The 72089-nt window shown below is 37.1% G+C and overlaps 1 protein-coding gene, 6 long non-coding RNA genes and 2 pseudogenes across 8 annotated transcripts; all 9 read right to left on the bottom strand.

The window, feature by feature from the left end:
- Window positions 1-1360: 1360 nt before the first annotated feature.
- Window positions 1361-2015, bottom strand: LOC108175323 (uncharacterized). Its single transcript, XR_001792215.3, has 2 exons — window positions 1877-2015; window positions 1361-1697 (listed from the first exon to the last, which is right to left on the bottom strand). It is a non-coding gene; the product is annotated as an uncharacterized lncRNA (long non-coding RNA).
- Window positions 2016-4857: 2842 nt separating this feature from the next.
- Window positions 4858-17992, bottom strand: LOC108172478 (uncharacterized). The gene is made up of 4 exons (XR_011575616.1): window positions 17162-17992; window positions 12206-12560; window positions 5402-5500; window positions 4858-5275 (listed from the first exon to the last, which is right to left on the bottom strand). It is a non-coding gene; the product is annotated as an uncharacterized lncRNA (long non-coding RNA).
- A 22129-nt stretch (window positions 17993-40121) lies between these two features.
- On the bottom strand, window positions 40122-41384 carry LOC139187643 (class V chitinase CHIT5a-like; annotated as a pseudogene).
- Window positions 41385-42111: 727 nt separating this feature from the next.
- On the bottom strand, window positions 42112-43373 carry LOC103455189 (uncharacterized). Its single transcript, XR_011575591.1, has 2 exons — window positions 43183-43373; window positions 42112-42860 (listed from the first exon to the last, which is right to left on the bottom strand). It is a non-coding gene; the product is annotated as an uncharacterized lncRNA (long non-coding RNA).
- Window positions 43374-45629: 2256 nt separating this feature from the next.
- Window positions 45630-46345, bottom strand: LOC139191386 (uncharacterized). Its single transcript, XR_011575427.1, has 2 exons — window positions 46205-46345; window positions 45630-46095 (listed from the first exon to the last, which is right to left on the bottom strand). It is a non-coding gene; the product is annotated as an uncharacterized lncRNA (long non-coding RNA).
- A 4692-nt stretch (window positions 46346-51037) lies between these two features.
- LOC139191571 (uncharacterized) lies at window positions 51038-51759 on the bottom strand. Its single transcript, XR_011575636.1, has 2 exons — window positions 51575-51759; window positions 51038-51372 (listed from the first exon to the last, which is right to left on the bottom strand). It is a non-coding gene; the product is annotated as an uncharacterized lncRNA (long non-coding RNA).
- A 478-nt stretch (window positions 51760-52237) lies between these two features.
- LOC108172932 (uncharacterized) lies at window positions 52238-53139 on the bottom strand. Its single transcript, XR_001789513.3, has 2 exons — window positions 52969-53139; window positions 52238-52832 (listed from the first exon to the last, which is right to left on the bottom strand). It is a non-coding gene; the product is annotated as an uncharacterized lncRNA (long non-coding RNA).
- A 2932-nt stretch (window positions 53140-56071) lies between these two features.
- Window positions 56072-57016, bottom strand: LOC103415260 (uncharacterized; annotated as a pseudogene).
- Window positions 57017-57492: 476 nt separating this feature from the next.
- LOC114820967 (histone deacetylase 6) lies at window positions 57493-60748 on the bottom strand. Of its 2 annotated transcripts, none has more exons than XM_029092389.2 (6): window positions 60017-60748; window positions 59172-59612; window positions 58902-59044; window positions 58262-58352; window positions 58038-58171; window positions 57493-57805 (listed from the first exon to the last, which is right to left on the bottom strand). In XM_029092389.2, exons 1-6 carry the CDS (start codon window positions 60551-60553, stop codon window positions 57745-57747), a joined length of 1407 nt encoding a protein of 468 aa, XP_028948222.1. In that variant the 5' UTR covers window positions 60554-60748; the 3' UTR covers window positions 57493-57744. The 2 variants fall into 2 exon arrangements, with proteins under 2 accessions (XP_028948222.1, XP_028948223.1); XM_029092390.2 differs by having other exon boundaries at window positions 57493-57825; window positions 60017-60637.
- Between the last annotated feature and the right edge of the window lie 11341 nt (window positions 60749-72089).

The raw sequence follows: 72089 nt of genomic DNA, 5'->3' as shown, positions 1-72089 counted from the left end.
TAGAATCCTAAACTAGATAGGAGACTGAACAACTTTTAAACTAATTAGGATGGTATTTTGATTAGTTTGAAAATAACCTAGATCCCCTCTTATCTGGAGTTATTTCCTAAAACAAGTAGGATTACAATTGAATTCTTCCGTCCCCGATATATATTTGTTAGCCCATCCACACAACTATAAGACCCTAGTTTACACTTCTTCTGAATAGAGATACAATTGCTCATTTAACAGCTGCTTGTCGAGTACAGCCATGGCAGTCAAAGGGATTGAAGTCCATCACGAAAAGTATCGCTTGGACTTTTACATTACACCGCTTGACTACAACAACGTAGGTGGCTACGAGCCTTCCTCACCGTCGGTTCAGTATGTAGTGAAGTTTGACTACCATGTCAACCACGCATACTTCGACGTTCATTCCTCGGCCGATATTGGAACCCGTCGTCGAACCCTAATCGACCAGTATCATGAACAAGAGGAGAAACCAGTCAAATTTGACCAAACGGAATTAAAGAGCTCTGACGAGGAGCTTCTTTCGGATGCGGTTTCGTCATTTGGAATCGAAAGATCAGGTGAGCATGGTGAGTTGCACAATGATATAATGGATATGATTATGAAGCGGGGTTGCGAAACTGAGCAACATAAGATTTGGATCAAGGATGTAGAGGTATCGGGGTTATACGTTTATGTAGGAAAATCCCATGACATGTATCGGTGTGGGGAGTGTACGCTGAAGAGGCGTTTGGAGGAAGCAATAGAGGTGGTTAAAGAGAGAATAAGAAAGAGAGATGTAATTAGGGCGTGTGATGATGTGAAGGAGGAGGAGGGTATCAATCCGACGAACAAAGAAAAAGATGGAGGAGATCCGACCAAAAAAGAAAAGGAAGGTAGAGCGAGAAAAAGAAGAAGAAGAAATAAATACTACAAACCTGCTCGCAAGAGAAATATTAGGGTAAAGTGATGATGTGAAGGAGAGCTTGCGCACATGTGTTTCAATGCCAATTGTTTAGTGTGCCTATCGATTGAAATCTCTGCTTAATACAATTTTTTCTTTCTTTTTGTCATAAACTACAAGAAGAAGTGTGTCTACGACATATCTAAATAACAGAGAAAGTAAGAGACTGATAAACATGTCGATTGAGTCTTGTATTTTCATGCCCTTTTGCTTTTCAATTATATATATTGGTCATCTTGCTTGAATATTATGGCTTAATTTTGTGTTCTTAATTTCTTGGTTGGTTGGTTGGTTTGTTCCATTAATTCTGATAATATACAGTTTTTCTTTTAGCTCTTCGTTTAACTTGATATTATTTATTCAAAACGTTCAAAAACTGTGAAGTACATAATATGAAAACACTCGATATGGATATCCAATTTTGCAGGTTTGAATAATTGAGAGATAACATGAAAACATTGAATAAGGATATTCAATTTTGTTTAACATAAGAAACCCAATTTTTTTCAGCTCCCGTGGGAAAACGAAAAAACTGACTAAATTAACAAATAAAACCCAGCTCTAAGTAGCTTGTACAAAGACTCCCAAGTCCAATATAATGTAAAACTAGGCCAATAACTTACAACACAACACTAAATTCTAACGGCCCATTCCTGGTCTTGGATTTCTATCAGGTGAAGACGGCTTCGACCCAGTCACTGGCCTAAGGCTGCGGCGAACGGGTATTACTTGTTGATCAATATCACTTTGACATTCAAAGCAACCGTCGTCAACCATATGAGCAAATCACAAGCAAGAAATTAATTACCAAATAAAATCAAGGCATTAATTTGGTGAAGGATATTTAAATTTAATTTAACTAAAGTCAATTAAAGTTTCCAATACTTAGAGATCTCAAAAACAAGGAAGATAATTATTAATTACCGTGAGGAAGAAGTCCACAAGTTGCTAGGCGATCCCCCATAAGAAGCAACACTAATGTTGCAATGACCACCAGGTTTGCTGAAGAACCATTCATCATTGGAAGCAGAAACAATAACTTCGAAAATCCTGTCACCGCAACGTTAATAACGATGATATTTATAGACTTTAACTTTCAAAAGGTTGACCTCTAAGTCTTCCATTCTTTTCGTCCCATATTTAGCTTTCATTTATTCTAATAGCATATTCTTTCATACGTTCATTGAAGGTAGTGTACATTTTAATTCTTTAAAAATTTAATGTCACTCAGACTAAAACTTAATTACATAAAAGAATCTCACTTATCATGCTCCTCAATTTAGTGCAATCACCAATATGTGTTGTGACAACTAACTTGTCACAGACTCACAAGTCCCCTAAGAGCCGTTTGGTAGGATGGCTGGCAAGGACAGGTTGTAAACATTTAAAATGGGTTCTTACCACACCTCTTAACTTTTGGTCACTAGACTAAATAAATCAAATAAAGATAACGGACATAACTAAATAAGTGTGTGAAAGGCTATAAAAGGAGTGTGTGTTTATTATTTTTCTTAATTACCAGGAGGAAGTAATATACATGTTGTTCAAAAATCTTGCACAAGAAGTAATAGTACTAGTGCTACAATTACCACCGCCAACTTAGCCGGAAAACCACTCACTTCCGGTAGCTAGCAGAAAAAATAACTTTGAATATCCTATCACCAGTGCACCGGTGTGAGAAGTCACTTGTCACAAGTCTACTAAAATATGAGAGACATCTCTGGACGAATAAATCATCACTTGCATTAGGTGCCTCATTGTATTTTATTTTATTTTCCTCCACTAAAATTTTCACGTCTTACGTACCAGCTTATATAAAATAAAAATAAAAATCATTTTGGAAATGAATCAGATTGTTTTGCCATATTTCAATTTAATTAATGTATTCCGAATGTTAAAAAATGAGAGAAAAATTTGAGATTAATCCACAATCAAGAATCTGAAAAAATGATAATCCCTATAAAGGCCGTATATGTAATTCTATTTATCAAGGCAGTTGGCAGAAGGTTCCTGTGCTCGGTCAAGCTTTGCAGCTGAAAGGTGCCTTCCAACAATGCAAATGGTCTTGGATTTCTAGATCTGCTAATTTGTGGCTGACAGACTTGCATTTGTAAAGATTTTAGAGATGAGCAACTATACTTAGATCGACAGACTCCAATCTTCGATTGTTCATATTCTGAACAAAGATGATCTACTTTGCCCACATTAAGTCAAGTCTAGATAAAGGGAGTTAAGGGGACATAACGTTGTTGCTTGTGTCGTTCCCTGGCCTTGTTTCTCTTTTCTTTTTTGGTTAGTTTTTTTTGTTAGTCCTTGATGTGGACTTTCCTTTTTACCAAAAATAAATAAATAAATAAAGGTCGTATACCATAGTTGACCAGCCAACAAAAGTTGAAGTAAAGTGATTGATTAGTTTATTCTTTGTCGATACCATATTTTCAAAAGAAAATTAATTAAAAAGGTTTGAAAACTTTGAATTTTAACGATAAGAACAAAATAAAGGGTAAAGTGAATAGTACTAAGATTGACTTTTAGTGTAAAAATATGATTTGTCGTTAAAATGAATAGTACCAGAAATTTTTCGTTAAAACCCTATTTTCAATGGAAATTAAGTATTCTCACAACTGGTAGCCGTGGTAGCACTATTTCCAAGAAAGAGAATGCTAGCAAAAATACTCGTAGATACAATGTATACCAAGTTAAATTAAATATGGTAAATACCAAAAATATATATCTGACAATATTTGGTAATGTTTTGTATATCATTAATCTTTAAAGTGGAATATATAGGAGTTACAATTGATATTACATATACACTTTGTCAATGTGAGACAACAAACTACTATTTACATTTTAACTAATATATAACTCGCAACATGTATTTGATAAATTTTTAAGTTTGGCACTGATATTGTTTTCAATTTAATTATCTATTGTACGTGTGAGATTTTATCACAAATGATCTCAGTGTACATTAGGTGTGACCTCCCACGTTGATCATTTTATAGACTCTGCATGGTTCAGGAATGAAGAAGAATTTTACATGACTGAATAATTAATTTAGATTTTTCAAGATTAGTGGCTGGTTTGGTATTGTTGTGCTTTGATAAAAAAACTGCTTCTGCTGTGCTGTGAGAATAAGCTCATTTTTGCTGCTTCACGTTTTCAACTTTTTTCACCCAAAACTGTGAAAATAAGCTATTTTAAAGTGTTTACCAAATACCTTTTTGAGCTCATCTTTTTTTGATACCCACTTTTTATAAAAGCACCTCAGTACTAAACATGTACTTAGTCACACACTCTTTTTTACCTCTCACATACCGTCGTTAATTTTGTCTATTGATTTTCTTCAAATCATTGGATCCAACAACCAAAACTTGAGAGGGTATGTAAGAGGCTCTTGTTCAAAAAGTTGACGGTTTTTTATGCGGGGCTAAAAAGGTTAACGAATTGCCGCTTAATACAACGATCTAGTAGTATTCCTCTTCACTTGTAAGTGAGCGGTCTTATGTTTGATTCTCGCCAAGGCGAATTTGAACTACATTATTGCTAGTCCATTATGAGTCTAAACTCATCTTCCTCCCCCTTAGCGTAAATAAGATCGTTTATTTAAAAATAAAAATAAAAAAAACGCATTTGGCTTCAACTTAGACTTTTTAGTCCCATAACTTTCATTCTCTGTACCCCCTCAATAAGCTTTTCCACGCTTAAGAGCTATCCTAAAAGAGAGACTTAGGTGAATTTATTCCATATTGTATATCTTGGATTGAGTTTTTACAACATCAAATATTGTTCGCTTTTTAGGTGAATTTATTCCGTATTGTATATCTTGGATTGAGTTTTTACAACATCAAATATTGTTCGCTTTGGAATATCCACCATCCAAATCAAATCACTGAAACACATCAAGAAGCAATGCCTAACCAAAGATTGTTCACTTTGATACGATTACACTTTAGATTAAAAACCTTCAAATTCAAATCACTTAACCTATTGACTTATTAATGGAAGAAGAGTATCTCAAATTCAAATCACTTAACCTACTGACTTATTATTGGAAGAAGAGCATCATATGATTTCTCAACTAAACATCAACGGACAGGTCTGGCGGTGCCGGAACAAACTGGCTGTGTAATCCACTTCTTGTGGGTGAAGGTGGCTTTGGCAGGTTGATTGGTCTCAGGCTGCGTCGGATGGGCAATATTATAGCAGTAGTCTTGCTAAACATCTCATTTTGACATCCAAAGCAACCTTCTTTTGTGACCTTTCTCGTGCCATCTTTATTGTCAACATGCGATATCAAACTCTAATGATGATCACCACCTTCAACCACACAACAAAATCACACCAAGCAAGCAAGAAACTAATTGTTACCAGATGATCCAGTCGAGAAAATAGCGAAGCATAAAAAGAAATAACCATGAGGAAGAGGAAGATATTATTATTTACCATGAGGAACTAATGCACAAGTTGCTCGGAGATCCGCCAAAAGAAGAAGCATTAGTGCTGCAATTACCACCAACTTTCCTGGGAAACCATTCTTCATCACTGGAAGCAGGGAGAAGCATAGATTTTAATAGACTTTGGATGGTTGGTTGGGATGAAGAAGAATTCCATGCTTTAATATTTTCAATAGTTGACGAATTTGTCTTTCACACTTGCAAGTATATCCTAAAAGAGAACTGATCATGTGGAACCTTAGAGCAAGGGAAAAGAAGACAAGGGACCTAAACCAAGTGAGGTGCATCAAGGATGAGGATGGAAAGGTTCTTGCTACAGAGAACGCGGTTAAAGATAGATGGAGAGGTTATTTTCATAATCTTTTCAATGAAGGGCATGAAAGGAGTGCTTCTTTAGGGGAGTTGAGTAACTCAGAAGAGTGTAGAAACTACTCTTTTTATCGTCGAATCCGGAAGGAAGAAGTGGTTGTAGCTTTGAAGAAGATGAAGCATAGAAAAGCAGTAGGCCCAGACGATATACCAATCGAAGTGTGGAAAGTTTTGGGAGAGACAGGTATAACATGGCTCACTGACCTTTTCAATAGGATTTTGAAAACGAAGAAGATGCCAAATGAGTGGCGAACGAGCACTTTGGTGCCTATCTACAAGAATAAGGGCGACGTACAAAATTGCATGAACTATAGGGGTATTAAGCTAATGAGTCATACAATGAAGCTCTGGGAGAGAGTCATTGAGCATAGATTGAGGCAAGAGACACGGGTTTCGGACAACCAATTCGGGTTCATGCTAGGGCGCTCAACCATGGAGGCAATCTATCTCTTACGAAGATTGATGGAAAGATATAGAGATGGGAAAAAGGATTTACACATGGTCTTTATAGATTTGGAAAAAGCGTATGATAGGGTCCCAAGAGACATTCTTTGGAGGATTTTAGAGAAGAAAGGAGTACGAGTAGCATATATCCAAGCTATAAAGGATATGTATGAAGGAGCAAAGACTGCCGTAAGAACTCATGAAGGACAAACCGAAAGCTTTCCCATAACTGTAGGATTACATCAAGGCTCATCCTTAAGTCCTTACCTTTTTGCGTTGGTAATGGATGAGTTAACAGGACATATTCAAGATGATATTCCTTGGTGTATACTTTTCGCAGACAATATAGTGTTGATAGATGAAACTCAGGAAGGGGTAAATGCAAAGCTTAACCTTTGGAGAGAAGTGTTGGAATCTAAAGGTCTTCGCCTAAGCCGATCAAAGACAGAATATATGGAGTGCAAGTTCAGTGCAAATGGAGGCCAAAACGAGTTAGGGGTGAGGATCGGAGATCAAGAAATACCAAAGAGCGATCGTTTTCGTTACCTAGGATCTATCTTGCAAAAGAACGGAGAATTAGATGGAGATCTCAACCATAGAATACAAGATGGATGGATGAAGTGGAAGAGTGCATCCGGCGTGTTGTGTGACCGCCGTATGCCACTGAAGCTCAAGGGAAAATTTTATAGGACGGCAATAAGGCCGGCGATGCTGTATGGCACAGAATGTTGGGCGGTGAAGCATCAACACGTACACAAAATGGGTGTAGCGGAGATGAGGATGCTTTGTTGGATGTGTGGGCTCACAAGAAAGGATAAGATTAGGAATGAGGATATCCGGGGTAAAGTAGGAGTAGCCGAAATTGAAGGAAAGATGAGAGAAAATCGGTTACGGTGGTTTGGACATGTGCAAAGAAGGCCTACTGACGCTCCGATTAGAAGATGCGACTATGGGACAGAGGTTCAGGGCCGAAGGGGTAGAGGAAGACCTAGGAAAACTTTGGAAAAGACTCTAAGAAAATACTTAGAGTACTTGGATCTAACGGAGGACATGACACAGGACCGAGCACAATGGCGTTCAAAGATTCATATAGCCGATCCCACTCAGTGACTTGGATTTTCCAAGTCTCCAACCGAGAAGTTTTCCTCAGTCGGGAAATTAAGGGAATACTACCTCAACCTACATGCTCTACTCACAAAGCTTCAACTTACAAGCTTCAACAAAAGAAAATTCAGAGAATTTAGCGAAGAAGGCTTTGGTGTATTTAACACAATACGTTGAAATGAAGGAAAGCTATTTATTGATATCCCCGATAAGTCACAAATATGTACATATACATGAGTCAAAATAAACAAACAAGAGGGAGCCTTCACAAAGGTTGCTTAAGAGAAGTCTCAACAGTCGGTAGAGCCCCAGAAAGAGCAGGCACTGGAGGGGGATCATTTGGAGCCTCAGTACTGGACAGAACCCTAGAAGGAGGAGGCAGCAGAGGTTGATCATTTGGAGCTTCATTACGCAGTACAGCCCCAGAAGACGAAGGCAATAAATGCCTTTGGAACAAACCCACAAATCTCTGATGATCAAGTAAAACCTGACCATCAGATTCCTTCATCTAGTCAAGCTTCCTCTTCATGTTTGTAGCATAGTCATGTGCGAGCCGGTGCAACTGTTTATTCTCATGCTTGAGCCCTCTAATCTCCTGTTTGAGACTCATCACTTCAGTCGCCAATGATTCAACTTGGCGGGTTCGAGCAAATAGGCATTGGGCCATGTTAGACACAGAACCTGCACACTGAACACTGAGAGCCAAAGAATCCTTAACAGCCAACTCATCAGACCGTTTGGAAAGTAGTCTGTTATCTTTGGGAGTGAGAAGGTTCCTGGCCACTACCGCAGCGGTCATATCATTCTTAATCACGGAATCCCCAACGGTAAGAGGACCAGTAGGGGAGACGAAGGATGGGCGCCATATGTTGTCTGGAGAAGGCGTGGCTGCCTCTTCAACAAGGTTCAAGTCAAAACGACGGTCGGAGGGGCCAGACATTTTCAAAGGTGTTGAAGAGAGAAGAGGTCGGACAAATCAAGATCTTAGAAGTGCAAGAATGGAGCTTATACTGGTGGAGATTCAAGTGTGCTTTGGAACTTAATGCCAGCCTCTATAAAAATCTGCACTCGACGGAGCTTCAGAAATCGAAGAGGCGTTTGCTTTCTCAAAAACTGGGCTGCTCAGAGACCACGAGATGTTTGATTTCTCAAAAGTTGGGCTGCTCAAAGACCACGAAGGCCGATCTCAGAAATCGAAGAGGCGCTTGCTTTCTCAAAAGCTGGGTTGCTCAGAGACCACGAGGGCCGATCTCAGAAATCGAAGAGGCACCTACTTTTCCAGCCTTGTCAGCACCTGTCAGCTTTGCGGAAATTATGGGCATTATGTCGAAGATTTCTGGTGAAGTAGAAAGCACATGAATCTTACTGTTCAATCACCCACTTCCCACACGCAACATTAGCTTATGGGTACCATAGATAACTTTGCCAAAGTTCTCTGACAAAGTTGAGACACGTGAAACTTGTAGCTCCCACTACACCGCTTTGACCAAGAAGGGTAAAAGGATAGCAAAGAAACAGCACTAACAAAGTTTAGACACATAAATTTTGAAGGTCTAGCTACCATATTATTACCCACAAGGGTAAAGGAACAGTACCACTGCTGGATAATTGGAAAGTCCCTGTGTGTCAACCTCTGTGCTTCGTGGCAAGATAGACTAGCAAACATGCCCAACCTTTTCTCACATTCGAGAAAACACTCCCAACAAGATTGCTTGCTCCAAAATCGAAGAGGCACCGCCCTCCGAATCTCGAGAGCCAGACTCCCAACATGATTACTTTCTCAAAAATCGAAGAGACACCGCTCTCCGAATCTCGAGAGCCAGACCCCTAGCAGGATTGCTTTCTCAAAAATCGAAAAGGCATCGTTCTCCGAATCTCGAGAGCCAGATCTCTAACAGGATTGCTTGTTCGAAAACCGAAGAGGCACCACTTTCCCAACTTCAAGAGCCGGATCTCCTTGGATAGAGCTTGTCTGTAATCTTTACACGAAACATCAGCTTTCCAGATACCACAGACCACTTTTTCAAAGTGCTCTGACAGAGTTAAAACTTGTGAAGCTGGCAGCTCCCACTACCGTGTTATGACCAAGCAGGGTAAAAGAATAGCATTACTACTTATTGTTAGGGAGACTCCTATATATGTTGACCTCCATCCCCAACAGACAGGCAGACCTGGAAAAATGCTCAACCCTTCCTCATATCTGAGAGGGCACTCCCAAAGAAGCCTTTCGAAATATTCAGCTTTCTTTCCCCCCGATAATACCTCTGCAAACAAGCTATACTAGAGCAAGAATATCTTATATCATCAGGGTTAAAAGCAAGAGTATCCCATATCATGTTTTTTCCCTGTCTTTTTCTTTGTCCTTGATCTTACCTGCAAGACAAGGAGAAAGAGAGCAATCAGTCAGCACTTGGAATCAAGCTTCGAGTCAGGAACTGACTGCCTGGAACCCCTTACTTGATTACTTACCTGGCATTGCTCTCGAGTACTCATCTTTAACATCTTATGCTTCTAGGGAAGATACCGCATCTGCCTGAGGAACATATAGGGCAAGTGAGAAGGATACAAGGAAGCATGTGGAGACAAGCGTAACAGCACACATGCCGATACATCCACTACTCTGTCAAAAGCAAAAGTATCTCATATCAGCAGGGTCGAACGTACTATAGATTTGATGGACTTGTTTTGACCCTCAAATTCTTCAATCGGCCTTATACTCTGGAGGAAACCAGAAAACCCTCCAGCCCAGTTCAAGAATAAGCCTGTGGAAAGTTACTTCTTAAAAAGCAAAAGTATCCCATATCATCTCTTCTCATTTTTCTTCTCTTTATCCTTCATGCTGCCTGCAAGATAGGGAGAATGTGAACAATCAGCCGGAACTCGAAATCAAAGTTCTGATCTGGGACTGATTGCTTGGAGCTCTGATTGCTTACCTTGTCTGTCACCTCTTTCAGCAGATCCCCTAGCTCGGCGACTTGGAGGACTCCTACTACATGGTTTGTATCGCGCTTGACCAAGCCTGAAACTACAAGTAAGCTTCAAGTGAAATTGATACATTACCTTGTGCATCTCCACCAGTGAAAGATACCACCCCTGGATGGAGGAAGAGTACTTCCAGAGAAGATGCCACATCTACCTACTAGACGCCACATCTACCTACGAGACAGATAAGGCAAGTCAAGATGATACCACACTCCGGAACTTAGAAGTTTCGTGATTACGAGATCATTCTCCCACAATATTTCCTAATGTCATTTGTACTAAATCATTCACTTGTACTCACTAAAAGAGAGCTTGAACCTATGTACTTGTGTAAACCCTTCACAATTAATGAGAACTCCTCTATTTCGTGGACGTAGCCAATATGGGTGAACCACGTACATCTGGTGTTTGCTTTCCTATCTCTATCCATTTATATACTTATCCACACTAATGACCGGAGCAATCTAGCGACGATCACAAAAAGCGACCGTTTTCGCTACCTAGGATCTATCTTGCAAGAGAACGGAGAATTAGATGGAGATCTCAACCATAGAATACAAGCTGGATGGATGAAGTGTAAGAGTGCATCCGGTGTGTTGTGTGACCGTCGTAGGTCACTGAAGCTCAAGGGAAAATTTTATAGGACGGTAATAAGGCCAGCGATGTTGTATGGCACAGAATGTTGGGCGGTGAAGCATCAACACGTACACAAAATGGGTGTAGCGGAGATAAGGATGCTTCGTGGGATGTGTGGGCACACGAGAAATGAGAAGATTGTGAATGAGGATATCCGAGGTAAAGTAGGAGTAGCCGAAGTTGAAGGAAAGATGAGAGAAAATCGGTTACGGTGGCTTGGACTTGTGCAAAGAAGGCCTACTGACGCTCCGGTTCGAAGATGTGACTACGGAACAGAGGTTCGGGGCCGAAGGGGTAGAGGAAGACCTAGGAAAACTTTGGAAGAGACCCTAAGAAAAGACTTAGAGTACTTGGATCTAACGGAGGACATGACACAAAACCGAGCGCAATGGCGTTCTAGGATTCATATAGCCGACCCCACTTAGTGGGAAAAGGCTTTGTTGTTGTTGTTGTTGTATATGAACTTATACACTTTTTTAGTTTGTCATATGACCTAAACATTAAGTGATTTGTCATATCAACTTGCGAAATTATTATTTGTCATCTCACCCTAACTCTATTAAGTTTCCAACCAAAATAATTCATGTGCAAGGTACATGAGTTGTGTTCAATGTTATTTCAAACGTTTCAACATCCTACTGTCCTTGTAATAAATTGCCTTTGAGGAAAATAATTCTAGGATCTGAGGGTTTGCCATTCAAAAAAGGGAACGACCTGGAGTCACTTCTCTCGTGTTTCGAAGTGAAGATGACTAAAAATATATAGTCATTACAAAGCCTCCAATCTATGGTGAGGTTAGATGATATTTTAATGTTGAAATGTTAGAAATAACCTTGAACACAAGTCATGTGCAAAGCATGTGACTTATTTTAAATGGAAAACTTGACGGAGTTCGGGTGAGATGACAAATTAATGATTTTAGAAAATTGATATGACAAATTGAAATTGAAAAAAAATGTATAAGTTCATATGACATTTTAAAAATGTTCCCTTACAATATTAAATTTTAATGTTTTAGGGGCGCAATTAATCATGATATTAAATGACTCTCTGAAATTGTAAGAGTATCCAATCTTGATTTTAACAGAGTATATGAAAATCTCACAGAAATCTGAATGTATTCAATTAGAACTTAAAAGAATTTATAAAAGTATATGTGTATTCAATTAGGAATTACGCTCTGTTTGGAAACAAATGCATAAAATGAGAAAATTCTCTCTCAATGACTCCGTCACTCTACATCTCAAAAAACATATACCTAATATAACAGGTGGCAGCTCTTCCCCTTCTCCTCCTAGCTTTTCATCTCTTCCCCATCTCACTCAGCCTTCCCTCCCCTTTGTCTCTCTTGGATTGCACTGATTTTTTTAGTACATTCTCTCATCTTCTAGTTCCTCCTCCACCATTTTGTAATCAGCCGTGTCCAGATCAAGGTCGTACCTATCTTAAGGTCTCTTCTTTGTTTTGGGTCTTGATTTGAGCTTAGGGGTGGATTTGTGGTTGTTGGTGGGCAAGGCCACCATTGTCAGCTTGATTTCATGGTGGTAATCCTGTCATCGAGCCAATTTTGTTGCTACACGACTTGTGCTTTCAGATCTGGTAGTTTTGCCACCCTGTTCAACCAGATATGGCAGCAATGTTAGTGTTCTTGGTTTATCTAAATTATGCGATATGGAGATAGAGAGAGGATTGAAGGATGCAAAAGGAATGAATGTTCTTATTCTCTCTAGCTGAAATTGCAGAGAAGAATATATTTCTCTTAATGGAAAAATGAGCACAACACACGTGCATTTCATGAATGTTAGCCTCAGCTGGATCCACACACATCACATTTGATCTCAGCCACACATCTAGCTAATTTCTAGGATCACTACACATGGCTATTTTAGCCTTACATATTGGAACCTCACACTTGTCATTCTAAAAGACTAAGGGCTGGTTTGGTATAGCTGTGCTTTGAAAAAAAGCTGCTGTGAGAATAAGCGGCTGTGCTGTGAGAATAAGCGGCTGTGAAATAAATCAGCAGAGTGTTTGGTAAACTTTTTTGTAAAAGTGCTTTTGGAAAAAAAAGTAGTCTAATAGTAGGTCTTTTCATTAAAGAAGCACTGTAGCTCCGTGTGCTTTGAAAAAAAGCCAGTTTTCCAAAGCTACAAATAGCAGCTTCAGCTTTTTCCTTTGATTTCAGCTTATTCTCACAGCAGCTTCCAAAATAAGCCTTTTTTTTTCAGTTTACCAAACACCTAAAACCCTCACAGCTTTTTTTCATGGGTGCTTTTTTTTTAAGCACCTCACTCCCAAACTAGGTCTAAGTGCATACACAATTAACATTCAAGGCTTCTTATTTACTAATCAGCTTCTTACTTATAATTCTACCCTCCCCTTTAAGTTTTGAGCTGGTTTCACTCCAAGTTTATCCCTGAGATAGTAGAATCGATCCTTAGCTAATGACTTTGTGAAGATATCAACCAGTTGCTCATTTGTAGGGCAGTAAACCAGATTAATGATTCCTTCTTGTAAAGCATTCTTGATGAAGTGATATCTTCGATCGATATGCTTAGTCTTCTGGTGAAACACATGGTTCTTTGTGATGGCAATTGCAGCAGTATTGTCACATTGAAGTGGAGTAGCCTCAGCTTGAAATTCACCAAAATCTTCCAACACAAACCTGAGCCAAATTGATTGTGCAATTGCCTCTGATGCACTAATATACTCTGCTTCAGCAGTAAAGAGTGCTACACAGTTCTGTTTGATTGAAGCCCAAGAAAAAATCCCACTGCCAAAAGAGAAAACATACCCTGTGGTGCTTTTACTATCATCAATTGAACCACCCCAGTCACTGTCACAGTAGCCAATTAAGATTGCATTTCTTCCTTCCACATACTCCAAACCATAATCAAGAGTTCCTTTGATGTACCTGAGAACTCTTTTTGCAGTTCCATAGTGTTTATTAGTGGGGCAGTGCATGAATCTAGCAAGTAGACTAGATGCATACATCACATCAGGCCTTATGGCTGTGAAATACAAAAGACTTCCGACTATCTTCCTGTATTGTTCTTCATTTGCTGGACCACTACCATCATATTTACTCAGCTTTTCAGTTGTAACCAGAGGTATAGAGACAGGTTTACAGTCACTTAAGCCAAATTTACTCAACAAAGATGTAGCATACTTTCTTTGATAAACAAAGATGCTTATGTGTGTTTGGATGACTCCCATTCCCAGAAAATGATGCACGAGCCCCAAATCTGTCATTTCATACTTTGTCATCATGTCTCTCTTGAATTCCTCCAACATTGGTTAACTATTCCCTGTGTACACAATATCATCTACATATAGAGACATAATCAGAATTTTTGCTTCTCCTCTGGTTTTGGTATATGAAGTGGCCTCACTTTGACTCTTCTCAAATCCACATTGAGCAAAATAAGAGTCAATTTCACTATACCAAGCCCTTAGTGTATGTTTTAAGCCATACAAAGCTTTATGAAGCTTGTACACTTTGTCTTCACTCCCTTTGACCACAAAACCATCTGGTTGTTCTACATAAACCTCATATTCGAGTACTTTATTCAGAAAAGCAGATTTTACATCTAATTGGTACATTCTCCAACTCTTATGTGCTACCAATACAACTATTGTTCGAATTATATTGAGTCTAGCCACAGGTGCAAAGGTATCATTATAATCAACACCTGGTTTCTGAGCATAGCCCTTGGCTACCAGCCTTGCTTTATTCTTCTGCACTGATCCATCAAGATTAAGCTTGGTCTTGAACACCCACTTAACCCTAATTATAGGTTTATCAGTTGGTCTGTCCACTAGCTCCCATGTTGCATTTTTTTCAATCATTGACAATTCATCTTTCATAGCCTTCATTCATGATTCATCCTTGGTTGCCTCATCAAACTTTTCAAGTTCCATAATGTAGAGATTGCATTGAGCTAGAACATCATCCAAGTTCCTCCACCTCAATAGAGTATGATCAAATGCTTGAGATTTTCTCATGCTGCTACTTACATCACTTGTTGATTCATAAGAAGATAACAAACTTGGTGACTGAGCATAGTCATGACTTTCAAGAGTCATCTCTGGTAGTGATTGAGCATAATCATGACTTCCAAGAGTCGTCTCTGGTGATGTAGCTTTAGGCAGCTCAGATAACTCATCATGATTGATCACAGTTGCATAATTCTCAAAGACATTCTTCCAATCCCAAGTTGCATATTCATCAAACACAACATCCCTTGAGAGTATAATCTTCTTAGTGACAGGATCATACACTTTGTACCTTTTTTCACAGGTTACATAACCTACAAATATGCCCATGATACTCTTTGCATCTAGCTTATGTCTCAATTCACTTGATAGGTGCACATAACACAAGCAACCAAGATTTTAAGATGTGCAATCCTTGGTTTTCTTCCACTGAATGCTGCAAATTGAGTTATATCTCCGAGAGCTCTTGTAGGACACCTATTCAGTATGTAAACAGCTGTGTGTACAGATTTTGCCCACAAATAGTAAGGTAATCCTTTATCATGAAGCATGGTTTTTGCCATTTCAACTACAGTTCTGTTCTTTCTCTCTACCACTCCATTATGTCGTGGAGTATAGGCGAGAGTTGTCTTTGAATACCTTCATCTTCACACAACTTGTTAAACTTATAGGATGTGAATTCACCCATTCTGTCACTTCTCAGGCATTTTACTCTAAAACCACTATGTAGCTTTACTATAGATTTGATTTTTCTAAAACAATTCAATGCATATGACTTGTATCTTAGAAAGTAAACCCACATCATTCTTGTGCAGTCATCTACAAGAAGCATAAAATACTTGTTACCAACAATGGACTCATTTTGCATAGGCCCACATAAGTCCACATGAACTAACTCTAGGGGATTGCTTGCTCTCCATGCCTGATTCTTTGGAAGCCACTCTCTATGCTGTTTTCCAAGCTGACACCCTTCACAGACTTCATCAATTTCTTCACAGACTTCATCAATTTCTTCTAAGTATGGAAGTCCATACACCATTTACTTCTCTTTGAGTTGTTTTAAACTCCTTAGATGCAAATGGCCTAGCCTTTTGTGCCAGGTCCAAGTAGATTGAGACATACTTGCTTTCAGAGCTATATGATTATTAGGTAATAGTACTAAAGGATAACATCTATTCCTTTTCATTTATACTTTAATTACTAGGCATTCTAGTGAAAGACCATAAAAAATGCTACACATTTTACCTCCAAACAACAAGTAATACCCATGCTCATCCATCTGTCCCACACTTAGTAAGTTCTTATTCAACCTAGGTAGATACATTACTTCTTTGATGTACTTTCTGCCTTTGCTAGTATCAATTACTAGAGTGCCCATTCTAGCTACATTCATAAGCTCACCAGTTGGCATTTGTACTTTGCCTATCAGATTTATCTTTATATCAACCAATAGCTTCTCATTTCCAGTCATGTGGTTGCTGCAACCACTGTCAATATGCCATTCACCATTGACAACTGATCCAGAGATAGTGTTATTGGCATAGAATAAGTTCTCTGTCACCTCTACTTGATTAGCACAGTTTTCCTTTTGCACTAGTTTGCCTGCAGTGCATTCTCTAGCGCAATGTCCAAATTTTTCATAGTTGTAGCATTTAGGCTTCCCCTTATATCTACACTCACCAAAGTGAAATTTAGAGCATACTCTACACTGTGGTTTTGTAATTGCCTGGCCCATTAACTGTGATGAATATGCATTTTGTGCAAGACTAGCATGAAATTTCTGTTGAAACTTGGGTCTTGAATCCTATTTCTTACCCTTAGAATTCCAATCCTTCTGGAACTGAGATGGACCAAATTGAGCTCCACTTCTATTTTGCCCTTTTGGACTCATTGAGAGGGATGTAAATACGTTCCCAGTAGTATCAACAATGTGTAAATCAATCCGTTGTTCTTGGCTCTTTAAGATTGCAATTACCTCATGCAATTTTACAGTCTCCAAACATTTTGTATTTTATATAACCAAACAGATAGGATCATACAGTTTACTTAAACTAATCAGAACCTTTTGCACAAGTCTCTCATTAGATAGAGATTCACCAAATGTTTTCATCTAATTCATCAATTCATTCCTTGTAAGATAACTAGATAGAGATTCATCATCTCACATCCTAGCATATTCAAATTCTTATCTAAGATTTTGAAGTTTTACCGATCTAACCTGATTACCACCATGGTATTCTCTATACAACATATCACATGCCATCTTAGTTGAATCAGCGTTGGCAATCCGAGGGAAGATCTGGTTAGAGACTGCATTTTGTATGATTCCTAGAGCCTTCACATCCTTCATGAACACATAGGTCATTTCTTCATCTTCATCTTCCGTTGACCATTGAGCTTTCTTCTTCTTCTTCTTCAAATCAGGGGTTGTAATCCCCTTTTCTACCAGATTCCATAACCCAAGATATTTGAATATCGTTACCATCTTAATCCTCCAAAACTCGTAGTTCTCACCGGAGAAAATTGGAGTTCTCACCTCCGAGCTTCCAGATCCAGACATCTTGGTTTGAATGTTGATTTCTCTTCTCAGATGATAATGAGACTCCGACGACTTTCACTGAGCTTCGAGTGAACTTCGATTTAGCTCAGTGACTTCACAGGTTTACTCCCAGGCTCAGATGATCGAACCTGGCTTTGAGGCCATGTTAGTGTTCTTGGTTTATCTGAGTTATGCGATATGGAGATAGAGAGAAGATTGAAGGATGGAAAAAGAATGAATGTTTTTCTTCTCTCTAGCCGAAATTGCAGAGAGGAATATATTTCTCTTAATGGAAAAATGAGCATAACACACATGCATTTCATGACTGTTAGCCTTAGCTGGATCCACACACATCACATTTGATCTCGGCCACACATCTAGCTAATTTCTAGGATCACTACACATGGCTATTTTAACCTTACATATTGGAACCTCACACTTGTCATTCTAAAAGACTAAATGCATACACAGTTAGCATTCAAGGCTTCTTATTCACTAATTCTACAAGCAATGCCATTACTTACAATTCTACAAGCAATGCCACCTGGTGCGACAATATTTGGCCGCTCAACTGTCCTGTATGTTTGGTCACTGCAAATCTCTCCAAAAGTGATGACGATGCTGTTTTACATTCATTATAAAATGGAGCTGATGGTGGATTCGTTGTTTCTCGATTTAGATTGGTTTGTTTAGTTTGGTGTAGTTATTTATGTCGCTTAGCAAGTGAAGTGGTCTCGGTTTTTGGTGATAACTTTTGTGTTTCTCAGTATTAGTTTATCTTGTTTGCCATTATTGTGGTAGGTTTATACCGGTGGTTCCCAGTTGTTCTTATTCATGTGGTGGCCAGGTAGAGATTTTACTCTCTTTGTATCTTTTTACAAATTATTTCCACAACATTTTATTGATCACTTGATTAAAAAAAACTTTAAAAGTGAATGATTTTGAGAGATTTGAGAAATTTCGTAGTGTATTTTTTGTATTCACAAGTCTCACATCTCCCACATATTGGAGTGTTTTTTTGCTCACCCCCACTAAAGTGATGTGATCTCAACCCCCACCCCCTAATTGATTGTTATTAAAAGGTAATGTTAGGGAAACCAAATTTCTAAATCAAATTTTGTAAACTATATAATGTGGATGTTGATGATTGAATTATTACTTAAGTGTTGATTAACATTCTTATTTTCTATTCATGACACATCATTTGGTTAGCAAATTTGATTTAAGAATTTGATCTCGCTAGCATTATCTATTATTAAATTAGTTTGGTTTAATTACACTCATTGAAGGAAAGGGATCCTCGTCGGATCCCTTCCACCTGAGGCTCATGAGCCACAAATTCAGACACTTGAAATTTGATCTAACAACTACAGACAGGGGTCCCCATTAAAAGTAATAATAACTTTAGCAGTTGGATTAAATTTTAAGAACCCGAATTTATGGGTCATGAGGCTCAGGTGGAAGGGATCCGGAGAGGATCCCTTTCCCTCATCGAAGTCTATGGAGTCCTTGTGCAATGCATTTAGCCACCTATATAAATGCGAATAACAGTATAAAAAACTTGACTTCAAAGTAGTGGGGTTTGCAGAAGAAGAATTACCTGCAATTCTGTTTATGTTTGGACTTTGAAAAGGTTGACTTTAGTCTTCCACCTTTGGATCATGGATTCTTTTCCCCCAATTAGGGATGGGCAAAATACACGCGATTATAGGTAACTGCAGTTACCCGTCCATTTAAACTTCACGGTTACGGTTATGGGTAATCGTTTAGATAAATAAACGGTTATGGATATAACCGTTTACTCGTGAAATTTAAATGGGTAGTTATGGATATTAACCGCGGTTATAAACGGGTAACCATTTACTCATTTATTTTATATATGTAAAATTAACATTTAGGTTTATTATAATATAATGTAGCTAATTATATATATATATATATATATATATATTATGTTAATACTTTACATTATGGGTTAAATAACCCATGAATACTGTCTGCTAAACAGTTTTCGTAACCCAAGAATACTTAGCAAATATTATATTACTTTCATTGGTAACAGTTAAAAATATCGTTCGTAAACTATTATTTCAATTATTGGAATGATATAAGGACTTAAAAATTTAAAATACGGAAATGGATGATGAATATACCTATAACGGTGTTTAATTGTCAAAAAAAAATTATGATAATTATTTTTTAATTTTCAAGTTGTTAAAAAACATGTAAACGGGTGAAAAAGGGGTAATAGTAAAAAAATTGATAAACGGGTTAAAAATGGTAAATGGGTAAACAGATATTAAACGGTTACGGTTAAATGGGCATGCGGTTATGAGTATGGTTAACCGTTTATAAACGGCTATGGGTATGTGTATAACCGTTTAGACAATTACCCAATGGGTAAACGGTTATGCATGTATTAACATAAACAATTATGGGTAAATAATCATGATTAACCGCCCGCCATAACCGTTGCCCATCGCCCCTAATATTTATCCATTCATTCTCTATCATACCCCTCAGTTCGGTTCAATCACCAGAGCGCAGGCCGGTGTTCGAAGTCACGTACCAGCTTAAAAAAAATACCAATTTGGAAATAACATTGTGTTGCTAAGTTTCAATTTAAATGCATATGGAAAATAGAATGTGTTGGTACATTTCAGTTTAAACGTATCCGGAAAGTGGGAAAAATGTGAGAAAACTCTTGAGATTAAACAACAGTGAAGAATCTAAAAAGTAATAATCCCTTATTTAGAGAAAGAAAAACCCTACTAACATGAGAGAACTATTTTAGGGCTTCTCTCGTCTTCACTTGTTTGGCATGTCGCTCATTCTATAGAGATTCTTCATTTTTTGCATTCAAATTTCTTGAGCATGCCGGCTTATAGGTTTGTCTCTCCTTCTTGATGTGCAATTTTCTTTTTTGACTTAATCTTTTGGATTTTCCTTTTTTGTTTTGCAGCTTGTCTTGTAGGCTTTTTTTACCTTTTAGTTTTTATATTAGAGGGGTTTGGTCCTATGTGTCACATCTCGGCTCGGGCCCCACCACATCCCGGGCTCGACTCTGCCGTAGCATGATATTTTCCGCTTTAGGCTCTGACCACACCCTCACTGTTTTGTTTATGGGAACTCACATAAGAACTTCCCAATGGGTCACCCATCCTAGGATTGCTCTCGCGCGAACTTGCTTAACTTCGGAGTTCCGCTAGAACCCGAAGTCAGTGAGCTCCCAAAAGGCCTCGCACTAGGTAGAGATGAGAATATACATATAAGGTTTAGAGGATCCACTTCCCTGGGGGATGTGGAATGTTACAATCCACCCCCCTTAGGGGCCCGACATCCTCGTTGGCACACTTTCGGCTAAGGATTGGCTATGATACCAAATTGTCACATCCCGGCCCAGGCCCCCACCACATCTCGAGCTCGACTCTGTTGTAGCATGATTTTGTCTACTTTGGGCTTTGGGCTCTGACCACACCCTCATGATTTTGTTCCTGGGAACTCACACGAGAACTTCCCAGTGGGTCACCTATCCTGGGATTGCTCTCGCGCGAACTCGCTTAATTTCGGAGTTCCGCTGGAACCCGAAGCCAGTGAACTCCCAAAAGGCCTCGTGCTAGGTAGAGATGGGAATATACATATAAGGCTTAAAGGATCCACTCCCCTGGGCGATGTGAGATGTTACAATCCACCCCTTTAAGGACCCGACGTCCTCTTCGGCACACTTCCGGCCAGAGATTGGCTTTGATACCAAATTGTCACATCCCGGCCCGGGCCCCCACCACATCCCGGGCTCGACTCCACCATAGTACGATATTGTCCGGTTTAGGCCCCGACCACGCCCTCACGGTTTTGTTTCTAGGAACTCACACGAGAACTTCCCAGTGGGTCACCCATCCTGGAAATGCTCTCGCATGCTACTCGCTTAACTTCGGAGTTTCGATGGAACTCGAAACTAGTGAGCTCCCAAAAGGCCTCGTGCTAGTTAGAGATGGGAATATACTTTTAAGGCTTAGAGGATCCACTCCCTTGGACGATGTGGGATGTTACACAGTGTCTACCTCTTTTTTTCTTGTATTTTCTTTTACAAAGAGAGATAAGGTGTATGTCCCCCCCCCCCTCTTTTTTTTCAAGAGGGATAAGGTGTTTGTCCCCCTCCTCCCCCTCTTTTTCTTGTATTTTTTTTTCAAAGAGAGATAAGGTGTATGTCTCCCCCCCTCCCCCCCCCCCCCAAAAAAAAACCCCTCTTTTCTTGTATTTTTTATTTTTCTTGCTTTATAAGGGGTATGGTTTATGTTCTCCAACTAGGTGTAACTTATTTTTTCCATATCAAGTATTTTTGGTTTTTCTTGCTTTATAAGGGATAAGGTTTATGACCCCCTGACTAGGTGTAACTTCTTCTTTTTTCATATCAATAAATTTATCTCATACCGTCGAGATTCTCAAAAAAAAAAAAAAAGAGAGGGAGAAGGCACACAAAGTATATAGCACTCTTGTAGAATCAATCAGAATATAACAAGTTGTTAAGGTTTTTGTTTTTTTTGTTTTTTTTTTTATAGAGCTCTATATCTGTTTTTGTACAAATACACACACGCGATCCGGCCTTTTGAGTTCCTTGTGTAGAGATTGCAGAGATGATTGTATACTCAAAAATTAGTCGAACACATCGACACGCTTTGAAGTTTAAACCGAATACATTGACACGCTTTGAAGTTTAAGTCGAAAGTGGCTTGCGAATGGTCTGAGAGCCAAACGGACTTGCAAATGAGGCAACAAGTAGAAACACTAACTACCCTTGCATAACGGCGTGTGTTCGAACTCCGTCGTTAACTAATCTAACATCTCATCTAACAAAATCTATCGTTTGACAAAAAAATAAGAAAATAAAACTTCCATAGGTTCTAATAGGTGCTAGTCGGGCTGCGAACATGAGGTAGCGCCTAGGCAGTTTTATTAATTTTAACTAAGTTTATTATATAACATATAGATAAATGTCTACTTATACTTAAAAAATACATAATTGTATTAAAATACATAAATTGCAAAATGAAATAACATATATTTTATAATGTACTAGAACAATTATTCAATAAGTCTCTTCTAATTTATTAAAAAAATAAAAATGCAAAATAAAAATATAAATTTTTTGTTCCTAAGCGGATGTCTAGGCAGATCTAGACACTCTTTTTTATTTTTTTAATGCCTATAGATTACGTGGCAGTGCCTTACTACCTAACGCTTAGAACACTGATTATAAACATATATAGCAATCATCATATAAGAAGTGGGGGAGGAGCAGAGCGTTCCTGTCTGTGACTTTGGTGCGTTTTTAATGGGTGAAGGCGGCGACAACGTAAGGATTAATCTTAGGCTGCGCCGGACGGGCCCAACTTTGTTGCTAACAATCTCACTTTGATATCCACACTTTACTTCTTTTCTTCCAATTATCTTCGTCAAGCCATCTCCACAGCCAACGTGCGATAAAGTATTCTTCTCGTTGCCTTCAGGCACAAGAAAATCGCAGCAAGAAAGAAAATTGTCAGTTGCATGAAAGTTATCCTTTAAAACTTACAATACAGCTGAAAAAGACCAAAAAGAAAAACATCAGTACCATGAGGAAGTGATGAAGAGGTTGCAGGAAAAACACAGAGAAGAAGATACAATGCTGCAACAACTAAAACCAACTTTTCTAGAAAACTGCTCATCTTTGTAAATTGCAGGAACAAGAACTTGTTGAAGTCTTCAATATGAAATTATTTGCGAATCCAGTGATCCTACTTAAGGAGATTGAAAATCCTGAAAGCAAGCAGACTTTTTGCGAAATGACATTGAAACATACTATAATTATTATTATTATTATTTGCCTAATTTAATGATCAATTTGGTACAAATTGTATTGTTTAAGGTTTATGTTTAGAGAATATGGAGTTGACATCTACTTTCACACACTTTCACCTATTCCCGTTGCTCAATATCAGTCACCATATAGTGACACAATTTGACTTTGGATTTTTTACTTAAATTTAAAATACAACTGGCACAACTGAAACGACAAAAACCACCACATTTGTGTGACAATTCTGATAACTTTAGCATTTGTCGAAGAAGTTGCAAGTGGTTATATATATTCTTCTTGGAAAGCTTTATATCAATCAACATAGATAGAGCCATTTGACCGGGTGTGACTTTATTTTTCGTTTCAATAAAATTACTCTCATACTACAGAAGTTTTCTAAAGGGAAAAAAAACATAGATAGAGCCATCGATCATCACATAATAAGTAGTAGAGGTATATAATCACCCTTTGATTATGGTAAGCTATATAAAAGCAAACAATAATTAAACTTTCGCGTTTATATAAATTTCTCATCTAATATCACATAACAGCACTGTTCTGAAACTCTCCGCCTAGGCGCTAGAGGGTTGGTCACCGTCCCGATTAATGTCTAGGTGTTTGAAGATTAAGAAAGGGTGCCTAGACTTGTTAAGGCGCCCACCTAGACCGCCAAGCACCCGCCTAGCTTGCCCAAACCCACCTAGGCACCCGCACAGGTCGCAACTTACTTAAACAGAAAATAAATAATTTTCATTTTGCATTTTGCTTTTTTCAATAAATTTTAAAAGACTTGTTGCATATTTAAATGGACACACATTATTTCTTTTTTTCCCCAGGTTTCCTTATGTTCCAATACTTCATAATATATATGTCAATCTATTTTGCAGATTATGATGAAATTATATATATATTAAGTATAATTAAGCAGACACTTATCTACACGAAATATAATAGATTTACTTAAATCCGTCTAGTCCGCCTAGGCACTTGCCTAGGCCCCGCCTAACCATCTAGGCACTAGGCCCCAGCCTACCGCTCGACTAGCATCTAGCGTCTTTTAAAATCTTGCATAAAGGTATAACTTTCTCATTTGATTGAGATACGGTCCACGTAACATTACTCATGATCAAGAGAGCTAGGATCATTGTATAAGGCTTGGTGACGCAGTAAAAAACCAAAGAGTCTCGGGAAGACAAGAGATAGATGATTTGGGAATCACTCAACCAGGAGTAATGAATTTATTCACATCATTAATCGTGGATTCGCTCAATACGACCGAGCCTAAAACTTGATTTAAGTAGGAGAAAGCTCACTCTCTTCTTAGATTAATTATAATTACTAAATTGGCTATCTTGCACTTACACTTGGAGCTCTTTTAAATAGGGACATTAGCTACATTGATTTAATTATAAAGAGAAGAAATATAATAGTTACTAGGCGACTCCATTAATAGGACAAGATGACAATGGCTTTGAGAGATGAAAAGTCAAGAAAGCCTCAAATATATTTATTCTCCATGCATTGTGTCATTCTCATCATCTTAAAAAAAACTCGTTCTCGAGTCTTTTGTTTTTTAATTTTCTACGATATTTCGGATGACCTTTCAAATTTCTCAACAACGGTCACAATATAAAAAGCAAATTCGGAGTTGGCAAGCTGTTCCATCCCACAAAATATTCATTTGAACTCCACTTCCACGTATGTTATTAGCAAGTATACCTTAGCTCCTTGTTAATAGAAATTGACTTCAAATCAAGCACATAGGATTTCCAAATTATTGTTTGTTGTGATTAGGGTTGGAGGGATATTGAGGAAGCACAATCAAATTCACCGATTCTTTTCTTCAAAAACTTCCTCTCTAGATCGTGAGTAATGAAATCTTCCTAAACACAATCACTTTACACATGCAATGTGTTTATACCATACTTAGGGCCTCCATATTTAGATCTCGTATAAATACTTGGGGGACTCAAATGTAATTATGTAATAAATGAAGAGGCAAATATGTAATAAGTGAGGAGCCCTTAGTCTACCTCACCCTCACAATCCTCAAGGCCACACATCCCCTAAACAGGGCTCTCACCCTCACAATCCCCTCACTTTCATTAGAGAGCTCTCTCAAACTCTCTCTTTCTCTGGGGGACTCCCTTCACCCTTGTAATCCATACATACAGTTAGAGAGAAATACAATCAACATCAGTGTGGACGTAGCCCAAACATTGGGGTAAACCACGATACGTCTTGTGTTCTTTACTTTCTTGCATATTCACGGTCGGATTTACGTTGTTCCAAGACCCCTCCGGTTTTGTGCATCAACACAATGTTTTTACCTTTCATGAAGTTGTATGTAAAATGCTTCCACCAATGTACTCATCTTAGGTGGATAACCCTAATCCACAAAGCCTTTATCTCCTAGCAGCAGTGTAACAACCCGTCCTGAATAATTTTACGATTTTTTGAACAGAAGGGCATTTTGGTATTTTTACCTTGTAGGCTAGATATTTTTTTGAAATGGGTTACTTTTTCGATCTTCATGTGTGTGCCCATAGGGCCCACTTGCTTTTGGTGTTGTCCACCTCCGGTCCACCCTCATCTCTTCTCTCCCCATAGGTCTTCTTTTCTTTTCTCTCTCTGTTCCAATTTTGTCTCTCTCATTCTCGGGCCTCTCTCTCCCAATCGCTGCATCATTTCCGTCCCCTGTGCACCACTCACCATCTTCACCCTTTGGCCCTGCGAGCTCCATGAACCTTGGAGCAAGGGAAGAACACTCAAACTTCCCTGTATCACATGCACCGTGGCACTGCCACTGTACACTCCCCTCCTCTAGCGATTTCTCGATGTTCCCGGCGAGGGTAAGCTTTGAGAAATCCTTAAACCTTCTTTGATCATGTTTTGGAATACGTTTAGAATATTTTTGAGAGTTTATATGGTTGTTTGAACACATAAACCCGTCGGGGAAGGCTTTCCCAGATTTTGGCGAGAACGCCCTGATTTTCAAACCATTTGACGGCCAACTCAGGCCACCACTCGTCTTGAAATTGGTATAGTTCTTTTCCTCGTTCTTTGGGCTTCATTTTGATATATTGCATGACTGATTTTAGTTGAGTTTTGGGGTTGAATAGAGCTAGAAGAGCTCCAGCCTTCTTCTTCCTCGAAATGGCCAACCTGGCCTGAAAACAGGTCAAAATCCAACCTATCAGGTTAGACTGGCCCAACTTGTTGGGCCATGAAACTTGACTCAATTGGCCAGCCCAACTTAAATACCCCTGGTCCACCTTTATAACCCAGCCCAGTTACAAGTCTAAACCCAATTGAATAAACCAGCCCAACCCAGATCGGATCCAATGGAATATTCTGTGGAATATTCCGTTAAGGAATATTCTCGCGTTGACTTTTACGAAATTTGCTCGGGACCCCTCTTAGGGTAATTCGATGTCCTGAATCCGTTTCCAACTTCCATTTTCCCAAATTCAATTATTTTAGTATAGTTTTATTAATTGGTACATTTATGTGCTTATGTGCAATTGTTTATGGCATTTCCATTCTCTCTAGTTGCACAGCTCTTCGACGGCGAAGTATCTGTGAGTAGACCCCTTCTAAAATGCATTATTTTACTATTAGAGATGCATATATGAAAAAGATGATTCATTGGTTACATTTTATGAAACGTTTATTAGTAAATTGGATTTACACTTTATGTTATATTATATGATTGATGACTATATACCTACTTATGAACGTGGTTTTGCGATATGATGGTTTAGTTACTGAGCTCCGATTTGAGAGAGAGAGAGAGAGATATATATATATATATATATATATATATATTAGAAATATTATGTTAATGTTTTTATGTGCTTATTTAGTGGCTATTCGAATGATATTGCCTACGGGCGAATGATACTTATAGATGGCTTCAGCCGTGTGTAGGTTGGTGGCTACAGCCAGGAGATACTTATATATGGCTTCGACCGGGTGTGGGCTGGTGGCTTCGGCCGATTATGATAACATTATTAAGCACACTATATGATATATGTTTTACAAAAGGTTTTATGGCATGCTAGGGTTTTCGGAAAAACCTATTACTTATTATGCTATACAAGTTTTCTAAACATGGGGGTTAGTATTAACTGTTTTAGTACTACTTATATATCAACTTGGTCCACTCATGTTTTGTTTTACGCTCCCTCAGGACTTAGAATCGAGGTGGACAATCCTGGCGTCAAGGCACTCCCGCATCGGCATTTTCAAGTCCTTTCGGTGTAGGACCCATCCTTTTGTTTGTTCAATTTTACATTATTCCTTTTTAGTTTCTCAGTTTAGTTGTATACTCTGAATAGGTTCCATAAATGCATATTCATTATAATTAAATTTACAAGTTTTATTTATGTCAGTTAATTGTTCTTAGTTCTCATGCATCCTAATATGCCTTCGTCACCTTCAGATGTCGGCCGGCACGTGTCTACCCTCGTGTTTGGAGAATATCAAGGTCGGGCGTGCCAATTTGGTATCAGAATGTGGTTTGTTCAGAGCATACTTAGGATCATATCGTACTCTAGTAGTGTGTCGGTCATGATGTCATTTGGATGTCATGACTTCCAGATTTATTGTCATTCGGCACGGTTGTGCAACCTTCATTTTGGGTGAATAGTCACATCATATTCAAGAATAAGAAATTTTGTGTCGGGATTGTGCCTCATCAATGACAAAATGGATTGTTGGACGACTTTCAACATCGGACCAATACTCTGCAACATGCGTTCCTTAGGAATTATAGGCAGAGTCAGTTTTACAAGACCAACTGCAGATCCAAAGTGGCGATGTCATTCTGCAACATGCGTTCCTCAGGAATTGCTAGCAGAGTCAAATCTGCATATGAGTGTTGGAAATGGAAAGTTTTTAATGGTATAAGTTGGTTAAGACCAACTAGAGACCCGAAATGGTGATGTTACTCTGTAACATGTGTTCCTTAAGAATTACGGGCAGAGTCGTATCTACATAAAAGTGTGGTGAAACGGAAAAATCTAAGTGGTTTAAGTTTGGAATATCTGAATTGGTGATGTTATTCTGCGACATGTGTTCCCTAGGAATGGCAGGCAGAGTCACATCTATATGGAAATTGCTCGAAACATTCAAAGTTCGTGTTGGAGAGAGCAAGTAAGCGCTAGATGTTGCAAAGTGTAGTAAATGTTATTTTGGTGTGATCGAATCAATGTCTTCTGACTCGCTCCCGCTGGATCCTTAGAACAATTCTGGCGATTGTTCTATCGATATCATTCTTGCTTACTCCAACCACGAGGTCAGGTTCACTAAACATTGACAGTCAGCTATACGTCAATTTCTTCGAACGTTATTGTTGTTTAGAGTAGATACTCTTCTTGAGAGATTCTTTGGTAGCAGACGATATTCTTATCAATTTCCTAAAGGGTTTACGACCATTGGAAATTGAAAACCTTCACATGGTGTTATGAAATACAAAATGCCTTTGACCTCGTCAAATCTTATCAACAGTTCTTAACTATTCTTTGAGTTTAGACCTATTTCCTTTTTTGCTAAGAAACTAGTCAACTCTAGTGCGATGCTGACGGTGAACAAAGTTTTTGAAAATGGGGTATTGTCTTATCTGATCGTAGTTCTTACACTTTTTGAATTTTATGGTGGTGTATTATTAAATGTTGGCTGCACATTGAGGCAACATGATCGAGTAACGCATGTACCTCTTGACTATTGGAACCGCATGATGTGAACCATCCTATCTTTCACCTAGAGCTAATAAAAACCTTTCTTGCTGTAAAAATCTGGTGATGTTTTCTCTACGGCGAGAAATGTTGCATCCTTTTGACCAAAGATGTTGTAGTGTGTCTCACACAAAAATGGTTAAGTTTGAAATGGAAGCCATCGGGCTTATCTCAATTTGTTTCTATTCCTGTTCAGAGATGGGAAGAAATTTCCATGGTTGTCATTCTTGGGTTGTCGGGGACCCACTGGGGATGCGAATGGAAATGGGTGAATGTCACCATGTTTTAGTACTACTTATATATCAACTTGGTCCACTCATGTTTTGTTTTATGCCCCTTCAGGACTTAGAATCGAGGTGTACAATCCCGGCGTTAAGGCACTCCTGCATGGCATCTTCGAGTCCTCTTGATGTAGGACCCATCCTTTTGTTCATTCAATTTTATATTATTTCTTTTCAATGTCTCAGTTTAGATGTATGCTCTGAATACATTCTATAAGTGCATATTCATTATAATTAAATTTACAAGTTTTATTTATGTCGGTTAATTGTTCTTAGTTCTCATGCATCCTAATATAGCTTCGTCACCTTTGGATGTCGGCCAGGACGTGCCTACCCTGGTGTTTGGAGAATATCAAGGTTGGGCGTGTCAAGCAGATAAACCTCTTGATGAGCCACATCAACAGTATACTCATCATCCTCAACATACTTGTCATAAACTGGCGGAGAATTTAAATCAACCAAGCTAATCTCTTCAACCATTTTATATTCAAACAAATAGAAAATATCATCCACGATCTTCTAACCTAACGGAAAACCTGCTTTGATGCTACTTGATGTAGTTAGAACCCAAGAAGTCTCAGGGAGAGGAGTGATAATGTCACATCCCGGCCCGGGCCCCCACCACATCCCGGGCTTGACTCCGTCGTAACACGATATTGTCCGTTTTGGGCCCCGACCACGCCTTCAAGGTTTTTGTTTCTAGGAACGCACACGAGAACTTCTTAGTGGATCACCTATCATGGGATTGCTCTCGCACGAACTCTTGACGTTCCTGGTGAGGGTAAGCTTTGAGAAATCCTTAAATCTTCTTGGATCATGTTTTGGAATACGTTTAGAGTATTTTAAAGAGTTTATATGGTTGTTTTGAACACAAAAACACGTCGGGAAAGGCTTTCCCAAATTCTGACGAGAATACCGTGATTTTCAGACTGTTTGCCGGCCAACTGCTGCCATCACTCGTCTTGATATTGGTATAGTTCTCCTCCTCGTTTTTTGGCCTTCATTTTGATATATTGCATCACTGATTTTAGTTGAGTTTTGGGGTTGAACGGAGTTGGAAAAGCTCCAGCCTTCTTCTTCCTCGAAATGGCCAACCCGGCCTGAAAACGGGTCAAAACCCGACCCACCAGCTTAAATCGGCCCAACTTTTTGGGCCATGAAACTCAGCCCAATTGGCCAACCCAACTCAAATACCTCAGGCCCACCTTTATAACCCAGCCGAGTTATAAGTCTAAACCTAATTGAATAAATCGGCCCAAAACCCTTGACCCAACCCGCCTGAGCCGGCCCAACCCAGATCGAATCCAATGGAATATTCTCGCATTGACTTTTTGTTGACTTTTATAAAATTTGCCCGAGACCCTTCTTAGGGTAATTTGATGTCATGAATCCGTTTCCAACGTCCGTTTTCTCAAATTCAATCGTTTTAGTATAGTTTTATTAATTGGTACTTTTATGTGCTTAGGTGTAATTATTTATGGCGTTTCCGTTCTCTCTAGTTACACGGTTCTTCGATGACGAAATATTTGTGAGTGGACCCCTTCTAAAATGCATTATTTTACTATTAGAAATGCATACATGAAAAGCATGATTTGTTGGTTACGTTTTATGAAATGTTTATGAGTAAATTGGATTTACACTTTATGTTATATTATTATGCTTTATCAACTTTACATTCTTTATGGTATATATGATTGATGACTATATACCTACTTATGAACGTGGTTTTACGATATGACGTTTTAGTTACTGAGCTCCAATTTGAGATATACACACACACACACACACACACACACACACACACACATATATATATATATATATATTAGAAACATTATGTTAATATTTTTATGTGCTTATTTAGTGGTTATTCGAATGATTCTGCCTACAAGCGAATGATACTTATATGGCTTCGGCCGGGTGTAGGTTGGTAGCTTCGGCCGAGATATACTTATTTATGGCTTTGGCCATGTGTGGGTTGGTGGCTTCGGTCGATTATGATAACATTATTAAGCACACTATATGAATATGTTTTACGAAAGGTTTTATGGCATGCTAGGGTTTTCAGAAAAACCTATTACTTATTATGATATACAAATTTTCTAAACCTAGGGGTTAGTACGTTAAAGATTAACTATTTTAGTACTACTTATATATCAACTTGGTCCATTCATTTTTTGTTTTGTGCCCCCTCAGGACTTAGAATCGAGGTGTACAATCCCAGCGTTAAAGCACTCCCGCATGGCATCTTCGAGTCCTCTCGATGTAGGACCCATCCTTTTGTTCATTCAATTTTATATTATTTCTTTTTAGTGTCTCAATTTAGTTGTATGCTCTGAATACATTTTATAAATGCATATTCATTATAATTAAATTTACAAGTTTTATTTATGTCGGTTAATTGTTATTAGTTCTCATGCATCCTAATATGGCTTCATCACCTTCGAGTGTCGGCCAGCACGTGCCTACCCTGGTGTTTGGAGAATATCAAGGTCGGGCGTGTCAAGCAGATAAACCTCTTGATGAGCCACATCAACAATATACTCATCATCCTCAACATACTTGTCATAAACTGGCGGAGAATTTAAATCAACCAAGCTAATCTCTTCAACCATTTTATATTCAAACAAATAGAAAATATCATCCATGATCTTCTAACCTAACAGAAAACCTGCTTTGATGCTACTTAATGTAGTAAGAACCCAAGGAGTCTCAGGGAGAGGAGTGATAGTGTCACATCCCGGCCCGGCCCCCACCACATCCCGGGCTTGACTTCGCCGTAACACGATATTGTCCATTTTGGGCCCCAACCACGCCCTCACTGGTTTTGTTTCTGGGAACTCACACGAGAACTTCCCAGTGGATCACACATCATGGGATTGCTCTCGTGCGAATTCGCTTAACTTCGGAGTTTCGATGGAATTCGAAGTCAGTGAGTTCCCAAAAGGCCTCGTGCTAAATAGAGATTAGAATATGTATATAAAGCTTATAGGATCAACTCCCATGGGCGATGTGGGATGTTACATATAGATGACTTGGGAATCACTCAATCAGGGCCAATGGAATCATTCATGTCGCTAATCGTTGATTCGCTCAACACAACCAACCCTAACACTTGATTTAAGAAGGAGAAAACTCGCTCTCTTCTTGGATAAATCATAATTCACTAAATTGACTGTCTTGCACTTACATTTGGAGCCATTTAAATAGGGACATTAGCTACATTGATAGAATAAATTTAATTACAAAGAGAAGAAATATTATAGTTACTATGCAACCCTATTAAAATCAAGAGATGAGAAATCAGTAAAGCCTTAAATATAAGGGTGCTTGACTAGATTTCTGGTGGGCGAAGGTGGATTCGGCGGGGTGACTGGTCTTAGGCTGCGCCCAATGGGGACTATTGTATTACAATGGCTAAGAATCTCACTTTTGAGTCTACATTCAACATGCGGCACAAAGTTTTTGGCATGATCACCACCTTCAGCTGTACAAGAAAATCATAGCAATCGAGAAACTAATTCGTACCAGATGATTGAGTCAAGAAAGTGAAAAACCTCAAATGAAATGTAGTGTAACTATCTAACACGTTACATACATACGTATCTCAAGGGAAGATATTATATAGTTAAGTACCATGAGGAAGTAATGCACAAGTTGTTTGGAAATGGACCAAAAGAAGCAACATTACTAATGCTGCAATTGGCACCGACTTTGCTGGGAAACAATTCTTCATCATCGGGAGCAGGAACAGTTACATTTGAAAAATCCCTCAACATATTGAGATGAAATGAAGGAGAAGTAAGATTTATAGACTACTTCAGCCTAATTTTTTCAAAAATTAGACTTCTACCTTGGACTTTTTTAGTCCCCCATAGGTTTCACTTTCTACCCCTTGGTAAGTGCTTTCACGTTGAAATTTGCAAATTAAAACTACCTCTAAAAGATAATTAGTGGAAATTTCTTTTCATCTTCTCTCGGATAAAATATTTAGACTATTAAATGAGAGTTTTGATCCTCAGAAACACGAATGTATATACATTATTCATCATCTTCATCCTTGTCTTTGTTAGACGAAGTCAGTTGTCCAGCACATCAACGAAACCTGTGGAGTTTACTTTGGTTTAAACTTCTATCTTTTCAGCCGTTCCTAGTTTATAGGAATGATTGGTATTTGTTTCTGTTGTAATCTGATCTTTTGGTTGTAATCCTATCTTTAGGATCTGATTGTATTTTAGTTGTTCACAACTTCTTGTATCTAGGGTTTTCAAACCTAATCTGTAAGTATGGAAGTATTATAAATACATGCATCCCATGATTGATGGGGTATGCGATTGAAGTGAAACAAACTGAGTCTCTAGATTTTACATGGTATTGAGCCCTTTTTTTGTCTAACGACATCGATCCTTTTCTTCCCCACGCTCCAATGGCTGAAAACAATGTTTCCCCCTCATCCTCCAATACCAACCCTACTCCCAACCCCACTACAAATCCGTCCTTCCACCCTTTTTCCACCGTCGTTAACATCAAACTTGACAGGACCAACTACCCACTGTGGTTGGCCCAAATTCTCCCAATTCTCAAAAGTAGAGATCTGATGGGATATGTGGATGGTACCTTGGTGTCCCCGTCCAAGTACGTATCTGGTTCAACAACTGTGGATCCTGCCTACACTGCATGGGTTCAACAGGATCAAATGATCCTCAGCTGGATCAATGGATCTTTAACAGCGTCTGTATTGTCTGTCGTGGCAAGCAAGAGGACTGCTCGCGCCACCTGGGAAGCACTCGAGCAACGGTATGCTTCTACTTCTCAAAACAGGATTTTGTTTTTGCGGAATGAATTGATGCAGACAAAGAAAGGTGATCTTTCTGTGGCAGATTACCTAGATCGCATGAACGCGATCGCTGACAACCTTGCCCTAGCAGGGCAACCTGTGAGTGATGATGAACTTGTTCAGATTGTGTTGAACAATCTCGGACCTGCTTTTGAGATGACTGTCAGTGCAGCTCAAGCCCGTGATTCACCAATTACCTACCCTACCCTTGAGGCTTTGCTGTTAACCACTGAACGTCGCATGGCTGTGCACACTGCTTCGTTGGTGGAATCTGCGCCGGTTAATGCCTTTGTTGCCTCTCGAGGACAAGGGTTTGGTCGCACTCGAGGGACTGGAAGAGGAGCATCTTCATCCTTTCGGGGTAATTCTTTCAATCAACGAGGACCTGCACCTCGTAACAACAACAACACCCACTTCCGCACTCTGCCATGCAGTAGCGAGCGGGTTAACTCTAATGGTGAGAGAATTGTTTGCCAAATCTATGGCAAACCAGGTCATCCGGCCCTTGATTGTTATCACAGAATGAATGCTGCATTTGAAGGCAGAATTCCCGCGACCAAGCTCACAGCAATGACGTCTTCTCCAGTCTCTGTCAACAAACAAAAGAATGGAACCTGGCTTCTCGACACAGGTGCCAACGCTCACATTACTCCTGATCTTCAGAATCTGGCTAACCCTAAAGAGTACAATGGTAATGAAACTATTGGGGGTGTAGGTAATGGATCTGGCATTTCTATCTCTCATACTGGTTCAACTACATTACATACTTCCACTTGCTCATTTGACTTACCTAATATTCATCACTGTCCCACTGCCTCCCAAAATATTCTCTCCGCACATAAATTTACATTAGACAACCATTGCTACCTACTGATTTTTCCCTCCTTTTTCCTTGTTAAGGACCTCAAGACCCGGAAGACGCTTTTCCAAGGGAGATGTGAGAATGGATTATATCCATTTCCATGTGGCATTGGACAACTCAAGCATCCAATATCTGCATTTGTAGGGCTTCGGTGTTCAGTGAATACATGGCATGCGAGGCTAGGTCATCCTGCCAATTCTATCATTAAGTTTTTAATTTCAAATAATTTGGTACCAATTCATGGTACTTCAAAGGTCAATTTTTGTGAGTCTTGTCCCTTAGGTAAGAGTACTAAGTTACCTTTTCAATTGTCCGAGTCTGTTTCTAAGTTTCCGTTGCAACTGGTACATTCTGATGTGTGGTGTTCTCCCATTATTTCAAATGAAGGTTTTCGTTACTATGTTTTGTTTGTGGATGATTACTCTCGCTATTCTTGGATTTTTCCAATGAAAAACAAAAGTGAAGTGTTTCAAATCTTTGTTCAATTTAAGGCCAATGTTGAAAAAATGCTGAATTTTCCACTTAAAACTCTTCAATGTGATGAAGGTGGCGAATATAAAAGTCATGCCTTTACTAAATTTCTCGCTGCTAATGGCATTTCACAAAGGTTTTCATGTCCCAAACACCCTGAACAAAATGGAATTGCCGAGCGCAAACATCGCCATATTGTTGAAACAAGCATAGTCATGCTTTCTAAATCTCACATGCCTAACCGATTTTGGTTTGATGCATGCTCCACGGCCTTGTATTTGATAAATCGTTTTCCCACCAAACTTCTATCCTATGCGTCTCCTTATGAAAAACTTTTTCAAAAACAGCCAAAGTATGACACTTTAAAGGTTTTTGGATGTCGATGTTTTCCTTGGTTGGTACCTTACATGCAAAATAAACTTCAACCAAAATCAAAACCGTGTGTCTTCTTAGGTTATTCACTGAATCACCAAGGTTACAAGTGCTTGGATCTGTCTACAAGACGCATTTATGTGTCTCGCCATGTCCTATTCGATGAGGACTCCTTCCCTTTTAAGGGTCTCACATCTTCTTCGGCAAGTGTCACACCCTCAGGTACTACCCAAGCCACAGACTTATTATTAACTTTTGATAACCCTAGTTGCCCTAGTATGCCTCAACCTCGTCATCTTGATCTGGTCGTACCATCCCTTGCCCAAGCCGTTACTCCCACCCAAATACCTATTGCCACAGAAGCCTCCCACCCTATTACCCAATCTCACCCTCCTGCCGTCCCACCCTGCCCTCCAATACCAGTGTCATCCGCTCCTGCCCAGACTATCCAACCATCAAATGAGCACGTTGGCGTACCTTCTGAATCTGTGCTCCTTGTCACTGCCAGTGGCCAACCCCATTCAATTACCACACGCTCCAAGTCAGGCATCCATAAACCCAATCCAAAATATGCTATGCATTTAACTGTTGACAACTTCCATGTTGAACCAACGTGTTTCAGTCAAGCTGTCAAGTCTCAGGAGTGGAGGCATGCCATGGTTCAAGAGTTTAATGCCCTGCAGTGATGTGGAACTTGGAGTTTGGTTCCTCATCGTCCCAACATGAATCTGCTGCCAAATAAATGGGTGTTCAAGTTGAAGCGACGTGCTGATGGTTCGATTGAAGGCTATAAAGCTAGACTTGTCGCCAACGGGTTTCATCAACAGGCTGGAGTGGATTACAGTGAGACCTTCAGTCCCGTTGTTAAGCACAGTACGATACGGCTTGTTTTAAGTCTTGCCGTGTCCAACAAATGGCCTGTCAGGCAGCTGGATGTGCAAAATGCGTTTTTGCATGGTTTTTTGCAGGAAGAAGTTTACATGCGTCAGCCACCGGGTTTTGTTGATCAACAATGCCCTACACATGTGTGTAAGCTTCAACGCAGTATTTATGGTTTAAAACAAGCGCCCAGGGCTTGGTTTCAAAGGTTCTCCGATTTTCTGCTTGAACTTGGTTTTCACGAATCTAGTTGTGACTACAGTTTGTTTGTCTTCAGAAAGCAAGGTGTGTATATTATTCTTTTAATTTATGTCGATGATATACTAATCACCGGCAATAGTCCTCCTCAAATTTCCAGGTTGATTACGCGACTTGGTACGTTGTTTTCGATGAAAGATTTAGGTCATCTTCGTTATTTTTTAGGTATCGAAGTCAACTACTATAGGACTGCAATGCATTTGTGTCAGTCTAAATATGCATTAGACTTGCTTTCTCGTACAAAATTTACTGAAGCCAAGCCTATCTCTACTCCGGTCTCTTCGGGACATAAGCTCAGTGCGTATAAGGGAGACTCGTTTGACAAACCTGAGGTATATCGTAGTGTCGTTGGAGCACTACAATATATCACCATTACACGCCCCGATCTGTCCTATGTTGTCAACCAAGTGTGCCAATTTATGCATGCTCCTACAACGTCTCACTGGATGGCTGTCAAACGGATTTTGCGATATTTGAAGGCTACGCATAATCATGGTCTTCTCTATAAGCCTGGGACTACTCAACTCAGTGCCTTCTCTGATGCAGATTATGCAGGCAATCCGGATACTCGGCATTCTACGGGTGGTTTTTGTATATATCTTGGTTCCAACCTTGTCTCCTGGAGCTCTAAGAAACAGAAGACCGTATCTCGGTCTAGTGCTGAAGCCGAGTACCGGCAGTTAGCATACACTGCGGCGGAGCTCTCCTGGTTCAGGTCTTTATTCAAAGACTTGCATTTGCATTTGATTCCTCCTCAAATATGGTGCGATAATATCTCCTCCATTGCCCTAGCGTCCAATCCCGTATTTCATGCACGAACAAAACACTTAGAAGTTGATTATCACTATGTCAGGGAGAAGGTTGTTCGTGGTCAACTATTGGTTAATTATATTTGTTCCCAAGATCAAATTGCGGACTTGTTTACCAAAGGCCTGTCGTCGTCTCGGTTTAAGTTTCTTGTCTCCAACCTTCCGGTTGTTCCACAACCTGTCAGCTTGCGGGGGGCTGTTAGACGAAGTCAGTTGTCCAGCACATCAACGAAACCTGTGGAGTTTACTTTGGTTTAAACTTCTATCTTTTCAGCCGTTCCTAGTTTATAGGAATGATTGGTATTTGTTTCTGTTGTAATCTGATCTTTTGGTTGTAATCCTATCTTTAGGATCTGATTGTATTTTAGTTGTTCACAACTTCTTGTATCTAGGGTTTTCAAACCTAATCTGTAAGTATGGAAGTATTATAAATACATGCATCCCATGATTGATGGGGTATGCAATTGAAGTGAAACAAACTGAGTCTCTAGATTTTACAGTCTTGTGGATCAGTGGATGGTTCGTTAGTTTTTTTTTATTCTGCCTTTTATTTTGGTGATTTCAATACTCTTTTTAATTTTGTGCATTCTCTGTTAATCTAGAGCATTAATCTTACTTTAATTTTTCAATTTAAAGGCTACAAAACAGGAGGGTTGTGTAAAAGTCATTTCTGTTTTTATCGTTTGATACCAGTGATATTGGGGAAGGGCAACTCGAACTCAGGGCCTCACATGCATGGGAGAATGCTATGAACCAACTAAGCTACACGCTCCTTACCTGATTGTGCTTTTCGTATATGCCATGTGACAACTGGGGAAAACTACTTGAAGTTCAATACTTCAGGGAAAGAAAAACGCTACTGACATGAGAAGGCACGCAAAGTGTTTAGCACTCCTATAGAATCAATTAGAACATAAAAAGTGGTTAATTAAGGGGGTTTTCTCCTATTAGAACTCTATATGTGTTTTTGTACAAATACACACACACGATCGGGTCTTTTGAGTTCCTTGTGTAGAAATTGCAGAGATAAGTGGATCGTATACCAAAATATTCGTCAAACACATGGACATGCTTTGAAGTTTAAGTCGAGCGTAAGTGGATTCCAGAATTGTTTAAAAGCCAAATGGACTTGCAAACGAGGCAACAAGTTCAACCACTAACTACCCATCATAAAACTTCCATAGGTATATATATATATATAGCCTTCATCAAGACCTTTTCTGTGACTTTTGTGCGTTTTTAATGGGTGAGGGTGGCGACGACTTGAGGATTAATCTTAGGCTGCGCCGAACGGGCACAATTTTGTTGCTAACAATCTCACTTTGACATCCAAATTTCCCTTCTTTTCTTCCAATTATCTTCATCAAGTCATCTCCACATTCGACACCCGGTAAAGTATTCTTCTCATTGCCTTGAGCCACAAGAAATCGTAGCAAGAAAGAAAATTGGTAGTTGTAAGAAAGTTATCCTTGAAAACTTATATTAAAGCCAAAAAACACCAAGAAGAAAAATAACATTACCATGAGGAAGTGATGAAGAAGTTGCATGAAAAACACCGAGAAGAAGATACAATGCTGCAACAACTAAAACCAACTTTGCTAGAAAACTGCTCATCTTTGTAAATTGCAGGAACAAAAACTTGTGGAAGTCTTCGGTATGAAATTATTTCTGGCGAATCTAGTGATCCTAATTAAGGAGATTTACCCTGAAAGCAAGCAGACTTATTGGGAAATGTCAATGAAATATTTTATAATTAATGATTTTTTGCCTACTTTAATGAGAATTTGGTACAAATTGCATTGTTTAAGATCTGGCACAACTGAAACCACAAAACCAGCCCATTTGTGTGATAATTCTGATAACTTTAGCTTCAGACGAAGCTACTGCAAGTGGTTATATATATTCTTCTTGGAAGCTTTATTGTCTAGATCCAGTTCATATGCTGCTCTCTTGTATTTTAAGAGAAAGAAAGACGAGTAATTTCATTTTTAAAGACTGACCGGAAATTTTTTTTTTGTATTTAACTCTCATAATTTGATCTCATTTGTCGATATCATTGATTATTTAGGGTATGGGATGATGCATTTAGATGTTCGTTTTTAGGTTTTGAGTATCAATTTTTAGGACATCCAAACCTAAAATCAAAGGTATTAACTAATTCGAGACTAAAAACCTAAAGTCCAAGCTTGAAATGTTCTACATCAGTACCGAGATCAATTAATCATGTCAACAAATGAGATCAAAGTTCAAGCAAGGTTCTAAAAGACATTATTAGGTGCTAATCAAGCGGCAGAGATATATCCACGAAGCTCGGGATTTGAAGCATTCATATTCCATTAAAAATAAATCCTCAGTATTTCCAAGCATTACAAGCTGCCAAACAAAAAACACAACGACAAACTCAAACCTACATAAATTTTGAAATTAAAAAATATTGAATTCAAATTTATAAACTCAAACCTACATGAATTTTGAAATTAAAAAAATATTGAATTCAAATTGAGTTTGGGTTGGAACCTCACCTTGTTTTGATATGGCCCATTCATTGTCCTGGCCCAGAGCCCAAGAGAAGTATCCGCCCAAGCCCAACGACTTCGCACCGGACCTTCACGTTCACGGACCGGACACCATCATACCCGATCCAAGAGCTACCCGAATAAGAATAGTAAGACGCTGATTCGGTATCAAACACAACTGTTGCATTGGTTCTCTTGTTAAAATGAACGATTTGGTGATAGACCAAAACACCATCCCAAGAGCCCACACCCAAAGCCGGTGCCCCGATCCCGTTCACTTTCGAGTCCTTGAGCGTCCAAGTCCGCCCGTACAAAGGCAGACCCACGACCAGCTTTTTGGGTGGGACACCGGCTTCAATCCACGACCCGATTCCGTAACGAGTACTAATATTACTGTTGGAATCATCCAACGCAGCATTCATCCCGGTGAAATTTTCCCATGACCCATGATAATCATAGCACATTGGGCTGGCCCAATCCAAATATTTACTTATTGCCCCGGCCGGATACGATCTCGGACCGTCGTAAAAAGTAAATTTCGATGCATAATATACCGCGGAGGTTAAAAGTAAACGGGGCTTCCCGGTAACTCTAGGCTCATTATTTAGAGCCTTTCTCCATTCCTTGTATAACAAGGCAAGATTTGACATTTCCGCAGCATCCTTAGGAAATACCCAGACCAAGTCAACGCCGTAGAACCCGTATTTCCGAGCCACCTGAATTGTGGAGTTGATGAAAACTTCTCTGGTCGCCTGCGTGGAAGCCATGAGTGCAAACACGGTTGCATTGTTAATTGTCACCGCCTCTTATGTACAGGAGTGTGGTGACGGGCGGGATTTTGGTCCGGAACACTTTGATGAATTCGGGATTTTGGTTCGGGGCGCTTTGATGAAACCTATCATTCATAAAGCTAAAGAGGCATACTCCACATTGATATTTCTTCTAATTTCTTCGTTGAAAAAGTATCTCTCAAAGCACTTTTTCCTTTCAGTTGTAAGCTCAACATCTCGATGTGAAGCAACACAACTAGGGTCTTCTTGGAGCCTTTCTCAACTATAATATCTAAAATAAAAGAAATAGCACTTTGAAAATATAATCATAAAGCTAAAGAAAAATTTAAAAGAATTTACAAGGAAATTAGCAAAATCATTACCTTGGATTTAATGAATGTCCCAAACAGTGAAGTGGCGTGTTACTTTTAGTCCATCGCTCCAATAAAATGTGATACAATGCATAAAGAAAACTGTTATTTTCATGTAATGCCTTGCACTTATTCCTGTAGATAGCAGCTTTCACCTTTTTAATCATAGCATCCCACCACTCATACACCAAATGAAGACAAGATTTATTTGTGTCAACCATTTTAGAATATCATGTATTGGAGTTGTAAAGAAAATAATATAATCAATATTCTCCCAAAAATACTCTTTCAATATCTTTTGCTTCACCATCATTGTTTTAACCAAATCATTTTCTTTGTACAAAGCCCAATATGGACTAATCACCATTTGTTGTAAACCTTCCTTTACTTCCTTAAACTTCTAAGCATCACACAAGTGTGGAAGCAAATCTGAAAATTTTAAAAATTAGGACAGCACATAATTGAACAAGAAAAATAGAAAGATAGGCAATCTCATAATTGAACAAGAAAAATTAGGACAGCTTATATAATTGAACAAGAAAATTAGGACTTTAGTTTGCAATGTTCATTAAACATAGGCAATCTCATGTTATGGTTCATAATAAAAAAAAATTTATGGACTAAGCATCTCTAGAAATAGTTGAAATCCACTTGCATTCATCATACCAAACATTTTGTTTCGGCAAGCATATACTCTTCAAAGCAAGATTAAGCGTGTGAACAACACAGGATATCCAAAAGAGCTTAAGATTGTGGGCTTCAATAAGTAACCCAGCAGCTTTACAACATTTTCATAACCAATTTCTTTAATAGCAAGTTGGCAATACAATGCTTGTCTTATTCACCTTCGCAATTAATTGCCCTTAAGAACATAACCCACTTTCACAAGTTGTCATAATATTAATAAGTGGTCTCCTTTGTGCATCTGTCCACGCATCAACACACAGACTTATACTTTTAGTGCTCCATGTGAGCTTGATTAGTTGGAGGCACCACTCAATGTGACTCTTCTTTTGATGTAAAAGAATAGTTTTGCATGCATTGTAACCTAATGGAACATACTCTGGAAGTGTAGAAGCACGCAAATATAAGTTACGATAGTGCGGATTTCTTGCAAGGTTAAATGATAAGCCATATATGTAAAACATCTTTGCAACTTCAACATCACATTGATCTCGAGCCTCATTGTTAAAAGCTTTACTGAGAGGCCCACTTGTTCCCTTTCTCTTCTTTAGATCAAGATTAACTTCAGGTAGATCATAACCAAAAGAACTAGTATTGGGCAAAGAAACATGCCTAAGAGCAGAACTCTTCATTAGTAACGTTGTTGCAAGACGCGATCTCATTTCCAGATGTTTTTAATAAATGAAACTTGACCCTAGAGTAGGATATATAAAAATATTATAAGGAGATAAAAAACGCCTCATGAAAGCATATATAAGAATATTATAATCTAAATTATTCCAGTCTACTATACAATAATATTATTATAATATACAAAAGCAGAAAAGCAAAAGAGGGCTTTTCGTTCAAAGATGGGCTTTGGCCTCAGAAAAGCAAAATGGGAATCAGATTATGCATCGAATGGAGAATCACTGAATCAGTAAAGCAAAGGAATAAGATCAAGAAAACATCGAAATTATTAACAAAATGAAAACGAAAGCTTAAGGAAAGCATGGAATTCGAAACCCAACTCTCACCAGCAGTTGCAAAAGATAAGACGCAGTAGTTGCAGACGGAGATGACAGATCAGTTGCAGATGACAATTAATGGTGAAAGCCTCTCCCAAGGAGTGATTTTTGAGATTCGAGTGAGGAAAAATAGGTAGATCCGAATTTTATACAAAAAATCGTTTTGATTTTTTTTTTTGTTAAAGAATCATTTCAATTTAGCAACCTTCAATCAATCACGATTTTGTGTGGATTAGGGTAATTATATTTTACTTATTTTTTCTGATTATCCTCTTATTTTAGTTTGAGGATACTCATATCTCAACACTAGGATACCCGTATCCCATTGGTCAACAATATATCCACATACCCCGCTATGTATCAGGCACTTTTCCTCCACGTATCCATATCCTCATGTGTCAGATAAGGAATACGTTGGTTTTTCCCGGTATCAATGTATCGTAGCTTCTCATAAAGGGGTGAGACTTATGTATATATATAACGCTCACAGGCAAAAATCCACTCCACCCCTTGTGAGAAAGCTGCCACACTCCACTTCTTGTGAGAGGTTGCCATATTAACGTCTTTGTAATAGGTGAAACTTAAAAATAAATAGAAAAGTTGACTTTGCTTTCAATCCAATTCAGATAATTCTTCGAAGGGTCATGTTCCATGTTCTTAATTATGTGGTAGCCACTAGTATTTCTCATCATTTAAAGCACACACTCGTGATCTCATGCACCCATAAAATTGTTGACGTCCTCGTAAGACCACATCCATATGAAATTGATCAAATCAAGTTGCATATATTGTATAAGTATACATCCATAGGGCCATTGTAGATACATTTAGTGGTGAATGGCGAAGAAAGCAACCAACTAAGACTTTGGAAGCACGTAATTACTTTTTAATGCTTTTAAATTTTAATCTAGACTGTTTATTTTAGGGTTCAATGGATTAGGGGTGGGTTTAGTATTATTTGGTTCGGTTTTTGGCAAAATCGAAAATTGAGCCGAAGTTACTGATCAATTTGGTTTAGTTCGGTTTTCTGTTAGTTTTCTTCAATGCAGTTTTTGGTCGATTCTGTTTTTTTTCAGTCCGGTTCAAATTTTTTTTTCAAAGAAAAATTCTCAAGATCAATATAAAAACAAGCATTCCAACTTGAATCAAAGACATCAAAATCAAAGTTCAAACATTCAAGGTTAACCCACAATCAAGTCTTTCAAAGGGTTTAAATTGAGCTTTGATCGGAAGCAGAAACATTAAACTTAGAAAATCTTCAACATATTGAGATGAAGTGAAGGAGAAAGTTTTTAAAAATTAGTACTTCGGTCTAGCGGTATTCCTCTGCACTTATAAGTGAGAGATCTTAGGTTCGATTCTCGTTAAAGACGAATTTGAACCACATTATTGCTAGTCCATTGTGAGACTCAACCCATCCCATCCCTTTAGTGTAGATAATATCATTTGTGTTCCGAAAAAAAATGATATACTTCTGCCTAAATTTAACAAAAAAATAGACTAATAACCTTGGACTTTTTTAGTCCCCCATAGCTTACAATTTCTTCCCCTTCGTAAGTGCTTTCACATTGAAATTTGCAACTTAAAACTACCTCTAAAAGATAATTAGTGGAAGTTTCATTTCATCTTCCCTCGGATAAAATATTTAGACTATTAAATGAGAGTTTTGATCATCAGAAACACGAATGAATATACATTACTCATCATCTCTTCATCCTTACCTTGTGGATGGACTCATCATCTCTTCATCCTTATCTTGTGGATGGTTGGTGGGTTTGTCTTATTCGGTTTTTTTTTTTTGTTGATTTCAATACTCTTTTTAACTTTGTGCATTCTCTATTAATCTTGACAGTTAATTTTACTTTAATTGTTTAATTTAACAGCTACAACAAAAAGAGTGTGTAAAAGTCATTTCCTTTTTTTGTGTTTAATACAAGTGATAACGAGAAAATGCAACTTGCGCTCAGGACCTCAGATACATGAAAGAATGCTATCAACCACTAAGCTACACACACACAATCCGGTCTTTTGAGTTCCTTGTATAGAAATTCCAGAGATAAGTGGATTGTATGCTTGAAAATTAGTCAAACATGCACATTGACATGCTTGGAAGTATAAATCGAGTAAGTGGCTTGCAGAATGGTCTAAAAGCCGAATGGACTTGCAAATGAGGCAAAAAGTTGAAACACTAACTACCTAAGAATGATAAATCTTCCACAGGTACAATACTATAAACAAAGTTCTATTCGGCACTAATCGGGCAACAGGTAGAGTCTAGCGCCTAAGCGTATAGGTGAGACCTAATTTTAACAAAATTTATTAAAACATATGAATAAATGTCTACTAAATTTAAAAAAAAAATACATAATTGTCTTGTAATATATAAATTGCAAAATAGAATGACATGTAAATTTTAAATAACAGAACATATTGAAAATATGGGGAGAAGCATATAGTGAGTGTTAATCCAACTAGCTATCATATAAGTCTCTTACAATTTATTAGAAAATAAAATGCAAAATGAAAGATAAAATTTATATCTAAGTGACAGTCGTGATCTAAGCAGATCTAGACGGATGTCTAAAGTAGGTTTAGACGTTATTTTTTATTTTTTAAATGCTTATGTACTACGGTGATCGTGCCCAACCGCCTAACCGGTGCTTTTAAGAAAACTGACTATAAACATATATAGCCATTATCATATAAGAAGTGGAGGAGGTGCAGTGCCTGCCTGTGACTTTGTTGGGTTTTTAACGGGTGAAGGCGGCGACGACTTAAGGATTAATCTTAGGCTGCGCCGGACGGGCACAGTTTTCTTGCTAACAATCTCACTTTGGCTACCAAACTTCCCTTCTTTTCTTCCAATCATCGTTGTCGAGCCATCTCCACAGTCAACCTGCGATAAAGTATTCTTCTCGTTGACTTCAGCCACAAGAAAATCGCAGCAAGAAAGAAAATTGTCAGTTGCAAGAAATTATCCTTGAAAACTTATATTAAAGCTGAAAAACGCCAACAAGAAAAACATCATTACCATGAGGAAGTGATGAAGAAGTTGCAGGAAAAACACCGAGAAGAAGATACAATGCTGCAACGACTAAAACCAACTTTGCTAGAAAACTGCTCATCTTTGTAAATTGCAGGAACAAGAACTTGATGAAGCCTTCAGTATGAACTTATTTGTAGCGAATCTAGTGATCCTATTTAAGGAGATTGAAGACCCTGAAGGCAAGCAGACTTATTGCGAAATGACACTGAAATATATTATAATTAATGTTTTTTAGCTTAATTTATTGAGAATTTGGTGCAAATTGCATTGTTTAAGGTTTATGTTTAAGATTATGGAGTTGACAGCTACTTTCACAAACGTTTACTACTCCCGTTGCTTTCTAGGAAGGCAATGTCAGTCACCATATAGTGACACAATTTGACTTTGGATTTTTGACTTAAATTTAAATACAACTGGCACAACTGAAAGGACGAAAACCAGCCCATTTGTGTGACAATTCTGATAACCTTAGCTTTTGACGAAGAAGCTGCAGGTGGTTAATTATATATATTGTTCTCGAAAGCTTTATTGTCTAGAACCAATTCATATGCAGCTCTCTTGTATTTTAAGAGAAATACTTTGTGCAAGATGTGTAAATTCTTTTTCAAAGACCGACACGTCTGGAAAATTAGCCTCTTTTGTATTTAATTTTTTCCAACTTTGATCCCGTTTGTTGATATGATTGATAATTTTAGGATATAGAATAGTGCTTTTAGAGATTCATTTTTAGGTTTTGAGTATCAATTTTTAGGACATCAAACCTAAAGTCAGTGGCGGAGCCACTAAGGGACCCTAACCCATCCTACCTTTTGTTTTCTTGCTACTATTATAATGCTTCAACTGCATATTAGTTTAATACTCTTAAAATTCGAGTGTGTTCTCAATCCAAACTTTTTTCGGTTCCAAGCCAGCCTCATTTCTCTCCATTCCTCTTATTGCAGTGCAATCTTCACTTCCCTTCCTTATTCTATCAACTTTTCTTTAATTTGCTTTAACTTATATTTTAAAATTTTTCTTGCTTACTCTTTACCTCATATTTGCAATGTTAGGTTGCTCTATTGAAGTTAGGGTCTTCTAATTTTTATGCAAATTACTTTAATTTCCTCATGTTCTGAGTTCAAATTACCTATGTATGTGAGAGGCCCTCCCCCACATAAAATCATGACTCCGTCACTGCCTAAAGTCAAAGGTATTAACTAGTATGAGACTAAAAACCTAAACCCCAAGCTTGAAATGATCTACACCGGTACAGAGATCAAATAATCATGTCAATAAATTGAAATCAAAGTTCAAGAGTACAAGTGAAGTTTTTCAACTAATATGTTAAGTACCATGAGCAAGTAATGCACAAGTTGTTCGGAAATGGGCCAAAAGAAACAACAAAACTAATGCAACAATTACCACCAACTTTGCCGGGAAACAAATCTTCACCGGAAGCAGAAACAATTAACTTAGAAAATCCACAACATATTGAGATGAAGTGAACGAGAAGTAAGATTTATAGACTACTTCTTCCTATTCAAAAATTAGACTTCAACCTTGGACTTTTTTAGTCCCCCATAGCCCACAATTTCTACCCCTTGGTAAGTGCTTTCACATTGAAATTTGCAACTTAAAACTAGCTATCTTTAAAAGAGAATTAATGGAAGTTTCTTTACATCTTCTCTCTGATAAAATATTTAGACTATTAAATGAGAGTTTTGATCATCAGAAACGCGAATGAATATACATTACTCATCATCTTTATCCTTATATTGTGGATGGTTTTTAAGGAAAACACCGAGAAGAAGATACAATGCTGCAACAACTAAAACCAACTTTGCTAGAAAACCGCTCATCTTTGTAAATTGCAGGAACAAGAACTTGCTGAAGCCTGCAGTATGAAATTATTCGTAGCGAATCTGGTGACCTCAAGGAGATTGAAAACCCTGAAAGCAAGCAGACTTATTGCGAAATGACATTGAAATGTATTATAATTAATGTTTTTCTGCCTAATTTAATGAAAATTTGGTACAAATTGCATTGTTTAAGGTTTATGTTTAGAGATTATGGAGTTGACATCTACTTTTCACACACGTTTACTACTCCCGTTGCTTTCTAGGAAGGCAATATCAGTCACCATATAGTGACACAATTTGACTTTGGATTTTTTACTTAAATTTAAAATACAACTTGCACAACTGAACCGACAAAAACTATACCATTTGTGTGACAATTCTGATAACTTTAGCTTTTGATGAAGAAGCTGCAAGTAGTGTTATATATATATATATATATATATATATATATATATATATATATATATATTCTTGGAAGCTTCATTGTCTAGATTCAATTCATATGCTGCTTTTGTATTTTAGAGAAATACTTCATGCAAGATATGTGATTTCTGTTTTATAGAAGGAAATGTCGGAAAAACCTATTTTGTATTTAATTTTCTCCACCTTTGATCTAATTTGTTGATAACTCGATATGATTGATTATTTTAGGGTATAGAATGGTGGTTTTAGAGGTTCATTTTTAAGTTTTGGATTATCAATTTTTAGGACATCAAACCTAAAATCAAAGGTATTAACTAATTTGTGATAAAAAACCTAAAGTCGGCTTGAAATGATCTACACTGGTAACGATATCAATTAATCATGTCAATAAATGAGATCTAAGTTCATGAGTACAAGTGAGTTTCTCAACTTATTACGTGTCTTGTACAAAAAAAAAAAAAATCCTCACATATCTATAAAATTTTCTTTTAGGCTTGTTTTTAGTTACACCCCATGGAACTTGATTTAATCTCACTTTGCTCCTTGTAACGCAAAAGTCACCACTTTACTCTTCAAAACTCAAAGTTTGCTTTATTTTACCCATAAAACTTAAAAGTCGTTTTTATAAAACTCAAAATTCGTTCCACATTGCTTAGATATGTTAATTTCTTATGTAAATTTGATTTGGGTGCGCAAGGCTAATAAATTTCTTTTTGATTTTTTCATCCCTTCAATTTTCATTAAACTTAATATTCTCTTATTGTTGAATGTTAATGCATAATGGAGATTTATAATTAAATTTATTGTATATGTGGCATAGTCTGGTTAGGTGTTGGGTCCCACATATATTTTAGGAGGCAACCTATAAGTTTTAGAGAGAAAATAGAGTCTACAAATCAAAGTGGAACGAATTTTTAGTGTCAGGAAGTAAAGTTGTGAGAGTGACTTTTGAATTACAGATGACAAAATAAGATCAAAATGGAGTTCCGGAGGCCGTAAATAAAAGTAGAGAACTTTAACGAAAAACTCATGGTACTGAATATAATGGAAAGTCAAGACATATAAGGCGACGACATAAAACCATTAGACAGCTACTCAAGAATGGAACTATCTCCATTGACTATATTAAATCAAAGGAGAATATTGCCGATCCTTTGACAAAAGGCCTATCCAAGGATCAAGTAGCATTTACATCGAGGGGAATGGGTTTAAAGCCAACTCAATGAGTTATAACTTGACGGAAACCTAACCTAGCTAATTGGAGATCCAATGGTCTAGGTTCAATAGGCAAACTAGTTGAGGAAAACTCAAGGTAAGAAACACACAATCCTTACTTATTCCTATGATGGCAAACAGTGTGTTACCTGTAAGACGTAAAGGGTGAATCATTATTCTTAATAATGCTAACATCTTATAGTTGAGATGAATAGAACAGGTTATTCTTAGTTAGCATTACCTATATGAGATTGATGTGGGGTCGCATCTTTGAGATTTGATATGGCTACAATTCTCTAAATGTCTCATGAAATCAGGATATGTTTAGGACCAAAATGAACACAACCGTATGAATTGACGTGTGTCAAGCTGTGATATGTGTGATACTTCTTGTTTCGATTTACTACTTACAATGATCAGTTCAAGATATTAAATTCACTGCTTCATTAGGTAAATCTGATAAGTACTCACTAGAGAAGGTTCAAGTCCAAAAGACACCTATCCCGATGCATATCATATCTCAGTTCTTTGAAACGATGTTACTAATTTAGTTAGTATCTTATTTTCTATTCAAATGTGGGGTATTGCTAGCGTTTGAATAGAAAATGTGGGGTATTGTTGGAACTTGTGAGTGTGGGACTCAGTCCCACATCGCCCAAACAAATTGTTAAACACCTCTTTATAAGTGGTTTAACTCACTTATGGTTTAAAATGAATTGGGCCCAAGCTATGGACATTGGGCCTTATAAATGGAGGTTTAGGTGTATATATTAAATGTCAAAGATGGGCCTTGGATTCAGTTTAATTTTTTGTTTTTAATTTTTGGATTCAGTTTTTCCGAAAGGATAAAACTAAGTGAACAGTTACGTCCGTTTTTAATTTATGGCAGTCCGCTCAGAAACGAAATACATCAATTCAATCACTCCTTTTATTCCTTATAGAGAACAACACTACTAATTCGTCAAGAATCCAAGTTCGTGTGCAAGAACTTGGATTAGATAGTTGTATCCTGCAAGATAGACGTCCTTTGAACTACTACACCGGTGTAGGGACGTATTTCTGTCTTAGGAGATTGCTCTGCAAGTATCTATCTTCCGAAAACAAGTCAGTGTTTTTTTGTTTTTTGTGATTTGTTATTCAAATTCATTAAATTGTTCATATTGTAAGATATATCGTATATTTGTGAAATTTCTATTCAAGATAAACTGTATAATTGTTATATATTATACACTTGACATTTGATTGTTCTAACAGTTCAGATTTTAGGATTTTTTTTTTCTTTTTTGAAACGGAAAGGTTCAGATATTTAGATCAGAGCAACTGGATAAATAATAATAATAATAATAATAATAATAATAATAATAAATCAGAGCAACAACAGATTTTCTGTAGAATTGAAAAAAGACCCCCCAGGCCAAGTGTACTTGCAAATGAGGCAGCACAGTTGAAACACTATCACTTCTCTTGGGAATGGCCTATATCCATATAACAGGTAAAAGAAGAGAGCAATCATTTAGCAATAGGAGGAGGTGTAGAATGACCCATCGATGATCGTTGACCTTTAGCCGGTGCAGGCGGCGAGGAAACCATTGTTCTTTAGACTGCAGCCAGGATTTCTTCCAATTATCTTCCTCAAGCCATCTCTGCACCCAGCATGTAACAAACTCTCCTTTCTACCTTCAGCCACAAGAATTTACACCAATCAAGGAATGTTGTTAGGTTAATACCGAGAAAGTGTGATCCTCGAAAATATGATAAGCTACAGTGATCGAGTAAAAATCCAACTATATCTATACAACGCATGTAATGCAATATGCAATATCAGTAAATGGTAAATCGTAAAACTGAATGATGTCGTGCTTTGAGTTTTTATATTTACCGTGAGGGAGTAATGTAGAAGTTGCAGGGAGAACACACACAAGAAGATGTACTGCTACTAGGGCTAAAACCAACTTTGCAAGAAAACTGCCCATCATGGAAGAACAAGAACTTGCAGAAGCTAGACTTCAGTGTGAATACATACTAGTGAGAACCCTGAAAGCCAGATTTATAGAGTCTCTGTTTAATTTCTTGAGTTATATTATCTAATATAATATATAATATATAAACCAAATTGGCACAAAGAGAAAACCCAAGTTGACAATGTGGTAGGAGATGGGCAGAAATGTTGGTCTAAAGGCTTTATGATGAATAGAGCAGCCGATTTTGAAAATTTTGCTTTTGTCACCTTTTTCAATAAGGAGTCTCGTTGTCTCTCTATCTTGAAACTTTACAAGGGAAAAGTAAGACGTGTGAAAATAATTATATTACATGCTTAAATTATGTCAGTTGATCAAGATAATGTGCATCATTGTTTTATTCAAAAAAAAAATATACGCAATATGAAGGTGGATAAATCCAAAATTCATCGTCAAAATTGGGTATAAAACCATTGAAGAATACAAGTTATATATTTTGAGATGTATTCTTCCACTTGAATTACCTGGCTAATAATCAAATAATAATGAGGACACAGGCCAACAATACATCTCAAACCTACTACTGCAACCACTAAAATAAACTTCTCATTGCAATAAATTTATATTGTAATAATCCGATATACATCAATGTTGATTCAATTAGGAAAAAAGATGAAAAACAAGGATTAGCACCAATAAACTTCCTAATGTAAGCACAGGGCAGCATGATCTTCTTCCCAGCTTTGAGATTTGGAGGAATATCACCCGAGCCGTACGTGTAAGAGCAACGGAGCTATCTTCCATCGACTCCCAAGGTTCAACACAAAGAGCTTGTTGGTGACAAACAACGTCAAAGCCAAATATTGGACTTGCAATGAGGCAACAAGTTGAAACAATAAATTTCAAAGGAATGATCAACAAACATAGACAAATTTATAAGCGTAGATAGCCATCATCATGCAATAAGTGGAGGAGGTGCATAGCCACCCTGTGATTTATGTCGATTTTTAAGGGGTGACGGTGGAGAGGATGTAACGATTTTTCTCAGGCTACGCCGGATGGGCACAGTTTTCTTGCTAACAATCTTGCTTAGACATCCAAAGCTACCTTCTTTTCTCCAAATTATCTTTCTCCAGCCACCTCTGCAGTCAACACTCGATAAACTACTCTTCTCAGCGCCTTCACCCACATGAAATCACAGCAAGAAATGTTAACAGCTAGAAAGTTCGATCCCTGAAAACTTTGATATATTCAAGCCAACATAGTAAGTAAATATGTAAATACGGATCTGATCACAGAAGGAAGATAACATTACCATGAAGAAGTACTACTGATGAAGAAGTTGCAGGAAAAACACCAAGAAGAAGATATACCGTTACAACAGCTAAAACCAACTTCGCCAGAAAACTGCTCATCTTGGAAAGCAAGAGCAAGAACTTGTAGAAGCAAGGCTTATAGATCTGAGCTAAGTAGTCTTTAAAATATAATTATATATATGTGTGTGTGTGTGTTTGTCTTAAATAAAGTGGGCGGTAGCTAGAAAAAGGTTGTGAATTAATGGTTTTGTTTGAAAAATTAAGGCCAAATTGGATTATTCATCCCCGTGGTCATAGGAAACTTGCATGATGACCCCTGTGGTGAAAAAATTAGGAATTAAACTCCTGTGGTCAAGAATGTTAGCAAATTTAGTCCAAAAGTAAGATTTCTGTTAAATGACTGTTAAAAGTATGGGTAAAACTGTATTTTCAGTTCCAATTAACATTTAAAATAAATATTTTTTTATAACAATTAACAAAAAAAATAATGCTTAATTTTTTAAATAAAAAAAAGCCCCAATTCAATGTCAATTGGAACATAAAATACAGTTTTATCCCAACTTTTAACAGTACTTTAACAGAAATCTTACTTTTGGACTAAATTTGCTAACATTCTAGACCACGGGGGTTTAATTCCTAGTTTTTTCATCACGGGGGTCATCATACAAGTGTCCTATGACCACGGGGATGAACAATCCAATTTAGCCAAAAATTAATTATGGAGTTTGACCTCTACATCACCAAGAAATCTTGGGTGGCGTTGTCCGACCATGTCATCTTTCCGATCGCTCTCACACGAAAGACGAATCTTCACCTACTTCATACGTTCACTCACCTTGCTTTAGGGAAGGCATTGTCACAATTTGACTTTTCAGTTCCAAGGTCTATAGAAAATGTAGAGCCCTTTTTCTCATAAAATTTTGAAAAACATTATACAATTTGTGATTCAAATAGATTGTATAAAGACCCCAAAGACAAAATGGACTTGCAAATGAGGCCACAATTAGTTGAAACCTATCTATTCCCTTGGCAACAATTGAGCATCCTGATCTAACAAACCTTAGTGTTTTCTGTCCGGTCTTCGACATGAACAACACATGTTGTTTCGCTTAAGATAGAATGAATTTTTCATTTCAAGAAATACATGTTAATTGACTTCACCAAAAATCACATTTATTCTACGAGTTGTATCATTTCAACTTTTCACATCAAATGAGAATTGTTATTAGCACTCCAAAAATCTCATTTTACATTTCAAACTTCCTATATTAGGAAAGAAAAATACACTTGTGAGGAGTGTAAAATGAAATTTTTAGAGTGCCAATAATATTTCCCCATCAAATATGTATAAAGCCAAAGATCAAATTTTTACTCTCTCTCTTCTTTAAACATTAATGGACAATCCATATGCTCTAATTGGTTGATTGAGATATTGAAGGAAACTAAAAATTAACTGTGAGTTAGATATCTTTCTACGTCTCACCCTTATTAAGAAAAAGTCACATCACTTAACATCGGTAGAATAGTACCCCTAATTTCATGTATGCTCGATAGAGCCAAAACTTTTCCCTATTTAGCCATATACGCCAAATAACTCGCATCTATGATATGGATGGTTGTGGGGATCAGCCCACCAAAAATGGCTAACGAGATGAGATACAGTGTACGCCATTCATATTGACCAGCCCCGAACAAGACCAAGATTTGGGTGGTAAATGACCGAGGAATGTCGTTGGGGTGATTAAGATGAGTCAATACATGGTTAACACTCATATAATCATTTTTATACCTCCCTGTTTAATTATTCTAATAGAAAACTTCATTTTAATCCCTAAAAAAGATAAGTTTTAGATTATAACCATATGTAAGATTAAAATCCAATTTTAGTCCCTAGCACATTTAATCATATCATTTATTAGTTGTATTTTGATGTTTTATTTTATCTTTTTATTTTTATTTTAATGTATTAATTACATTTACATTTAATTTTTATTTCATTCACCATAATATATTTTAATGTCTACATTTAGGCAACTAAATTTTTTATAATATATATTCCGATAACAATTTTGTATGTTCTTCATTTAGGTACATTAATACATTTGAATATTTTGGTATATCTATCGGTACAAACATGTAGTTACATTGATTCAATATAATGCATTTCGATCAATATAATGCATTTCGTTACGTACACTTTGATACACACATTTGAGTATTGACTTTTAGGTACATTAATTCAATTATTATTTCGGTAAATACATATAGGTACATACATTTTGGTATTGATATTTAGGTACATACATTTTCGGTATTGACATTTAGGTTCGTACATTTTGGTACATACATTTCGGTATTGACATTTAGGTACACTTGTATTGACATTTTTTTATTTAGGTACATACATTTTCGGTATTGACATTTAGGTTCGTACATTTTGGTACATACATTTCGGTATTGACTTTTAGGTACATTAATTCAATATAATACATTTCAGTACATACATTTAGGTTCATTATAATATATTTCGGTACAATCATGTAGGTACAAATATTTTGGTACAAAAAGTCAATTTTATATATTTTGGCACAATCATTTTTGTACACTTATATATCTATATATTTTTGTATCACAAATTTTTTTTTAATATTTTCTCATTTATGTTCATTTCTAATTAAAACAAATTAAATATGTGCATATTAATAAAATTAAAATTTAATATGGAGAGATTAAATAAAAATACACATTAAATAAGAAAAATTGAATGTAAATTTTGATAAAAGTACACTCAAGGGATTAAATTGAATATTTAATCTAGCATCAGGTTTTTTTTTAAATTTTAATCTTTTTGCAAGGACTAATGTTCAAAAACCCCCTTATTCTAATCTCTTGTACTATTAAAGTACGTTAAACGCATGTAAATATTTTCTCTGGTTATGCAATAAATTCAATATATTATGAATTGCGATGTGTGATCAAATATGTGTTGGAACACTGTTGATACGAGATCCTTTGGGATACTTGTGAAAAATGCAAAGATAAATGATTTTTTTGTTTTTTTGAACAAACAATATTATTTATACTAAGGAGATGGTGGGGATCGTAAGCTTAGCCTCATAATGGGTTAGCAATAATATGATTCAAATTCACCTTTCGCGATAATCGAACATAGACCTCTCACTTACAAATTAAAAAAAAAAATACTACTTGACCATAGTAAGGCATAAATTTTATATCAGTCGGCATGTCACCCGTCATAGCAAGGGAGCTATCTTCCTATCGATTCCCAAGACTCAACACGAAAAGCTTGTCTCCAAAAACCCGTTGCATTTCCTTCAAGAGTTTCTTCCGTAACCAATTTCCCATGTCTCAGTGAATCTTCAGCCTCCACACAGCTACCTCCTCGAGTGCTGACTTTGAAGGCATCTCCGACATGAATTATAAGCCTATCTGTGTATTGCCTCTCAAGCTTTGAGAGTCCAGAGTACTCTCTGCCCACACCAATCACAGATGGGTCAAGCTCCCACCCATGAACCACAACTTCTGGGTACAGATCAAGAATCGACCTTGCCACGGATCCCGCCCCGAACCCAAGAATGCCTATGGGTCCGGGAGGGATAATCGGCGGAAAGGTGAAGACGTCGAAGTAAGTGCTTGTGAGGGACTTGAAAATGAAAGAGATGCTGTGGATGTTTCCAGGGTTGTCAAGAAGGAGGAGTCTTGAGCCGGTAAAGGGGTCGTCAGCCCTTTTCGAGACCTCGAGGACCCGAATGTAGTTGTGCATGGACTTGAATTTGGCGAGGATTTTGACATCCTCGGGGGGTGCCATCGTCCTGGGTCTTGGTTTCCGGGTGGGGTGGTGGGCGGGTTGGGATTTGGGGGTCCATGGGTGGAAGAGGAGTGGTTTTGGAGGTGTTTTGGGGGATAAATGGAGGTTTGGAGATGTAGGATGGGGAATTTTTGAATTGGATAGGGACTTAACGGTCGAATTTGGTGGGGATTTTGCAGAAGCGAAATTGCGTTTTGCTCTCTGTAATCTGTTTTGCACTTAGCAGGGTGAAAAGCATAAAAAATGAATGGGCGCGTAAGATACCATCATAAATTGGACTCCATTTTAATTGGAGCATTTTTAACTTATTAATCCCTTAAAATGGAAAGACTTCACTACATCTGCTACCAGCCTACCATGACGTCCCAAATTAATAATGTAAATTTCTTATAAAAAGTTAAAACATATAACTTTGCACTTTTTATTTGAGATGCCCACAGTTACACAAGTCTAGGTAAGTACGTCTCCTTAAAAGATAATTGGTAGTAAGAATTTACATAGTACGGGGTAACCCATCGTGAAACTCACACATCATTGTATCATTGACACATGATGTTACGGGTTAAATTTTTCAAATTTTCAAATAAATGACATGATTTGTACTACTACGGAGCTTTAAACTGTTAGATTTTGATCAATTATACTTTAAATTTTCTGAGTTCCCACATTAGAATAAGTAAAACAAGAGTAAACCTTTTCAACTATCTAATCAGAAGGTTTTCTATTTCATATATTCGCCTGCCGCTGTCAAAGTATTGCGACTCTAAACAAAAGGGAGCAAAATATAACAAGGGCATCACTAGCTACTCTAATACCTCACTAATTAATAGGATTCCCTTCTACAAATTATGAGTGGCTTTAACCAAGCTCACCCTGCTTAACACAACATCGCGTGTCGAGGTGATACAGGGACACAACGACTAGAAGATATAAAACTCCATCTGCGTCAGCACGAAGGATGACGATGATGATGCTTTTTATCTTCTTCCATCTCATCTTCGTCATCCCTACATTAACAACCAAATCTCTGAACATTGGAAGAGGGGCAACAGTCAAAAGGCTCTTTATCAAGAGAAAAATCCTATATACCGTTTTGATGCAAATCTTGTTAACGTGATAACCATGTGGTCAGATTATTTTTTTAATGCACCAGTATCAAATCAACCTCCAAAAAGGGCAGTGTTAACTTGAAAGCGAAAAGAACCTAACCTACCATATAATAAAAATAAAAAAACTTACCACACATCCATAACAGCGTGCTGACGAGCAGCGGTGGGGAATATAGTCCAATGCTTGTCGTCTTCAGGATCAGAGTCATAAATAACGCCGTTCCAAATGCGAGGCTTTGGTCTTTCGTCCAATTTCTCTTCCACCTGCATCCATTCAAACTAAGGTTATAAGAAACAAGGTGAATACATAAAATCCTGGAAAAGTATCTAATTTAATTTTTCACTGATACGAACCTCTTCTGGAACTTTTGTAGTTGGTGGTGTTGTCTGGAAAGGAACACTGGGTGTATGAGGTATTCGAGTAAGTTGCTCGAGCAGTGCATTCCTGAGAGAAGGAAAAAAAAACAATTAATAAAACTTAAATGATGAGAAAGGGACAACAGAGTTCACCGCTAGTTAAATATACAGTCCAGAATTCTCAATAAATGCTATTAGTTGAAGTTTCCGTTGCACCAGGCAAAAAAAGTTGAAAGAAAAATAGCACAACTGTTGAATTACTAAAGGATCAAGGTACAAAGTGTTATATCATATGATGTGCAACACCAAGTACAAACAATTATCGGCATCTGAACTTAAAATCCAATATCTAATGGGTCAAAGTAATTACATGACGTCCTGAAAATTTCTGGAAAGGGAAGCTAAGCTTGGAGCTCAGAACGCCAAAATATTTTCAAATAGAAACAAATCAAGGATGAGCTATTTCTTTTTTACAAGATCTCAGTTCTATAATTCAAGCATGGTGTGGCAAAGTATGATAGAGTTGAGATTGCTGGTGTCAGCAATCACGAATTAAACATTATAGCGTAAAACTAAAATGCAGTACAATAAAATCCACTAGCACGGACTGTCATAAGTAATGAAGCAACAACCAGACCTTATTTTCTCCATATCTTTGGGCGTGTTTAGATTTTCCATGTTGGATGGGGCAATGTGAAGAGTGTAATCTGGTCCAAAATACTCATAGTATTCATTGTAGGGCAAATTATTATCAGGCTCCACCCCGACCGCTACTGCTGTCTGGTACAAAGTAATAGATGCAATCATAAGGATATTACATCGTATTATACTTGTTGCAAATCAATTAAGAAACAGGAAACACAAATATAAGATTGCCAAAATAGAGAGAAAGGCGTTAGAGATAAACCTCATAACACCAGCAACGGGCCACATTACGAATTGTATAACCTCCACCACCCAACACCATCAGAGGAACATTGAAAGATCTAAGAAAACGAAGACAATCTGCATGGCCTCTGACAGACAAGTTGAAGCACCCCAACCTATCACCAGACAAGGAATCCGCTCCGCACTGAAGAACAACTGCGTCTGGCTGATACATCTCCATGACTTTCTGGAGGATGGGCCGAAACAAACTACGAAAACTCTCGTCATCCATTCCATCATTTAGCGGGACATTCAGGGCGTAGTTTTTCCCAGTCCCCGCCCCAACGTCTTTAATGTGCCCGGTGCCAGGAAAGAAATCCCCGAACTTATGGAAAGACACAGTCATGACCCTATCAGTAGTGTAAAATGCCTCCTCAACTCCATCTCCATGGTGCACATCAATGTCTACATAAAGCACACGCTGCACAGTGACGACAATGACCGGATTACATAAGTAATTCGGTAAACAATCAAAAGCAATGACGACATAGACGACAGCAGAAAACTTAAGACCATACATATAATCCGAATAAAAGACGAATACTTTCAGTCTTTCACAAGTAGATTTCATTCCGTTCGAAATATTATCAAATTCAATTTTACTGAGCTCCAAACAACTTACTACCGATTAATTGCAAGCAAGCATAAAATTCATATAGTACAATAACTGAAAATCACTCAATGCAAGTAAAATATGCAGTAAAAATCATCATGAACCCTAAATTTGTAGCTAAAGCTAATCGAGTTTCGAACAAAAATCATTGCTTCAATTCAAAAAGTAATAATTTAATTACAAAAAAAATAAAGAAGTTGTATTGGTCTTACCCTGTGAACCTTGAGGAGCTCAAGAATGCCGAGCACAATATCATTGACATAGCAGAATCCAGAAGCCTCGGCCTTCTTGGCGTGATGGAGCCCACCGGCCCAGTTAACAGCGATGTCAGCGTCCTGGCGATTGAGCTTAACGGCGGCGCCGATTGAGCCGCCGGCGGAGGCCTGGCAGAAACCCAAGAGGCCGTCAAATACGGGGCAGTCCTCGCCGACGTTGAAGCGCTTGAGGTGACGGGAGTGGACGGAATCGGCGAGGGTCTCGGGGGTGACGGAGGCGAGGAAGTCGACGTAGTCGTCGGCGTGGAAGCGGCGGATGTCGATGGGGCCGGCGGGAAAGGGGCGGTTGATCTCCATCCGACGGTGGAGGCCGTAATGGACTACTAGGCTGTGGGCCATGCGGATACGGTGGGGCTTCATCGGGTGGCCTTGGCCGTAGTAGTAATCGCCGACGGTGGGCTCGTAGAAGTAGCTCACTCGCCGTTTCTTCGCGTCTGGGCCTGACGGCAGTGACGCTCCGCCTTCCGAGTCCATCTCTCTCTCTCTATCGACTGGAATGGTTTGTTTGGGGGAGGGGGGGGGAGCTGGAAATTGTTAGTAAGCAACGTACGACGAGTCGTCTTGTACACAAAAGTAAGCGATGAAGAAGAAGAAGAAGCGGGTCGTGGGTAGCTAAGAGCCCAATGAGGCCTGCTTAAGAAAAATGAAACCCAACCAAATATGGTGGACATCTTGTAAAGAGAGGTGCTTGCTCTTTTAAGATTGAAGAGAAGTTCCTCCTTAATTTGCCTTTTGTTCGATTCACATAACTTTGTATTTATGATTGAAACAATTTATATTATAAATCACTTTTTAGATCATCCTTATAAAAAAATCAATTAAACTAAGGTCGTTTAGTCATCAACTGGAGCAAATAGATTGACGGTTTATAATACTTTTACTGAATTCGTCCTTCTGTTTTCCTATAGTTTGATGACTAAATGATCTCATATTTTATTGAATTTTTACAGAGATCATCTTTATAGAGAGTGATTAATAATATTAGGTGTTCGATCATAAGCTTGAAGTCCCATTAATTGGACATAAAGTGAATTGAGGAGGAACTCCGCCTCAACCATTGAGGAGCCGAATTAATTTCATTTCTAAGATGTGTTTTACAATCATAAAAGTGATTTTTGAAGAAGCATGTGACAAATACTTTTACAGAATGCACTTTCAAGTACATCTTATAAATAAAAAATTTAACGTGTCTGCCAACTTGGGCCATAAGTTTGAGTTAGGGTACCTGTGTTTTTGAGCAAGCCTCTTTGCCCTATGATATTTTTGGGTTTTAGGTTTTCTTTTGTCATCCCTCCAATGGTACCGAAAAACAGAGTAATCCAATACCATCGAGCTCGTGTACAAGTATTAAAGTTTGATTGGGATGTAGAGATGGTACATTTTGTTTACTAAATTGTTTTGATATTTGAGAAATTGAAGAAGACAAGAACTGCATACAACGTGATACATTGCGGTCAAGTTCTTAAAGCATGAACCAAAGGATGGATTACACATTATTACAGCATCAATCGTTTTGTCTATCAAACTATCAAGTTAAATTTGTTACATGAGCATGCGGTGGACTCATGTTTTGCGTACATGATGCCACATGTGTCTATTTGATGGATCGGGATTCTCTCTAGATCCTTCAATTCTGAAGTTGGAGAGAAAGATGGAGTAGAGGGAAGAAGATGAACATGAGAAGGTAAAGATGGAAGAAGATGAACAAAATGTGAAAGTGAAGATGAACAAAATGTGAAAGTGAAGGTGAACAAGATTAATTCTTGGCCATTCGATTTTCAGTTGAATGGATAAGATTGAAGAATCCGGAAAATCCGAATGGAAAGGAATCCAGGGAGGATCTTATGCCCATTTTGATATTTTAAAATGTCTTATTATTGTTTATGTGGCGCATGTTAATCTACATGCCACCCATTTGGCCTCTAAGTAAAAAAAAAAACAAAAAACAAAAAGACCAATATAATCAAAATTTTGGCTTTAAGTATTCATAACTTTAAGAATTGTTTTTTCTTTGTTTAAAAGTATTTACATACAACAAGTGGTTATTTACCACAATGGTGGAAAGATGTTGAGCCCTTATATGACGACCTGAGTTCAAACTCCGTCAGTGGCTAATCTAACATCCAATCTAACAAAATCTATCATTTGATAAAGAAAAAATATTTACTTACACTAAATAACGGAGGTGTAGAATGTATTCGACCCCAAACTAAAAGGGTCAGTCTGGAACATCATAACTCATAATTGATATGTTTAACTGATTGTAATATAATGGAATGGCTGCCTAATGGAATTAGGAATTAATTGTTAATTAATAAATTAATCTAAGAGGCAAGCATGTTTTCACCGTTGACAATGAGTTGCAAAAGTATACATGACTTAATCATTTTTAAAGATATATAAATGTGGGATTACCAAGATAATGAAAGCACAAAACACTTTTTGTGTCATGAATTTAACCGACAAGGCAGGTTTAAGTCTACTGTGTCAAAAACATTTGCAATGCTTAATATGTAGATCATAGCTAGTATCTAACCTAAATTCATCTTCACAAGCCACTTTTTCTGTTTTTCAAGCAAACCATTGTCGGACTCCATCGACCTAACATTTATATTATGTGATCTCAAGTTGTAAAATCAAGTGAGATTTGTCTGCTAACACTTTGGAAAGAAAAAAAAAAGATATTTGTTAACTTTCTTATGGTGTTACAGTGGACTCAAATTACAACGTAAAATTAACCAGCCACACTCGAACTTACTTTTAGAGAATTTGAACAGCAATATTGTCTAATTTTTGGCATACGTGGTGTTATCTACACATCAATTTTTACTTCCTACACAACCCTTGTTAATTTATGTAGTTAGATCTTCTTCAATTCATTCGATTCGATAATTGAAAATTAAAAAAGATATGTAAAAAGTAAAAATAAGTGTGTAAATAACATTATTCTATACATGTCATCATGTATATTTGCCCTATAATTTGAGCGAGCTAAAAGCAGATTTTAATTAGTTAGAGGAGAAGCATGTGGACACGCTAAAGGTCTTATTTAGGATATAATATTGGTGTCAAATCGAAATTTTGGTTATCAATTGGGGACAGGAAATTTTAATCAGGGTTATCCCTTTAGCTTTGTGATTGGACATAAAGGGTGTTTCTTCTCAAGGCGCTCTAATTGCAACTTTTGACTTGATTTGTAGTGGTGGGGATGGGTTCATGGGTCATGGGTGGACTCAAGCTAGCGGGTCCAAAGAATCTTAAAACACTATACATCTTATCAATAGAGAAGATGAAACTTGAACCAAATTCCCAACCCCAAATTAAAGTTAACTACAACACAATTATGTGATTAGATATAGTCCACTAACACAACTTGGCACAATGAGAAGGGACCATCATATATATATAACCTTAACCGCATTGTTTTCCTTCTCCTACAGTAATCCTAATTGTACATGCATTCAGTGTCAAAACAACGTAAGCTAATGATTTTATTCAGCATCGATGGCGATATATATTGGACTAACCCAAGTGATATATTATCTTAGGAAGACTTTGGATATGATCTTTAGTTATGAATATTCTTTAACTGAAATCTTATTGGTTTTCAATTTTTTATCGAAATCCCTGAATTTAATGTGATAATTTATTTCTATGTATGTTATTATATTTTTTAATTTAAAAATTAAAATTTATAGTTGTTTATGTTAATGAGATTTTAAATAAAAACCCATAATTTGTGGGATTAAAAATTTTAGAATATAAGTTATTACTATGGTGTGTGTGTGTGTCTGCATATAAACATGGCTACATTCATCAAAATTAACCAAAAAATCATTGTACCAAAACATGGGTACATTCTTCAAAACCACCAAAAAAAAAAAGATGTTAGGCTTAATAACAGTAGTAAATTTCTTCGATTAAACTTGACATTGATACATTCTCAAATCAAAGCAAAAAGAATGTACCTATATAAGTTTAAAAATGGATTAGAAAAAAATTGAATAGATTTTATATAAAAAAAAGTGTACATTTTACATATAACAAATTGGTATATTTAAGAATGGATACATTTTAAGATTAAAAATTTGAAAAAATTACATGAATGGGTACATATAAGATTAACAAATTGAAAACATTTAAAAAAAAAAAGCTAATGGGTACAAACTTATTCTAATTTTTTATTTATTTTTGGAAATGTTTTGAATTGAAAATTAGTTAGGAGTTTAATAAAGGTGTGAGTATTAAAATTCTAAATCAATTATTAATTTTTATTTAAAAAAATTATGTAACTGACATGTAAATTCATTATTACATTAATGCTAGGGACTTGGATCAAAATCTAAAAACTAATAAGGTTTCAATCAATGAATATTAGTAATTAGGAACTGGATACTAATTTTTCCATTATCTTATGTCTACTCTCAAAGTCTAGCCTATTATCTATTATCTTATATGTACTTTCTCTCATCATAGGACTAACCCTAGTGATATATTTTCTATAAAATGTTCCAAAAAATAAAGGAAATTTTAACGAAAGCTCCCGGTACTGTTCACTTTAACGAAAAACCATATTTTAACATTAAAAAGTCAATCTTGGTACTGTTCACTTTATCCTTTATTTTGTTCTTATCGTTAAAACTCAAAGTTTTCAAATTTTTTTCATTAGTTTTTTTTTAAATAAAAGGAGTGGCATGAAAGTTTCATGCCCTTGATGGAGAAAGAATTAGCTTTCCTTCACGACAAGAAATAAATTTATCTTTTTTCATATATTTTTATGGAGACAAGAAAAAATTTGAAACCCATGGGCAAAGGACCTAATCATTTGGAGGAAGGATGAAGGGAAAGAAATGGGTTTCCATGGCTTTACTTTCACTATCATTTTGTGATCATCATCTCTTGAAAAGGAAGCTTTCTTGTTGGTCGACGGAGACTGTATGAAAAGGACTCTGCCTTTATAGTAGTTTCCATGAAGATGCATGAGAGAGAGAGAGAGAGAGAGAGAGAGAGAGAGAGAGAGAGTACTATATATATATATATATATATAATTTCTATATTTATTTTCCATATATGTAAATATATAGTACTCCAATGGCCGGGACAATGAACCTTGTGGCTGTGATCCTAATTAGGGCAAAGCTCTACATGCATAAATACTAAACACAAACACGTGCATGTGGTACGCACGTGTTCAGACAGACAGACAGACATACATACATACATACATACATACATACATACATACATACATGTATATATATCCATTTGATTAACCTTAGACCTATTTTCTCAAAACAAATTGTGTAATTAACTATAGGGAAATTTTGAAATAGGTTCAATTTTGTAGGCCTAATTTTGAAGAAGGTTCAATTTTTAGTGACTTTTGATTTTTGAAGTAGGTCCAATTTTTAGTTATTTTGGATTCATATCAAAATACCCCTTAACTATATGAAACTAAGCTGGCTAGTGGCTATAAACAATTATTTTAGGTGGCATGCATGCATGTCATCCAAAAGCTATTATCTCATTTCTTTATTTTATAAAACTAGTACGTTGTAATTAATTATTGTAAAATTGTTTCTTGGTGCAAAAAATTCGAGGATGATAATTTTGACAACGAAAATCATTGCAGTCTAATTTAATGGGAAAGCTCAGATTAGCTGTTGAAAAAACTCCTAGAGGGACCCATCTCAATTATATCAATTGTAATTAGTGGTCCTAGCAAATTAATTAAATTGTTAATTATTGTCATCATTAAATTAATTAATGTTCATGTCAATATTTGTTGATGATGTATCAATAGTATATATTGCCCAGAGAAATGTTAAGGAGACTCTCTTAAAATTGAGACTCTTTATGGATTTTCTATCACATTACAACTTAATGTTAATTTAAATGCAAACATTATAAAATATTGTATCAAAAACACGAAGTGACAGAAAATATGTAAAGAGTCTCACTTTAAAAAATCTTGATTCGTATTCCATTTTAATATTCAGAAGTTGGTAGACTCATGGATGCACTTTATATATTCACCTGCTCGATCATTCAAATTTTCACCTGGATATATCACGTTTAACTACTCATTGTACTTTTTATAGACAAAAGCATATTCAACTACTTTACTTATAGTATGCACCATAGACAAAATTTTCTTTTCCTTGGTGTTAGTGTGATTGCATGACCACCTGAGGATTATCAATTTTTTCATAAATTAGAAACCTCTTTCGCACACATAAAAATAGCATCATCACTTAGTTGTTTTAATGCTACATAATATTTAGTGCTGGTGTTTTAGCTGTTAGATTTCATTTCCTAAGTATTTAAATTTTCTATTTCTATCTCAATCATTTATTTTTCATACCAAATATGAGCATTCGTCTAAGAGAGAGTGTGTTTAATTTGCTCCATAGGAATAAGTGTCATTTCCTTTTCTTTCTCATGACTCTACATAAATAAAGATGAAATGACAATTAACCCGTCAGATAAAAAGAAGCCTTACCATGTATAAGAGAGATGGTTACTTGCTATTCCGAGTAACCTATCCCATAATCTCAGTTTTTTTTTTTTTAACGTAAGAAAAAATGCCATTATTTTTATTTTTCTCAAGAAAAACGAATATAAAATATAATAGTAAACCTGAACTAGTGACATGAAGTTTCTATTCCAGACGAGAGGGGAAACAGAGGACGTGAAGTGGACTGGGAATATAAGGTAGATGATGTTGAGGTACTATCATGGTGACGAGGTAGCCACACGAGGACGAGGACTTGCCGACTTTTATAATTAAGCTCAAGGTGGTATAATTAGGAAAACAGTACACTATCAATATATTCCCGCCAGCCGCCAAGAGAGAGAGATAAATTAAGAGATCCACAACCGCAAGAGAGAGATATCATGTCGGAAGTATATACATGCCCTCATCCTCATGATACACAGAAGATCAATGGATGATGACCATTTACACGCTTGCATTTGCATATATCTTTATCTTTTAATGTGGAGTCCAACTGTCCCTAACCATATCGCAATCTCTTGGTACGTGGTAGGAGAAATCTTTACATACCGACCGACGCTTTCTTACGCTCAAAATGCACGGTGAATTTTGAAGAAAGTTAGGATTTTACGCAGAAAATGTATGGTGAATTTTGAAGAATGGGTTAGTACTATAAAATTAATTGGCAATATAGTAAGTAGTTCAAATTATATATAAGTTCTTGCAAGGCTTCTCTTTTTATCGATATGAGAATCTTTCACTTTCACATCCTCACACAGCTCTCATGTATGGCGAATTTTCAAACTAAATATGTGGACAATACAAATTGGGCGACGTGGAGCACATACGGTCTTTAGACTTCACACGTGGACAAATCTGCTTGAATATCATGAAGAAAATTTAATTTATATCATAAAATCAATTAATAATATAAAGAATAACCAAACTTTCATATAAACCTCCTTGACATGTTTCTCCTATTATCAATATGTGACTCTTTAACCTTCACACATCTTTATAAATTTCAATTGTACTTATTAGTGTAAGTAGCAACACATACGTATACACAAATTTCTTACACGTACAGGTGCTGTGCACAGTGCACATATACCCTAATCGAAATAGACACGACCTACATTGTACGGTTTCAATTCCCATACACCACTTGCATGCATTCACAATTCTTTTTCTTTCTACCCAATCTATAAAACTTTAAAGTCATGTCATACGCAACATACCAAAAAATGAAGTCTTGTCAGTTGTCATACATTCATGATTCTACGATCTATAATTGTCGTTGCTCACAATTTTTTTTTTTCAGGCTTTTTGTGACGGTGATTGTTTCTCTCTTGAGCCTATAATGAATGATTTATATTCCATTATGTAGCCTTTTCTTTATTCGGACTCTTAGGTCTTAGGACTTCATCAATTCAACGTCTGAGTTTAGAACTCGGCTTATTACATATCTATTACTTCTAGGCCACTGCGCCCTCTCAAAATATATAATTTGGATTGATTTCTTTTGATCAGTGATTTTTTTTTTCTTTCATTTGTTAATTCACATAATGACGAGTTGGTATGAGGTTAGGCAGCCATGGCAAGGGAAGAGAGGAGTGAGGTTGTAAAACGTCATTAAAGTTGAAGGTTGGTGAAGGATCTCTTAAGGGCACTTCCCAGCTTCTTGCATACATTGAGAAATTTGAACGGAGAAGATGATGAACGACGAACAGCGAGGTCAGCGCAAGAGGATCCTCATCCTTGTGAAAAACAGATTAAATTGACATTTTAAGCACACGATTAAGAGCTTGTTTGGATGTGCTTTTGAAATGACTGAAAGCGCTTTCGGTGAAAATGTTTTTAGAACCAATTCTTAGTAAAAATGAAAGTAAATTTTGGAAAATCACTTAAAGTGCTTTTAGAATAAAAAAAATATTTTCTCTAAAAGCGCTTTCAGTAATTTTAAAGGCACATCCAAACGAGCCATAAATTGTGAACCTTGAACGGCTAGATTTGAATGCGTTGACCCAAAAAGAACATGCAGAGGATCCTCATCATTGTGAAAAATGATTATCACCACCCCATAAATGTTATTAATTTTGCTTTATTAGTTCGATGGATGAGCTTATTAGATCCACCATGTGCATTGAATCACTAGCTAATGACTTGTGTTCCCTCTTTCTTGGGACTGGATGGACCAGATGATTTAACTTGGGTCTTAATTGGAACAACTTTAAAATAGTTAAGTCACCACTTCAATCCTCAATTGGGCACAAAACATGTATGAGAAGAGCTGAGCTAAATACATAACTGAAATGGGAAAAGGAAAGAATCTAGAAAACTTCGAAATAGGGGAAGTAAGGAAAGAAGAATAGATAAACTAGCCTCATAATTAATTTAATTCATTTGATTTCTAATTTTTAAGTGTTTGATCATTTAAGAAGACACTCACACTTTTCTGTATTTATATAAACACAAAAAAATTAAGAGGTGAATGATTCTCCATATCTTTGCAAAAACGGAAAACTCAAAAATCAAAATACTTCTAGTTCTTATTTCCATAAGTAAACATGTTTTACGTTTATAGCTAAGTATTGACCTAATTATATGGAAATGGGATTAGGCAATCTTCAACTGAAAGGGCTAAACATATCGCCATCTAGAATTATAGCCCTGCAAGAAATTATTTTTAAATGAACAGTACTAGGTCATACTCATATACCATCTCCAATTGAAGAGGCTAAACATAGCCCCCTTAGTAATTTATTAGTTTTAAGTTTATACTTTAAATTTATCTGTTAATTTAATTAAACTATCGTTAGATGTTTTCAAACATAGTCATTAAATTTGAATCAATTATTGGAGTAGAGGAACGGAGGCATTTTTTTTTCTTCTAAACCTTTAGCCCTATCCATCGAAAATGCCCTTAGCCAACTTATACTAACTAATATAATAGCCTTAAGCCAAGTTTGGTATTACTTTTTTTCACCAAAAACTGTTTCACTTTAAAGTTAAGCAGTAAAAAAGTGTTTGGTAAAAATAAAATATACTAGTTATTTTAAAAGCAATGGCCATCAGACAACAGCTTTTAAAAGCAAAATGTAGGTTGCTTTTAAACGAGTTGCTTTAATAAAAAGTGGAGTTGAGCCTTTAAGATATTTTTAATTCATGTAATAAGCTTATTAATTTTAAATAATGACATTATGTATCCTTCTAGACATTGCATTTACACTGCTTTTCATTTTCATAACATTTTAAAAAATACAGTTTGTCAAACGCTCAACTGCTTTATTTTACAGCTGATTATTCTTAAAACACAACAAAAATAATTTATTAAAAAATTACAGTAATTCCAAACTTGCCCTTAATTTGGTCAATTTTTCAAAAATGTATACAAGAGAGCAATCTGTCAATAACGTGACGGTCCTATATCAAGAGTTTTTTTCTACACAAGCTATCCATCACTGTCCTCTTTAAAAATATTTGGGGACCCAAATGAAGGGAGAAATTTCTTATGGTACGGAAGTATTCTAAATCGATTTTAAAACTTGGCCTAATAAAATTAAAATGAATTGAAGTACAGTCAAGGTTATATGGTCTAATTCTGCCATCCAATCACCTTCAAATAGTTGGAAGCACCTTAACTTAAGAAGCTGGGCTGCCGAAGCCGCGGACTTAAGTGTTGCTTTAATTAAACCAGTAGCTGGGCAGCTGCCATTGTCTTAATACAGATAAAGGGAAATTAGTTAATATAGAAAGATTTTAAACAGGTTGTGCTGAAATAAAATGTCTTAAGTGGCTGTGCTGGTCTAGAAATTTCTGGAGTATGAAAAGACCAAAAGACCTTTGTTTGTAAATCGTTATATTGCCCTTCACTCTCGTTTTAGGGCTCATTTGAAAGTGTATCTAAAATGATTAAAAGTGTTTTTTTAGGAAATATTTATAGAACCAATCCTTAGTAAAAATAGGCTCGTTTGGAAGTGCATTTGAAATAACTTCAATCAATTTTTATGGAAATGTATTTTGAACAAATTCTTAGTAAAATGCAAGTAAACCCTAAAAAAACACTTGAAGTGCTTCTGCAAGAAGCACCAGTTACGTACTTCTTGTAAGAAACATTTCAAGTGCCCAAATATATATTGTTGCAGTCATATTTAGAATATGAATGTGATTGTATAAATCCTAGTGAATCTATGAATATCTCTTATATTCCTATTAGGAGTTGATTACCTATTAAGAGTTGTAATCCTAAAAGGGTAAGGATTTTACCTATTCTACTACTATAAATAAAGGCACAATTGGGTGATACAACACATACCTCACAATTAAATCTCTATCTTTTCTCTCTCACTACCGTTGGCCTCCCTTTCTCTATTCCCTTAGAATAGCTTAGTTAAATAGGTCTACAACACGTTATTAGCATACTCTTGCCAAAAGCTGAGGAACTGACGAATAGTAGAAGGAGGCTATTTTCTACAAAATTCAAAGGCTCTTATTTGTTTTCTGCCAATCAGGTACACTTAAAATAAAGTAAGGTATTTGAAACGACCTTGAAGCATGAAAAGATTCCCCATGATACATGAACCCCCTATGTTTATATTTTCCTTCCAATATATATATATATATATATATATATATATATATGTTTCATATTAAATTGCTATGTGGAATTCTGAGTCAAACCATATAAATAAATTAGAAGCATGTTAGGGTTTTTCAAACCCTAGAGAATTCAAAAAAAAAAAAAAAAAAAAAAAATGGGAACTATGCAGCATCGCTGCATCACCACCGGACCAGCACTAGCCTGAAGCCCAGTCGTGTGACGCACATCATGACACGATGTTATTTTTTACACCCTTGGACCACATGGCAGAAGCCTTTGGACTTGTTGCGTTAACCCAGACACCCTAGGCCTTCGTCCTAATAAGCTTAATAGTGCCTAAAGTCCCTCAGTCCAACCAAGAAAGCCTGCAGCCTTCTTGGCTCGTTGTCCCATGATTTGGCTTGCCTGTAGCAGCCCATAGCCCACTGGGCTGTGCCATGTGCCCCGGTCCGCTTCTCACAAACTTGTCTGCTGAGGTTAGCTCGCCCACTCGGACCTAGCTTCGGCTAGGCTTCCCAGAACAAACTCGCGGCCAGTTTTTTAGCTAAGCATGCGCCTATTGTCCAATTCCCTAGTGATGCGTAAAATAACTAAACACAAAAATTAACCCTCTTGTTGACAATTGTAGTATGGATAAATAGGGATCGTTCTTAAACCGGGGATTAGGAGGGATTGCTAAACACTCTAAACTGACTCAAATACATAAAACAAAGTTTAAAACACTAAACTAGACTCAAAGAATGCAAAACTAAACTCTAAAACACTTAAACAAACAAAAAGACTCAAAACAGCACAAAAACTCTTAAAACTGCCTTAAAAACACTTTCTGGACAGTTTTGAACTCTAACACAAACTTGGACGAAATTTGGTTTTCTAATGGCTCAAAACACTTAAAAACATAATCTAAGACAAGT

This window comes from Malus domestica, chromosome 14, assembly GCF_042453785.1.
Source record: "Malus domestica chromosome 14, GDT2T_hap1".
NCBI lineage: Eukaryota > Viridiplantae > Streptophyta > Magnoliopsida > Rosales > Rosaceae > Malus > Malus domestica.
Note: the sequence above shows the minus strand (reverse complement) of the source record. Positions and strands in the feature narration are given on the sequence as shown.

What these genes read in the sequence shown, in the direction of transcription:
- LOC114820967 (XM_029092389.2), bottom strand. Translation starts at nt 60,553, where the DNA reads ATGGACTCGGAAGGCGGAGCGTCACTGCCGTCAGGCCCAGACGCGAAG. An exon ending in CCCGTTGCTGGTGTTATGAG is followed by an intron (nt 59,045 to 59,171) that starts GTTTATCTCTAA and finishes ACTTTGTACCAG; the next exon opens with ACAGCAGTAGCGGTCGGGGT. An exon ending in AAAGATATGGAGAAAATAAG is followed by an intron (nt 58,353 to 58,901) that starts GTCTGGTTGTTG and finishes TCCTTCTCTCAG; the next exon opens with GAATGCACTGCTCGAGCAAC.